Source organism: Eublepharis macularius, chromosome 11, assembly GCF_028583425.1.
Source record: "Eublepharis macularius isolate TG4126 chromosome 11, MPM_Emac_v1.0, whole genome shotgun sequence".
NCBI classification, from domain to species: Eukaryota; Metazoa; Chordata; class Lepidosauria; order Squamata; family Eublepharidae; genus Eublepharis; species Eublepharis macularius.
Window position 1 is genome coordinate 64,800,470 of NC_072800.1, and position 52,494 is coordinate 64,852,963.

At 42.0% G+C, this 52,494-nt stretch overlaps 1 protein-coding gene across 1 annotated transcript; it reads right to left on the reverse strand.

The window, feature by feature from the left end:
- Positions 1–255: 255 nt before the first annotated feature.
- RUNDC3B (RUN domain containing 3B) lies at positions 256–51,927 on the reverse strand. Its single transcript, XM_054991561.1, has 11 exons — positions 51,824–51,927; positions 46,012–46,127; positions 43,778–43,911; positions 42,090–42,175; positions 40,874–40,963; positions 39,380–39,460; positions 37,834–38,002; positions 32,920–33,077; positions 19,397–19,543; positions 6,780–6,901; positions 256–474 (listed from the first exon to the last, which is right to left on the reverse strand). The coding sequence occupies exons 1-11, from the start codon at positions 51,925–51,927 to the stop codon at positions 329–331; spliced, it is 1,353 nt and encodes a 450-aa protein (XP_054847536.1). The 3' UTR covers positions 256–328.
- Between the last annotated feature and the right edge of the window lie 567 nt (positions 51,928–52,494).

The following is a 52,494-nucleotide window of genomic DNA, read 5'->3' on the forward strand; positions in this document are numbered from 1 at the left end:
CAAATAGCTAAATTAGCACAGTACAATACTCTGCTCTTAATATTAGCAATGTATGAAGAAAAGGCAGATTCTGTCACCCTTTTTTCTTAAGAATCATTTCCAGACTTAATTGTACATTCAGTGGTTGATTTAAAAATAAAATTGTAAGTAAAGTACCTTGGAATATTCTGTTTCAGGAAAACAAAGTCTCTGGGTTTCAGATGTTGCTAAAAAGGATAGGTTAACTTTTTTTGTAAAAACTAGCCTGACTTTTTAAGAGTCTTGATGGCAGGTTAATTATGGAATGCCAAATCATACAAACGCAAGAGTCTTCTCTGGGTAGATTGGTTCAAGAAGGAGTTAGTCCAGGACTTGTCATCTCTGTCGTAGGACTTGCAAGATATTCACTTGATTTCAAACTTGTGAGGGATTTGTAACTTGCTACTGAAGTTAGAGAGCCACAGAGACCAAGCAATGAAGGAGTATCTTCTTTCCCTATTTAAGAAAGATAATACTTTTCAGTTATGTTTTCATACTAGCGACTGGTAGGGATACTAACCAATCAAATGTATAGCCTCGGTATTCTCTCCTCACCCCTCTTCCATCTCCTGGTGACCACAGTGACTTTGCTGAAGCATCTAAAGGCAGGGAGAGAGGTATCCTTCAATGCCCTACACATACCCCTTTTCTCAAGTAATCACCAGTTTTATAGGAAAATGGGTAGAATCAAGTATACTGGACCTATCCCTTGCATGATTTGTAGTAATGTCTTTTTCAGCCATTCTAGAGTACAACATACACTGAAATCCTTAGACAGGCTTTTATTATATGGTTGATAACGATAGGATTAGTTTCAAGTAGGTGGCCATGTTGGTTTGCAGTAGAGTATTAAGATTTGAATCCAAAGACACCTGAGAGATCAACAAGATTTTCAGGGTATAAGCTTTCAAGAGTCAAAGCTCCTTTCTTCAGATACATAGGACTGTTGAGCAGAAAGAGTCAAATTGCAACAAGAAGTTACTATACTTCAGAACCCCTAAAGAGTAACTAAAAAGTTTACTCCAAACAGAATATAAACTGAATAATCAAGGGATGAGAGTCCTTTGGATTAAAAACTGGTTAAGTGACAAGAAGTAGGATGTAAGAATAAACAGACTTCTTGCAATGGAATGAAGAAAGCAGTGGATCCCAAAAGGATATATACCAAGACTGATGCCATTTAATTTGTTCATAAGTGATGTAGACATGGTGGGTGAACAGTATAGTGTCCAAGCTCGCATGTGATGCCAAATCATTCAGGATGATGAAACCTAATGTGGATTGTGAACATCTCCAGGAAGATCTCTCTAAACTGGTTGACTGGACAACAATGTGGATAAGGAAATTCAGTATTGGTAAATGCAAGGTCAAGCACACTGGAACAAAAAAATTCTAACTTTAAGCATATGCTGATGGGGTCTGAACTTCTGGTCTGAGAGGGAGAGCAATTCTGAGGTTGTAGAGGGTGGCCTGACGAAAATGTTGACTGTGTGGCAGCCGTGTATGTGGCAAATTATATGATGGGAATTATTAGAAAGGGAACTGAAAATAAAATAAAGGAGTTGGATCACTTGTGCTATTATAATTTGGAGTGTTTCAGTTTAGAAACAAGACTAAGGGGGAAACATGATTAGAGATTTATAAAATTATGCATGGGAGGAAAGAACTTTTCTTCTTCTGTAAGAGAACTCATTGAAGAACTTACCTTAGCTCAATGAAGGGAAACAGTCAAAAGAAAGCACTGTTTTATTTAATGAGTCATTAAACTGTGTCATTTATTGCCAATGGACAGCATGATGGAAAAGAATATAGATGGCTTTAAAGCGATAAGATTGGTCATCATGGCTATTAGCCATTAATTGTTCTAAATGAACCTCCACATCTAGAGGCAGTAAACTTCTGAACACCAGTGCTAGAAGGGAACGTCAAGGCGACCTCCGCCATCTACGCCTTCTTAGTTGGCCCTCTCTGTATAACAGAATGTTATATTACATGGGCCGCTAGTCTGATCCAGCAGGACTCTTACATTCTTAAAAGCAAAGCCACCAAAATATCCTGCAGTGGAAAAAATAAGTTTAGCAAACACAGCTGACAGTAACAATACACGGAGAAATCTCTTCTGTCACTAGCCAGAAAGCTCTGGACGAAAGTTTCTTCCCACATCAAATACAACTATCAGATTGATGCAGATATTGCGGATCTGAAATGGACAACAAATGGAATGCTGAACTGGTTTAATCACTGATGAGATTAGGTGATTTTTGCACAATCTGCATTGTGATGATAACACGTTTGGACAAATTTAGAGTACGTATAAAATGCAAACACTGTGCATTTGTATTTACCCAATAAATTCCATTTAATTTTTGATACAGATACCATTTCTGGAAAGTTATTAGTGATTATTTCTATTGCTTTGTTTTGGATTATATCCATTTACAAGGTCCATCTAAGTAATTCAGATACCATGCATCTTCACAAGTGGCCAGAAGATGGAGCAATTTCATTTTCTGACAAGCAATGCCTCTACACTATACCAACCAGAACATTCCTCATCACTATTCAAAAGGAAATTGATCTTGAATTGACATGGTATCTCAGCAGCAGCACATATAAGTAGTAACATATTTCTAGATGAGAAAAGCCAGGCAGATGTGGATGATGGATGATGATGACGACGACGACAACATTCGATTTATCTACCGCCCTTCAGGATGACTTAACACCCACTCAGAGCAGTTTACAAAGTATGCTATTATCCCCACAACAAAACACTCTGTGAGGTGGGTGGGGCTGAGAAAGCTAGAAGCTGCGACTGACCCAAGGTCACCCAGCCGGCTTCAAGTGGAGGAGTGGAATCAAACCCGGTTCTGCAGATTAGAGTCCTGCGCTCTTAACCACCACACCAAACTGGCAGAGATAACAAGAGGAAGGAGATCTATCAGGGAAATAAACCAGAAGTACAACTACTGGTTTCTGCTTGGTACCAGTAAATTATTTGTTTCTGTATCCTGTAGATTCTTCTGTAGAGTATCAACCCCTTGCACAAACAGCAGCATGCAGTAAATCAACAGATTTGTCTGTGAGGCAAGTGCACATTACTTTCACCTCTCAAAATATGGGCCAATATTTCTATCGGAAATAGAGAATATCATGAATCATAAAATCCACTGGTTTAGGTACTTCCAATTACAAAATTTGGCTGATCACATCAATATATCAAAAATAATTACCTCCCCCAAAACAGAGTTTGAATGCCTATTAGACTCTCCTTCTCTTCATAAAAAAAGGTTTGTTATCCAAAATTTACAATATAATGCTGTCCATCCGAAAACATAAATTATGGAAATTTCAAGCCCAATGGAACAAGGATTGTCAAATAGAGCAGTCTACAGAAAGATGGGGGAAAATTTGGTCTTCCAATGCCTATACCTCAAAGTCAATTGTCACTAAGATGCAAACCTACAAAATAGTTAACAGATGGTATATAACTCCAAAGAAAATATCCCTGATCTCTTCCTCATCCTCCCCTAATTGCTGGAAAGATTGTGGAGAAGAAGGAGATTTTGCCCACTGCTGGTAGAGGTGCAAGCATATAGAAACATTTTGGAAAGAAGTGCTAAAGGAAATCCGGAAAATAACAGGATATGAAATTCCTCTCGCACCAGAAATTATCCTGTTAGATCAATGGGATAATTGGCAGACCCATATTCCCACAATAAGGAGAAACCTAACAACCGCCTTACTGGTAGCTGCAAAGAGTGCAATAGCTACACTTTGGAAATCTAAGGCTACCCCCTCAATTGACAACTGGCAAAAAAAAAGTTGGGACCATTATATATCGGAAAAGTTGTATGATAAAATCTATCAAGTAGCACACTTCCCAAGAACAACTAATTTTATGGAGAAATGGTTTCCGTTTTTTGAATATCTGGAATATAACACCTCCGTGCCCGGCCTAAAATTTTTTCATACATACGCAAATATATAAAATATCTCTTAGTTTCATAGACTATCTGGTGTACTTTGTAAGAAGTCCCTCTCTTTACTAGATCAACTATAATTCCTTATATTGTAATAAGCATCACTTAGTATAATTACTACTCATTATTAACATAGACTTCTTGTGAGTTATAAATCTTTGTATATTTAATTGTTACTTATTACTTGCTTTGACTTTATGCATGTTTTTAAATTTTGTGTGCTTATTGTTTAACAGTTTATAGTTGTGTTTTAGTTTTAATAAAATTTTATTTAAAAAAAGGAGTAAATCTGTATTCCAAAGGGAAGAAGAATATTTAGCAACCTTTGAGCTGCAACATGAGAACTAGACCCAGAGGAGTTAGCTGTGTTAGTCTGTAGTAGCAAAATAGAAAAGAGTCCAGTAGCACCTTTAAGACTAACCAACTTTACTGTAGCATAAGCTTTCGAGAATCACAGTTCTCTTCGTCATCTCTGACGAAGAGAACTGTGATTCTTGAAACCTTATGCTACAGTAAAGATGGTTAGTCTTAAAGGTGCTACTGGACTCTTTTCTATTCTAACATGAGAACTGGCCCTCACCAATGCTCATCAATGGCATATAGGAGGTATATGTAGAACAGAGTGTGTTAAATATACAGGAAAATTTAGCAAAACACTATTTAAAGTGGTGGTTTAGATTCAATACTACCCACGTTCATATGCTTGCATGGTGTTTTCAAAACTTTAAATTCTCTCTCTTCACTGGCTTTTTTTTTCTTTTGAACACTGAAATACTAAGTTATCTCCAATTAAGACGAGAAGGTCTCCTGCACAAATTATTACACTGCATGAATTAAATACTTTTCTGCAACACTGCAAAGTTCTACAATGTCCTGCACTACTGGAACCCCCAAATTTAGTCTCTAGCGCAAATGCAATATAACTATACGTATCCTGCTAAAAAATGCTCTTTTTTTTCAAGGTTATTTTTATTTTATTAATAGAAATAAAAGCCCATAGAAAGGGCAGAAAACAAGAACAAAGAAAAAGTAAACAGTAACAGAACTTGGAAAAGAAAAAGAACAATAATACATATTTCATTTCCATTCTTCTCTACATCACTTGTCTTATTTTAACAAAATTACAATCTCGCCAAAGTTTTCTTTTCCACTACTGCTTCCCTTCTATTTGTTTTATCTTCCCCATTATCTTCTTAATGATCAAAACCACAAAGCATCGAGTCACTATTCCACATTTCATGCAGAAAGTCAATAAAGGGTTTCCAGCTAGCCAAAAAGATATACGTTTTGTCTCTAATCAAAGCTGTAAGTTTTGCCACCTCTGCTAACTCTGTCATTTTCACAGTCCAATCCTCTATCTGCTAAAAGATGTTCATTGAATACTGGAAATGAGTGTAGCCAAGACCCTTTCTCAAGTTTACAACTGCCATTAATGGGACAATTTGAGGAAGGGCAGGCAAGAGACTCTGTAATGCCTGAATCCAGCACTATTTTTAATAGTTCTTTTATTTGATCTCAGTGGCAGGAAGTTCCCAAGGACTAGGAAGAATAACATATCTTCCACAAGCTTGTGACTCTGCCCATTACTAGTATTGTGTAGTGGTTAGTGAGTTGGACTAGGATCTGGGTAATCATGGGTCAGTCATACACGCTCAGCCTAACCTACCTCACAGAGTTATTGTGAGGATAAAATAGAGGAGAATGATATAGATGCTTTGGGTCCCCACTGGAGAGAAAGTAGAGTATAAATGAAATAAACTAATTAATTGCATTTGATGGCTTTTGTATGGTGGAAATATGGGGTAAAATCTTTGATATATTTTAGTCACTCTTAAGGATTACATGCCTGGAGAAGGTAGTGAGATGGATGAGGGCAAATAAACTGAAGCTCAGTCCAGATAAGACTGAGGTGCTGCTGGTCAATGATAAAGTTGCTCAAGGATTGAAGAGTTAGTTTGTCCTGGAGGGGGTTCTATTCCTTGTGAAGTAATAAGTTCGAAGCTTGGGGGTGCTACTAGTTCCTGGCCTATTGTTGGAAGTGCAGGTCTCATCTGTGGCATAAAGCACCGACTTTGGCTGATACAAGCTACAGCCATTGCTTTAAATGCTTAATCTAGCCAATTGCTCATACTTTGTTCTCATCTAGATTAGATTACTGTAGATTAGGTTACTTTATGTGGGTCTGCCTCTAGAACCTGCCTTGAATTTTTAATTTAGTCAAAATACATCTTTCAAGCTATCAGAGACTGAAAACAGGGATCATATTACTCCTGTGCACTGGCTTCCCATCTGTTTCCAGCCACAATTCCAAGGGCCAGTTCATACCTTTAAGGCCCTACGGCTCTTGGAGCAGGACTATTTGAAAGACCATCTCCTCCCACACTGACAATTGCACAAAAGATCCTCTTTCCAAAGCCCAGCTCACTGTATCCACAGCTACAAGGTGAGGTAAGGTGAGCAGAAACCAGAGACAGGGTTTTTTTTCCCCCCTGAGGCTTTGCTTTAGGAACCAGATCAAAATGTTTCTTTTTACCCAGGCCTTTAACCGAGGAAAACAGCCTTTTAAAACTGTTTTTATAATAAGCTTCTAGTCTGAATGGTGTTTTATCCATTTTCATGCCTTGGTTTCATGCTTTTGGGTTTATGGTTTTAGCATACTCTTTTACAATGTGAGATGCTTTGAGCTGGATTCTGAAGAGGCAGTATATATGTTTTCTGAAGAGGCAGTATATATGTTTTCTAAGTAAATAAAAGCAATATTTGAGCTAGTTACTTTACCTTCACTAAGTATATTTAATCCATCCTGTTTTCCATCTCCATCTTGGGAATGACTCGGATCCAGAGATGTCTGAGAAAGGCTAACATCTGCAGACAGCTGGTCCAGGCTGTGAAAACTCTTTCTGTAAAAATCAATGATAACCAGTTTTATTTAATTGCTTCAATGATAATATTATACAAAGGATAAAAACAGGGTTTCTCACCTGTAACTGTTGATCGTCGAGTCTCTTCTGTGCAGACACACATTGGGACTGCGCAGGCGCAGGCCAGCCGCGGAAAAGATTTTTCTAGCTCTAAGAGATGTGAGGGGGACGTTCGGATCCACCGCGCATGCCAATTTTGAATGCATATATATCCGAACGTCCCCGGCATTCCCTCAGTTCACCTGAGCCGCCGGAGAAACAATGGAAGAAACCAAGCACTCACAGCGGGGCAGGCGGGAGGGAATGTGTGTCTGCACAGAAGAGACTCGACGATCAACAGTTACAGGTGAGAAACCCTGTTTATCGTCTTCGTCCTTCTGTGCAGCCCCACATTGGGAGAGTAACTAGCATCTCACCAATGGGGGCGGGTGTGAGTGTCTACTTGAACAAGGACTGCAGGACAGCTGTGCCCACAGCCGAGTCACGTCGTGCATGCACATCCACAGAATAGTGCTTGATGAAAGTGTCTGCAGTGGACCATGTCGCAGCTTGGCAGACGTCCCGGAGCGGCACTCCTCGCAGGAAGGCAGCAGAAGCAGCTTGCGCTCGAGTGGAATGAGCGGTAACCAACAAGGGACACTGGACTCCAGCATGCTGATAGCAAAGTTTAATCGTAGACACAATCCAGCGAGAGATGGACTGGGCAGAAGCAGGTGAGCCCTTGCGAGGGCCAGAGTAACACACAAACAGGGCAGGAGACTTCCTGAAACATTTGGTGCGGTGCAAATAAAACAATAAAGCACGCTTTACATCCAATGTGTGTAGTGCTCGTTCCCCTGGGGATGAAGGTGTTGGAAAAAAGGAAGGGAGGAACACCTTTTGCTGTAGGTGAAACCTTGAGACTACCTTGGGCAGAAACTCCATGCTAGTGTGGAGCATGACAGTACCAGGGAAAAACTGCAGGAAGGGAGGGTCACACCGCAGGGCAGACAGCTCCCCAACACGCCTAGAGGACGTGATTGCTACCAGGAAAGCCACCTTCTGAGTGAGCAAAGGTAGGGGACAAGAAGATAGAGGCTCAAAGGGCTGGAGCATCAGCCGGGAGAGAACCAGGGAGAGACTCCATTGCGGAATGGGATGGGCCCTAGGAGGGAAGGTCTTGAACAGGCCCTTCAGGAACTGCTTGGAAAGCCAGTGAGTAAAAACTGTCTTCCCATCAATCTGCTCATGGAAGGCAGAGATTGCAGCCATGTGGACCTTAACACTGGAAAACGCAAGGCCCTGGGAGCAGAGTTCCAGGAGGTAGTCCAGGATGACAGGAAGCGGGCAACTAAAGGGAGAAACCCCCTTCAGGGCCAACCACCGGGAAAAACGTGACCACTTCCTCTGATAGGACAACCTGGTGGACGGTTTCCGGGCATTCAAGATCACCCCAAGCACTCCAGAAGAGAGGCTCACTCCCGGGTGCCCAGAAGCCAGGCAGTCAGATTCAGTACAGCCACATCGTGATGCCACACCCCGTCCCTGGTTAAGAGGTCCGGGGCGTGAGGCAGGGGGAGGCATCGCCCCTGGGACAGGGAAAGTAAAAGGGGGAACCAATCCTGGCGAGGCCACCGAGGGGCAACGAGGATACAGTGGGTTCGGAAGGCCCTGACCCTGGAAAGAACCTTGTACAGGAGCGGGAAGGGCGGGAAGGCATAAAAGAGCCCTGGGGACCAAGGTATTTGGAAGGCATCCCCTAGGGAGTGGCGGCCAATGCCGGCCCGGGAGCAGAACAGCGGGGCCTGTTTGTTGCGGGCAGTGGCGAAGAGGTCGACCAACGGCGTGCCCCATGTGCGGAAAACCTGGTCGAGGTAAACCCTGTTTAGGGACCACTCGTGCTGAGGCAAAAACACCCTGCTCAGCGCATCCGCCGAGGTGTTGAGATCCCCGGCAATGTGCACGGCTCTGGGAAGGACGTTGTTGACCATGGCCCAATTCCATAGAGTCGTTGCCTCCTTGCAGAGCTTGAGCGAGACCGTCCCTCCCTGCTTGTTGAGGTAGTAGCAGGCCGTGGTATTGTCCGACAGGACCTGAACCCTCCTGTTCCGAATGGCATCTGCAAAAGAAGCGAGGGAGTAACGGATCGCCCTAAGCTCAAGAAGGTTGATATGCATGGATGCCTCAGATGGGGACCAGATGCCCTGAGCCGAAAGCTGTCCACAGCGCCCCCCCCATCCCAAGTTGGAGGCATCGGTATAAACCGTGACCTCAGCTAGGAAGGGGCCGAAAGGACAACCTTCAGACAGGTTCCCAGGGACAGTCCACCAGGCCAGAGAGCGCAGCACCACCCTGGGGATGGAAAACCTCTGGTGCTGACCCATGGTGAGGGGGTTGTACCTCCGGACAAACCAGTTTTGCAGAGGCCTCATACGCAGGCGCGCAAAGAAAACCACCCCTGTGGTGGAGGCCATAAGGCCCAACAGAGTCTGAACCAAAAGGGCAGTCTGATACCGGCAATGCATAAAATGCCGGGCCAAAGCGGAAAGCCTGGCCAACCGGTCTGGGGGCAGGTAGGCTCTACCCAGCAGGGAATTGAAATGGACCCCAATAAACCTAATGGCCATGCCTGGGGTCAGGATAGACTTATCCCCATTAACCACCAAGCCCAGCCTAGCCAGCACGGACAAAGTGAGGGCAATATGGGCCTGGAGAGAGTCAGGCGAGGGTCCCACCAGGAGCCAGTCATCCAGGTACGGGTAGATAAAGCAACCCTGGGACCGCAGGTATGCCACTACGGTGGCCATGCACTTTGTGAACACTCTGGGTGCAGAGGCTAGCCCGAAGGGCAACACTGTATATTCATACACAGAATTCCCATACACAAACCGCAGGTATTTCCTGTGGCCCTCAAATATAGAAATGTGGAAGTAGGCATCCTTCAGGTCTAGAATGGCCAGCCAGACGCCCACTTCCAGGAGTTCCATGACTCGCGCCAGGGTCAGCATGCGAAACTTCTCAGCCTTCAAATAACCATTGAGGCCTCGAAGGTCTAAGATAGGCCGGGAACCTCCACCCTTCTTATCCACAAGGAAGTATCTGGAATAAAATCCCCATGGGGAAGTAGAGACATTGACCACCCGGACAGCACCTTTGGTAACCAACTCCATAACATTATTGTGTAACACAACATCACAACATGGAGAACAACGGGGAGGGAGAGAGAGAGGGGGTGCATCCGTAAACATTAACTTGTAACCATGGGCCACAATGGACAGGACCCAAGCGTCAGAAGTAACACGTTGCCAACAGGGCAAAAAAGGTCGAAGCCTGTCCAGAAACTGGGCAGCAGAGGAAGCACCCTCGGAGGCCAACGGAGGAGCGTTCAGGCGCAGTCAGAAGACCGAGGGCTTCTGCGCCGAGGTCGAAGGCTTGGGTGAAGAGGGCTGTTGCCTGCCCTTGGACCGGCCGGAGCGCCTGGAAGGGTGACGCTGCTGGGCAGAGTAGGATCGGTGACCGTAGGACTGGCCCGAGAAGAAGCGCCCTTGACGCTGCTGGTAAGGCTGGTAAGGGGTTTGGTAGGATCGGAACCGACCATAGCGATACCTCGGACCCGACGACTGGGCTGAGGGGGCGACCCCGAGGGACTTGGCCGTCTGCTGATTCTTCTTCATCAGGGAGAGGGACTCATCCGTCTTCTCCGAGAAGAGCTGGGGCCCCTCGAACGGGAAGTCCTCCACCTTCGCCTTCTTCTCTGGAGGCAGGGCCGTGGACCGAAGCCAGGCGTGCCGACGCAGGACCACCGAAGTTGCCATCGCTCGCGCTGCAGAGTCGGCGGCGTCCTTGCCAGCTGTCATTTGCTGTTTTGACAGCTTCACGGCCTCGGCTTGGAGGGCCTTAACCAGGTGGCGGCGATCCTCCGGGAGGTCGGAGAGGTAAGAGGACAGCCTCTTCCACAGGAATAGATTATAGGATCCCATTATAGCCTGGAAGTTGGCAATACGGAATCCCAGAGACGCGGATGAGTAGAGTTTCCTGCCCACGCCATCCAGCTTTCTGCCTTCTCGGTCCGCCGGGGCCGACGAGGAACCGGAACGGAACCGAGCCTGACCCTCCTCAGCCACGATCGACGAGGGTTTCGGGTGATTGAAGAGGTACGGGCAATCATCTTGCTTTAAACGGTAGTACCGTTCCACCTTCTTTGCCGTCGCGGACAGGGACGCCGGCGTCTGCCAGAGCGCGAGAGCGTTATCAACAAAATCCTCCACAGGGGGAAACGCCACCGACGCGGGGGACCCGGAATACAGCGCCTCCAGCAGCTTACTCTTGGGCTTGGAGGTCGTGGAGGAGACGTCTATCTCCAGCGCGGCGGCCATCCGCACCATTTGTTCGGAGAATAGCCTGTAATCGTCATTCGGGGACGATGAGCGGGGCCCACCCACGGTGTCATCCGGGGAAGGATCCGAGGCCGCGTCTGAAGAGCACTCCGACGGTGACGCCAGACCTTCATCATCCTCGGAATCCGAAAACTCCGGCGAGGTTTGCGTCGGAACCGAAGACCGGTGAGCGGTCGGGGCCGACGGATAAGTTGCAGGAACCGGCGGTCGCAGAGGCAAGCCCGGAGGTGGAGGAGCGGGTGCTGGGAGCCCGACTGGCTGAGCCGGAACGGAGACCATCGGAACCGACGGATGTTGCAGGAAGGGCAGCGACTGCTGGAACCACGCCACAAAATCCTGCCAGGAGGTCATGTTCCCAACCCCCGCGACCGGCTGGCAAGGGGGCAGAGGAGCAGGCACCGGGGCAGGCCAGCGAAGAGGCATCGGAACCGACGAGGTAGACGGCAGTGGAACGGAGGCCTCTGAAGGCGCCGGGGCGGACGGCAGGGAGCGCTCAAAAGATTGGAACGGTTCCGGGAAAGGCGGAAACGGCATAAATTCCTCGGGAACCGACGGAGGAGGCGTGCAAGGAGGCGACGGGGTGTGGAGACTCACCACATCATCGGGTATCAGGACTGGTTCGGCCGGAGAACCAGGCAGCACAGCCGGAGCTGGGGACAATGCACGGCCCTTGGCCCTCGACTTCGCCTTGGCCTTCTTGGACGGGGGCTCCGAAACAGCCTCCGGAACCGAAGGCTTGGAGGAGGACTTCGGCTTGGGCGCGGAACGCTTCTTGGCCTTCCGGCTCGAAGGACGATCCCCGGAACCGGAATCAGGTCGGGCCTCCGGAACGGGTTGCCCCGTCGGTTCCGAGGGGAGCGGCTCTGGCGACTTACGAGACGGCGCCGGTGATGGAGCGGCGGAGCGCGGCCTATCTCCCGAAGAGCCCGATGGCTTGGGGGGGAGAAGGTTGGCATCCCACAAGAAGGCACGGAGCCTGGCCTTCCGATCACTCCTTGCCTTCGGAGTGAAGGACATACAAATGGAGCAGCGCTCGACAACATGCCCCTCGCCCAGGCAGATGAGGCAGAGCTCATGGCCGTCCGAATGGGTCATCTTAGTGCCGCATTTATGACACTTTTTAAACAAAGATGTCTGCGACATAATGAACGGTATCTCCCGACAGATGACAAGGGGAAAATACCGACCAGCAGAAGAAACGATCCAAAACTCCGAAGAGACGCTGGAAACGAACGCTAGACAATAAGAACCTTTTCGACGGCGGCGAAAAAGGAACTGAGGGAATGCCGGGGACGTTCGGATATATATGCATTCAAAATTGGCGGGAACACCGGCGCGCATGCGCGGTGGATCCGAACGTCCCCCTCACATCTCTTAGAGCTAGAAAAATCTTTTCCGCGGCTGGCCTGCGCCTGCGCAGTCCCAATGTGGGGCTGCACAGAAGGACGAAGACGATCATCTAGTTATCATATATTTTCATCTCTTGTTTATAGAGAAATTACTGAAGATTAAAGATGCTCCAGAAAAGCACAAAGTGCAATTCTAGAAATAAATTTTAAAAGTGATTTTTGTTAAATAAGAACAGTTGCAATCATGTTCTCCGTTATGAATGTAATAGTTCTATTACTTAAAATGTATGAGAAACTGGAGATTATAGACAACAGTGCAAATCCAGAGGAAGTTAAATTTCTAGAACAGCCAAGGATTCAAGCACTTTTGTCTCACTTAACATTCAATGAAAATACATCACTCTTGAGGATTTCTGGTATTTATCAAGGTAACAGTCTACAGTTTGTTCCTTCAGAATTAACCAATGTCTTACTAAAGTCATATGAAACTACGAAGTACTGTCACAGTGACTTTTGTGAATATATTGAGACCTAGGTATATGTTGCGATTCCATAGGACCACAGATAGGTACAGAATGTAATATGGGGAGCAGAATGGAGCTTCCTGAGAATCTCTGCATTTTTTAAAAAAGCAAGTTTCTAACCTGTATAGCTGCAAAGAAAGAACTGAACGGGTGTGTGGCAATGCCTGCTAAATCTCAGAAGCCACAAGAAGTAGCTGGGTGACATTTACAGCAGAGGATGCAAAGTATTAACGTAGCTACCATGACTATCCAACCCACAATTAATTTTGCAAAACAGTGAGCACTTTGGAATTCTATCAGTCACGCTAACTGCAGAATCTAAATTTCATAAGTATATAACCACTTTTTTTCAGTGTTCAGTACAAACAGCACCCAGCACAGCATTAATCGAATGATTCACTGGTTTTTTAAATTTCCAAGTCCATTTTTCATTGATAATTTCAAAAGATATTCAAATTCTACGAATTTTAAATGTATTATACTCCTTTTGCAAGCAACCAGCAGGTATATCTAGTCTTGTCAATCTCCATAGGACCTCCTACACAAACACATTCACCTGCTGGCATGTGCACACATGCACACACACAAAATACCTCATACTCAAAGCTGTGCTGATCATATAGGACCACTTCTGGGATCCCTACAGTACACTCTCTTGTTGGATATTGGCACCCTGAATCTGGGTGGACTACTGCTACTCAGCCATGCCAAAAGGAACCCCCTGGGCACTCTCTGTTGACTGGTCCAGCCTTTCCTTCTCTCCATTCTGCAACTCTTTATTAGAATTGTATATACTAAGGTCATACTAGGAAGGAAAACCTCAACGATACTATCAGCTACTGTGACAAAAATGTCCCCTTTCAAATTGTTAATCTCTAAGTCACCTGAAAAAAAGACTGGCTCTGCATGTAATTCTAATCTATAAAAGGCAAGCCATGTTGCTGACTACTCACCTTTTATCCTGGCACAGGCGCACTGAGGGGCCTGCGGGTGTGCCTGCGCCAGGCCTCTGAGGGGCTGCAGAGGCGGCAGGGAGGCCCAGCACGGCCCTCCCAAGGACCCACAGTGGGGGCCCACCAAATCAGTTTTCTAGAGCCCATTGTATTTTTCTACACAACGAGCTCTGTTGCTAGCAATATCCATAATGCTTCTAACCAAGATTTTAATATCAGCATGGTGCTACCATTTAAAAGTAATTCTGGCATATTCAAGGAAATATCAAAATAAAGTATTGAATAAATTGATACAGAACTGGGAAAGTTGGTTAAAGAACATGTACATGCAGTAAAGGGGTGCGAGATCAAGAAACGGTACAAAACACAGGGATGATGAGAAATTACAGCCATTGATAAATTGTAAGATACAAGCAGGGGACCTCAAGGACTTGCATGGGCCATCTCATCTCCTCCCCACTATTCTCTCTTTCCTGAACATTCCCATAGCCTCTCCCCCTTTCCTGTTTCCTTCCTTCTCACCCACCAGCAAACTTCTTCAATCTGCTTCCCAGCTTCTACGCTTTCTCTCCTTCCCGCCCTTGGCAGCATACACAGCATACACCAGTTGCATGGGGCTAGGGATGGGCCCAGCTGGGTGGTGGGAAACCAGCAAGGTCTTGCAGGAGGTACTTCATTTCCCCCTTTATCTCCTTTTCTACATTATTTCCTCTTTCCCTCTTCCAGGCAACCCCCATCCTCATCTTTCCCTGCTTCCTTCTCTCCTTCCCACCCACTAAGCACCCTGCCTTTTATCTGTCCACTGTTGAGTGATATTGTTTATTTACACCATACCTTTCTATACAATGGGGATCAAAAGCAGTTTACATCTTTCCCTTTATCCTCACAACAAAACTATGAGGTAAGTTAGGCTGAGAATGTATAACCCAAGGCCAATCCATGAGCTTCCATGGCAGAGTGGTGATTTGAATCTGGATCTCCTAGATCCTAATCAGAAATGCTAACTACAATACCACACTGACTTTTTTGGAGTGGCTGTTATTGAACAGTAGCAAGCATTTAGCCTGAGCAAGTCATGCAAGTCAAGTGGTAGCAAGTCAGCTGCCAGGCCTGGCCCTGATAAGTCCTCCTTCCAAGGCCAAAAATGTCCTGGAAAGGGCCCTGCCTCCCTCACCCTGCCTTTTATTGACATACTCAGGCTTGAAAGGCTGGCAATACAGTTCAAGTTGCCTAGCACCATCTAATGAGAGCATTTGTTTCTTAAAGCTACAAGCACTGCTACTATCATTGGGGGGGGGTTAACCTCCCCCCGCTCCCTTTTTCTTTTTTTAAGATTTCAGATTTTTCTGCAAATCTGAGACTTTTCTCAAGTTTGTAGAAAAATGTTTTATCTGCCCATGGCCTCCATCTCCAGATTTAGGCATTTGCAGATGAGGTCATGGTGAAAACTAAACTGATGTGGCTTTTAAGAAATTACGTAAAGAATAGTGAGATCCAAAATTATCCCAGCTATTGTGAAACATTCTTATTATGAGCAGCATTATAGAGGGAAAAACTTCCCCAAAATCACAGCCTCCCTCCTCCCTGCCACCACTGTCAGATTACCATCAATAGGCAAACCATGGTTAGAATTAAAACTTGGTGATGCACAAAACTGCACATCTGCCCAGAAAGATTCTGCAGGCAACTGCATTGCTAACACAAGACCAAAGACAGTGTTTCAATACAGGTTTGAAAAAATATAATGTACCTTGAGAGCACAGATTTTCAGAGTTATAATTATCACTGTAAATATGGATTCAAAATTAAAAACATAAATTTGTTCACTTTAATTTATTGCAACTGCAGCACAAAGACACTAACACAAATTAATCCTCTCTACGATTTTAAAGGCACCCCTTTCATTGTCAATGTTTGCAGTAGAAAACTTCTGCCTAATAAGCCATCATTCTAAAGTTAAAATACTGCTCAGATAATTGGGCTAAAGTTTTCTTTTTCAAAATATGCAAAGTGGAATATTAGATCCAATTGTGAAATACCTTACATGTTCAGCCATAAACTGGAAAAAAACACTGCTTTAGCTCAAAAACATAATTCATTCATCATGACAATCCATGGTCTGTTGTTCCATATACACGCCTGAGAAATCTTCAAGCATGCACGTTCCCTCCTTCCTCATGTACAGTGAGAAAATTAAATGCTTGTGCTTGTGTAGCAAGCTAAGGCTTGTTATTTCAATGAATTATGAACTATAGTTTGTTCTTTTGCCCTTCAAACCACTGTGATCTTAACAAAACTAGAACCCATGGTTTGCCACAAAAATCCATGAGAGACATGAGGAAGCACAGGAGACTTGAAACTCCCAAAGCTTGTCCCTGTAACAGGGCCAACTAGGTGGGAACTGATTAGGAGTCTCAACACATGGGTGAGAAAGTGGTGCCAGAAGGAAGAGTTTAGGTTTCTAGGCACTGGGGAACTTTCTGGGATGTGCCAAAGCTATACAAAAGAGGCATGCTTTACTTGAACCACACTGCTAACATTTAATAGCAAAAAAGGTAGCAGAGCAGGTTTTAAACTAATCCAAGGGGAAAGCCAACAGGAGCTGGGGAACCTCCAGTTCAGGACAAGTCAGTCCAAAGGCATGATAGTGTGAACACTCAGGGTAATACTGGTTCAGAACAGAACGAGAGTAGGAGGGCAAAGGAGGGCTATGTGTGGAGATGGGCTGAAGGAAGTGAGGGTTGTTGAAGAGGGAAATGTGTTACAGGTGTTTATATGCCAATGCTATTCCAAGCCAAGATGGAGGAACTGGAACACTTGCTGCTAAATGGCAATTTATAGTGGATGTCTCAGAAACATGGTGGAATGGGGGGGGGATCTATAGACAGGACAAGTAGGGGCATGTTGGGGGAGTGTTGCATTGTATATCCAAGTGTGGGGCATGTGCCCACGCCACAGCCATTATTTTCAAGATGGAAATCTGAAGAACTGAGTCAAACTGAGGTAAGTCTCCAGGTCCTGACAGCGTATACCTGAGAGTTCTTGGGGAACTCAAATGTGAGATAGTTGACCCACTAATCTGAATATATATCTTGTCACTAAAATGAACCACTGTAGCAGGTAGACTGGAAAGTAGCAAATGTTACACTGATTTTTGAAAGTGGATCCAGGGGGGAACCAGGAAATTACAGGTTACTTAGCTTAACATCTGTCCCAGGGAAATTAGTAGAAACTGTAATCAAAGACAGAATTATGCACACACAGGAACAAAGCCTGCTGAGGAGAAATCATCATGGCTTCTACAAAAACAAGTCTTGTCTCACCAATCTTTGGAGTTCTGTGAGAAAGTGTATAAGCATGTAGATAATAGTGTCCCAGTAGACATTCTATACTTGGACTTTCAAAATGTTCTTTACAAGGTACCTCTCCAATGACCCCTGATTAAGCTTAGCAGTCATGTGATAATCATCTTCTGGATTAAAAATGGGTTAAATGACAGGAAGCGGAAAATAGGAATAAATAGTTCTTGCAAAGTAAGGAAGTAAACACTGGGGTCCCTATTGGGGCTGGTGCTATTTAAGTTGATCATAAATGATCTGGAACTTGGAGTGAGCAGTTTGCTGATAACACAAAATGATTCAGGGTGGTGAAAACCAAGGCCAACTGTGAAAAGCTCCAGGAGGATCACCACAAATTGGGTGAATGGGTAACAGTATGGCAAATGAAGTTTAATGTAGGCAAGTGTAAAGTGATGCAAACTGAAACAAAAAAACCCAACTTTAAGTCTATGCTAATAGGGTCTGAACTTGCTGAGACTGGGAAAGACATGTTGGGGTTGTAGCGAATAGCTCAATGAAAGTGTCAACCTAATGTGCTGCAGCAGTGTAAAAAAGCAAATGCTATGATAGAGATTATTAAGAATGGGACTTAAAAAATTTATAATGCCCCTATATACATCTATGGTACAGTCTCATTTGGAACATTGTGTGCAGTTCTGGTCACCGTATCTCAAAAAGGCCATTACAGAGCTGGAAAAAGTACAGAAGAGATGGTTAGTGGATTTAAGCACCTTTCCTAGGACTTTTCAGGTGATAAAAGAAGGGGGAGCATGGTTAAAAGTTTATAAAATTATGCACTGGGTATAGAGTGTAGACAGGTAACTTTTTCTCCCTCTCCCAAAATACTAGAATAATGAAGCTGATGGGCAGTAGATTCAAGGACAAAAAACACATGTATTTCTTTACACAATGAGAGAATAAAATGTGGAATTTGCTGCCAGAGGACATGACAATGGCCGCAGGCACACACTGCTTTAAAAGGGATTTGACACATTCATGGTGGCTACTATAGTGGCTAAAGGGAACTTCCACAAGAAATCTCTGAATACCACGGACAGGAGTCAACATCTGGGAAGGCCTCATCCTCTATGTTCTGTTGTTGGTCCTAGTAACTAGTTGGCCACTGAAGGAGACATGATGCTGGATTAGACAGACCACTGATCTGATCCAGCAGGGCTCTTCTTGTGTTCCATGTTCTTCCTATCCCCTCTGTGATGGTAGAGCATTACATTGGAACACTGTTCATTTAAGGATATGATAACCCTAAGAGTATGGTAACCCTTAAAAGCACTCTTTAAATTAATGTTTAATAAAGTTAATGTGACCTAAACTGGGGTTAACAATGATCAAGCACGAAGCCAAGCTATAGCGGAAGACAGGGAGGGAAGGAAATTTGCACTGAGAAAATACGACATATAAGATTCCTAAGCTATGGCTTGCTCTACACACACCTTAATGTCTAAATCTCATATACATGTATAGGTTAATTGCTGGAATCTAGATACTATCTATAGTAAATTCTTCACATGCTTTCCTCACTTTGATATCTGACCAATATCAACTCAGTCTTATTTCTTTTTAATAATATTTCCAACTTAAATTCATTAAAAAATTAAACTATATTGAAAAATTATTTTCACCATTGAATGGAGTGGACACAATGCCACTTGGTGTTATTTGCACAGGTTACTTTGAATGTACATTAGGTACTTTGAACATGCAGGAAGTGCTACTTAAATGATTTACTGCTATTATGTAGAAATGCTTTCAAGACTAGGTTGTTGGTAAATATTTAACACAAGCAGATCTAAAATACATACTAATAGCTATCTATCAGTTCTCCCCATCCCTTAATAGTCTGGTTGTCAATATGGAGGGAAGGAAAATTGAGATTCCTGTGATTTTAGGAGCACCGCACAAACATGTCAACTTACTCATCCCATTGCTTATTTTGTTTTCGATAAAGTAGCGTATCCAAGGCAACAGCATTAACATCCAGAGCTCCTGGGGAAGGCCACTGATTGGTGAGATGGGTAGTTAATTCTTGTCTTGATCTTAAATCATTATTCGTTAGCACAGTTCTGTGAACACACAGTGAATTTCATGCCATTAGAAGTAACGTCTTAAAACCACAGAAAGAAAGTAGGACTGTACTTGGGAGATTTGCCAGCTAACATACTGTTCTTCAAGCACTGCTTTTCCAAGGAGAGACTTTTCAATCAAAATTTAAGTACTTAAGAATAAAACTAAGAGTCACATTGAACTGCACTGTGATAACTTTCCATTATCCTACATGGAACCAGCAAGTCAATTACAAACTAAGTAAAAATAAAAAGCAAGGCATTAAATACGACTTTTAAGGCAGCTAATATTCATCATGCTTCTTTCTTAGCTAGTTAACAGGCTAAGTTCTAAATGCCTAATTCACAATGCTGTACAATTGCAAGAGTAGTGTTTTTACAGAGCAGGAAACCAAGGTACTGACTCTTAAGCAATTTGATCTGCCTATTTAGGCAGTCAGTGGGAGAGCCCAGAATAAATTTCTTCCAAGCACGAAAGGGGCTCTCTGTAACAGAACAGAACTTTAAAAAACAGCTTTAGCTGCACGGCAACCTACATACCAATCTTTTATTTTTATTTAATTCTGGAAAACTACAGCTAGGTAGAGTATTTAAAACGTGACTTGATATCAATTCTCTTCTACATCAAAACTAAAACTTCTAATGGAATATTTCATGTACTTGCAGCAAATTTAAATCAGTTTGAGATGTTTGAGCTTTGCTTCAAAAACTACATTATGTAACCTTCTTCCAAACAGATAGATATTGCTACATGGAGCAATTTTACTCCTAATTGAAAAGAAAAACACTAAATTGAGTGTGTATGTGTCCAAGACAGCAAGAAAGGTCCAAAAGAATAAAGACACAAAGTAAAGATCTCATGATTAAAGTTCACTTTGTGTTGGGTCATCACCATCTCTCTCAGCCAATGAAGTTACAAAGTATTCTTTTCGTAACATAAAAGTGAGGTATGCTTCACAATAGCAAAAGTCTTTCAAAAGAAAAAAAGACTGGGAATATTTTTAACTTAACTATACAATCATGGCTTGATTACTTACCAGTACTATGAATTCTCCTATTGGGTAATCTCCTTCACATATCCCCTCTCTATGGAGTGAGCTGTCAGCACCTTGACGACCCAAATCTGTTGAAATGTCAAATGTCATGTATGTGAGCCCATGCAATGATGTGTGTGGTGTGTTAATTGCCCTCTACCTACATGTTAGCAGAGTGTCAGAACTCCCATTGTTTAAAAATCCCAACACATTGAGGAAATCTGAGATTGAATATGGATTTATGGAGGAGATGACGATAGCAGAATTCTAGTTACTGATATGCAACCTAGTTCACTGTTTGCTTCACAGTCAGCTGTCCTGGGGAAGACCTACAACTGCCTTCAAGGAACAGAGTTTTGTTTAGCAGTGCATGAAATATCCGGTGAAATATTTTGCCTATGGACAGAACAGCTTTGCACACTTGCTCAATATGATTAATCTTGAAAGCAGATACAAAGTATGCTAACTGTCATTACATACTCAATTGAAAGGTATTAAGACAGAGGTTCTCTTGTCTGGTAAAGGTGGTAAACTGGCTTAAGTGCCATTGTCAATCATGACTGTTGAGAATGGTCATTGTACTTAACTGTAAATATATGACCTTCCCTCAGAAGAGGTACACACTGTCCCTCATGAATTTCACTGACTTTTGATCTATTTACATTTTTTTCCTCTGGATGTGTTTTTTTATACCACATACATATATGTAAAACGAGGACATGCCATGCATTTTATGAAGTAGACCATAGTCCATAAAATCTGATGCCACAAATATGTTCCTGTATAGCCAACAATCTGTGGAGCTTACAAAAAAGGACCTTTCCTGATTCCACTGCAGTCACTGAGGGCCAAACTACACAAGACAACTCAATGCGAGTTAGTGCAAGTGTTGTAAAGGAAACATGTTATGTTCTAACTTAGACAGAAGCTATCTTTCTTGAAACTTTGGTTCTGAGGCTTTCTGCCTCTTGCTTGGAAAATTTCTTCCGCCGCACTCCCTCGTTTTCTCAAGAAGCCTCTCTGTCTGTCTCTGGGAACAAGTTACTTTCACACTCTCAGCCTCTGTCCTTGAGATAAGACATTCTAGCTTGGTAGATAGTTGAGGCTCCATGGCTGAGCTCTCCTTCAGTTAACTGGGAAACAATTTGCACCTGCAGGACTGGGGAGTGTGCCAAGGACTGCAGACTTGACACATCCCTTCCTCCTCACGTAGATACCTACACTTCAATGATGTCAGCAGTTGCAACCTGACTGGCCCCAGGCCTCAGTCACTCTGGTTCCAACTGGCATAAAAATGACTACTCAACTGAGAGCCTCGCTACAAGTGACATCTTCCACGCGAACGGCACTTGATCATTTTCGCAAGTCTTTCTGGGTACTGAAGTCCCTCTCCCACACCCCTTTTCCTTCTGTTCCTTCCCCTCTCCGTTAGCTCGGCTGCCTGAAGAGACGGAGAAAGCTGCAACTTTGCTAATCGTCTTGCTCGGGGAGGTGGGGAAATACTCTAGAGAAAGCTAAGAAAGTTGCAGCTGCCCGCCCCCAAAGATCATTGAGAGCAGGCTTGCGACTAGAGAAACGATTTGCAAACGCAGGCTTTCTCTGACTTTTAAGGCAGCGATCCTAACAGTTCTAACAGAGAGGGGAGGACTTCACCGACATGTCAGCTTTCTCTAGAGCATTCCCCACCCCCCAGCAAGACGATTTGCAAAAGCTGCTGTCGTAGGCTTTCTCCGTCTCTTCAGGCAGCCGTGCTAACAGAGAGGGGAAGGAACAGAAGGAAAAGGGGTGTGGGAGAGGGACTTCAGTACCCAGAAAGACTTGCGAAAATGATCAAGTGCCGTTCGCGTGGAAGATGTCACTTGTAGCGAGGCTCAATGGAGCTTAAGCTTGTGGTGGGTGTCAGTAACAGACAGCTGTAACTCGCCCCCTGCTTCACTTCTGGCGCGAACGTTGAATGGACACTGAGGCTCCCATCTATTCGATTTGCTGTGCTGCCTAACTACTTCGATTCTTGACCAAAGACTGTGGCTTCTACACCTTCAATACCAACTTGATTTGCCTCTTATGAATTACTGTGGTATGTATTAGAAAGAGCTATATGCTTTAGGAATTCTTTGTTTTATCCTCACATTCTGTCTTGTGATTTTATATAACCTTGCACCTTAAATATAATTATTTTATTTCATTTCTGTGTGGGTTGCTGACTCTGAAACCCCAAAGCTGCAAATCACTCTGCTGAACTCACTCTGTGAATACTCATGAACCACCAACCTAACATAACATTCTGTTTGTGAACTCTACTTGCAAACTTGTTACCTAATATCAACAGGATCAGTCTCAGAGATTTTCATACCCAAGATGTATCATGTCAAAAATGATACACCCTACCCCACCCTACCCCCTCAGCTCTTTTCTCTTTTGAAGTGTCAAACAGGTGGATGAAGGAAACGGTATCTCCACTTTAGATCTGCCACTAGAAAGTGTTGTTTCATAACATGGATCTTGGGAATAATTATTCCACACCGTATTATATCAGCTAAGTTCTCCCATTTGTAGTAGCTATTATATATTAGTAAAACTAACACATGTATTGTAACATTTTTATCCCGCCTTTACCTCTGACAGCGCTAACTGATGTACATGGTTCTCCCATCCTCTGTCTTATCCTCACAATAACCCTGTGAGGTAGGTTAGGCTGAAAAAGTGCTAGACCAACTGAGATTGCATCATGACAGAGGGGAAATACAAATCCCAATTTGAGCCCAAAACTAACTATCGGGTGAAGGGTTGACTCTCAAAAGTTTATAGCCTGAAAATCTTGCTGGTCTTCCAGCATCTACAGGACTTGAATTTTGCAAAACTCACCATTAGACTGTACTAACTGTCAAGAGTGCAAGATACATTATAGTTGAAAGAAATTCTCTTAAATAGTACAGTAAAAATATAGAGAGCGCAGCTCACAAAAGAGCAACTATTTAATATTTAAGTCAAAATACTCAAGCAACTGCAGACATTCCAGGCCTATGTTGCCTAGGGAATCAATGGATCGGCGCCAGCCGGTCAGGCATCAAGAAGCATTCACAAATCAAATGAATCAGCCCCCAAAGTCGTGGATTTCGTGAAAAACGCAGCCTCACAAACTGCATTTTTGTGATATGTGAATCAGCCCAATTCGTCACAAAATTTGATTCGTTCGATTCGTGCTCATGTCTATCCTGTAGATGATGTGCAAAAGTAACAGTGCACATACAATCAACATAATAGCTTCAATCTTTAGAGCAGCATTAACCATCACAATTAAACAAGCCTACAGATCCAGCCATACTCACTGCAGAAAAAATTAAGTATAACCGTTTCTAAATGTCACTTTACTATAATCTTCCCAGTTCCAGGAAAAGCTTGACCTCTATGATCTTCTCAAAAGTCAACACTTCCATTCACTACCAACTACGCCTGCATAAATGTTGTCATTGTTTTTCCCCAGTATAGAGATGTGAGGGGAAGTTACTTATAATTACTTGTTTATAATTTTATAAGGGATACAGGAAAAAGATAGTCAAAGTCCTTAGAAAGAAATATTTGATGCAAATGGCTACCTTATCTTTATGGAGACCATAGGGTAGAAAGCAGTGAAATCTTGTACAGAGCTGATTTCAATTAGCTTAGAGTAACACTAGGCCCTGACCTGGATAGGCCAAGAGAGCCTGATCTCATCAGATCTCAGAGCTAAGCAGGGTCGGCCTTGGTTAGTAATTGGATGGGAGACCTTCAACAAAGACCAGGGTTGCAGAGGCAGGCAATGGAAAACCACCTCTGTTAGTCTTTTGCCATGAAAACCCCACCAGGGGTCCCCATAAATCAACTTACTTGAGAGCTAGGATTCTTTTTTTTCTTTTTTTTTTTAAGAGTAATACTACATAGGGTTGTACTATCATACTATCAAAGGAAACTACTGTGAGAAGACAGTTTTTTAAAAAGATGTTAAAGGAAGCAGCAGTGAAGTAAAAGTTGGAAACACTGGTAAGTTAAATCAGAGGATAGGGCGCCCTTTTTCTACCTTCTGATAAAATGTTTTCTCTATGTGTATATTTAAACAGAGAACAACATTAACACTTGATTCCCAACTATTTTAAAGAAATAAATGAACTACATTGGATATTTTAAAAGTGTATTTATCTATTACCATTTAACAGATAATACTATACTGTTACTTGTAAAATAGAATTCAAATTATTGTACATTATGTATTTCACCAAAAATGTATTTAGTAATAATAGTAGCATCTGCTGAATTTAATTCTACTGATTTCTTCACCAACTGGGACTATGGGGCCAAACATAGCAAGATGAAATACATTTCACTCAAGTTAAAAGGGCTGACTTCCAGTCATAAACACCTAGGATATGGCTGCAAAGGTCATTCCCATGCTAAATAGCAATAGCAGAACGATACTGCCTTGCAAATTCCCAGAAATGTATATTCAGCAGCAATAATACTCCTAACACTGCACAGCCATTTTCAGTAGTTTCTACTCTTTAGTAGGCAGGTTTTATTAAGCATTTTTAAAATATTAAGCAGAAAAATACAGGGATCTATCTATAACTTGTTGCCAGCGCCCCCCCCCCCTTGTTATGGAGCCCACTCTGGACTGTGCCAGATTCCTGCCTTGCAGTTTGAGGCGCTGCCAAAAGACTCTGTTAAGGGCAGCTTTGCCCATGCCTGCTCTCTACCTCTTTACCCATGTGGACTGTGTCACCTATGCCTGTTTCCTGCCTCCGTGGACACCTACCTCACCTGGGCCCAAAGCCATGCTGCTAGCAGCACAGTGCCAGCCAGAGGGACCCTCCACGAGCCCGGCCAGGCACCCCCTGGTCAGTTCCCGCGGGGAGTCCCTTGCAGGACAGTCACTGGGTCTGCCCTAGCCACTAGGCAGCCTGCTAGCCAGCCCGCTAGCCAGCCCACGAGACGTGCCAAGGAAGAAGCCATGTTCCCAGGCGGCAAAGACAGTTTGCTCTGAGGCTACCATTGCAAGACCCGGCTCCTGTCACATCCACCAAGCCCAGCCTCACCCTGCTATGCATATCACTGGAAGCTGCCCCGGAATGGAAGCTACATGCCGGCTGCCCAGAACACCTAATGCATGTCAATACAAACACCATATTCCAGAGCTGATGCCATCAAGACAACTCCAGCTTCCTGACATATTCAATCAACCCACCCAGCACTCCCCTCGCCTCCTTTGTCCCCTCTTCCCGAGCTGTCACAATCATACATTCAGACCCTAAAGTGGTCCATTACCGATAGTTATAGAACCATCAAGCTTTTGTTTCCCCTCCTGAGAATCCCATGGAAGGCCCTCGCCTCAGGGTACGTTTTTGGGTACTTAAGCAGGCTCTCCCTGCCATGAGGTGCACGTCATTCCTCTCCCGACCCCTGACCGTCACTCTGCGTGTCTAGTGCAGGCATTAGATACCGCCCCGTTTCACTGCTGCTTCTCTGCTTCTCACTGTGATCAGGTAACGTATTGCCCTGCTTCTTCAATCTCAAGTGGGTGTCCTGCTAATGCAAACGGCTCTATTTTTCTACTCTTTATTTCCTAGTCCTTGTATGTACCTTGTTTGTATGTGCTATTGTAGGCATACACAACATTTCTAGTAAACACGTTTTGTGCTGATTAGTTACTGCCTCTTTATTGCGTGAGTAATCCGGAAGTACAGACTCTGATATACATCGGTTAAGATCCGCACTAACTTAATCCAGACCGCGTGCTAATTTCCCCATAAAATAGCAGTTCTGGTAACAACCTGCACCCTAAACTATCATTTATATTACTTCTATATAGAGTGCACTATTGAGGATTAAATTCTGAGGTTTTTTTCAAGCGTTAAACCTTGTAAAGAACAGCCTTATCGAGTAATGACTCACATAATCATATTTAATTTTAAATTCCATCATAAAGTTTTTAATCTCTTCATCATACCGGCTCATATCCATATTTGATTTTAAAGCCTCAGATAGAAACGGAAGCCAGAACCTATTCAAATGTCACGGCATTTACTGGCCAACTATGGAGGGAAAGGGGGGAAATCGGGGGTGGGAGTTAAACAAATCAGGACATTTACAGTAATGAGGAGTTAGGACTGGATTTTAAACAACCATGTTGTAGTCAAGACTGATATAGAAAATGGTGATAATGGCTTCCATTTATTTGTCACACCTCATTCATCATTCAGTCTCCACTCACGAAATGCAGAGGTACCAATTATGCATTTTTCTAATCACTGACAGCATGCTGCAAATGTTGCTAAGCATCTGTTTCAATTACAGAATGTTCTTCTCTATCTGTGAAATTTCTCAGACACTTCAGATGCAGTTTATTGCTATCCAAAGGAGTTTGACAATGACCATTAGTATCAGATATAGCTATTCACAGCAATCTTTCAGAAAAGATCAAGCTTTACAATCATAGATTATTTTTTCAAGGAAAACTTCCATTTCCAGTGCCTTAGTCCAAAACATCCAGCCAATTATTAGGATCATAACTGTTTTTTTCTCATGTAACCAATACATATCTCTTGCTAGCACATTTCACCGGAGGTTTCAAGGTATCTATCCATTATGTGTGAATAGCACATAGTAAGTTTCACAAAACAATGTGCAATATTAGTTTATCCAGTAGAAGCTAACTCTATTGTTCAATAACAGAAGTGATCAGCATGGTTTCTTTAGCTTTTTAAATTCTGTCCATTAGATCTTTAGAGCTTGGTTGTCATCCTACAGGGAAAATACTAAATGAAAAGCAAATATGAGTGTGATTTTCTTCAAGATGGCTGTAAAGTATATATAGCTAACCTGATGATTCATATGAAAAATTAGTCACAAGAATTTGAATACTGCAGTCAAATGCCAGTAAAGAGTTAACATAATATCAGATTGAGGGCTGGAAAAACTGCACCAATATGAAGTTTGGGCTGAGAGAGAAGGAAGATGCAATCCAGTTGTGCTCATATTACCTATGAAGAAGCAGGAATATGCAATCAGAAGTTAACCGATCAAAATCCAAATCTTTTTCATCCTTTTGAATACCAAATCCAATTTCTAAAAATGCTATCTGGGACTCTCCAGAAATGACAGTTTGGCAGCTATCAGAGCTACTTGGTCGAATTCAGCTTCCTTATAGTGTTAAGAATGTGATGGAGGGAAGGAATTCTTTGCATCTTGATACTTCTGCTTGGTTGTTTAGATACACTCCATGGTGCCGAAGTAAAGGCATTATCATATGCAAACATATAAGCAGCTGTAGAAAAATGCTGGCTGATGAAGCCACTTTACTCTTGCAGTTCTGCTCTCATAACAGACATGACAGAACACAAAAGAAAAAGCAGACGGGGTTCTATGGAAGGCTGAACTCACAACAGCTGAATATTTCTCCTTTAATTTATAAGGGGATACAAAAGATTGCGATTTGCTGCTGTCAACATTCTGAAATGCACTACCTAGAGTTAAATCAGTAGAAATGCTAGCACACAACTGACAACTGAAACCATGCTTTTAACACATTGAGCTTCCCAACATAGTTCAGTGGTGAGAGAAAGGCACACTGCATATGCTCAGAAAGTACTGTCCTCTGTCTAACATACTATGAAAGCACAAAAATAATCTCCATACTAGCCAAGGCATAATCTATAACAGCACTTGCCAATTGAGAGACACAACCTAGTCCCTGAAACTCAGGCCCTCAGAGAAACAACAGAGGTAACTGGAAAAAGAAGATGGCTAGAACTTTTACCTTTAAATGTTTTAGAGATTAAAGAGCAGCCTACTTCCCAAAGCAAATCTGACTCTGATATACAAATAGCATACACATTATCTGTGGCCTTTTGACTCATTACAGATTTCAAGCCTAGATATGCCATCCACAGCTCCATTGTACTACAAATGTATAATAGTAAGAAATCCTGCATACTGCTGTAATTAAAATTAACATATGGTATTGGAGTAACATAAATTATGGTAACATATCTAATGTGGTAACTTCAAACACTACCAGCAACCTAAATTTTAAAAATGTGAAATAGTTCTGTTACTAGTTATTTTTTTCAAAATAAAGCATTAATCAGCCAAACATTTACATTCCAAGGAAAATATATAGTGCAAGATTCCTAGAAATGCACAATATCTTCTTCCATGCATGATTAGAATTGTCAATCCTTATCCATACATGTAAAGTTGTGTGTAACTGCGTGTATATTCTCACTGAAACATATGGATTCATTACGCTGAGTGAGATATAACGAAGTACTAATGACAGTAGTCTCAGCAACTGTTTGGGGTATGTTCAGCCCAACAATCAGAAAGGAGATGTTTTAATTTATCATTGTTTTAAGGTAAACTGATTCAAGTCTCTTTCAGCACAATCCTAAGCATATTTATTCAGAAACCCAACTGTAGCCAAAAGATCCTGCTTTGAAGGCATTAATAGGATTGCTACTCAGTTTTCTTAACAGAAGTCTCCAAAATTAAAGCACATTAACAAAATGAGCACCCTTTCCTGAAGCATTTTTAATGGGGGAAAGGTTCAAATGACTTATTCTTCTATGCCGCCTGTGACGGACTGCACTTAACAGCAGGTTTCCGCAGTGCAACAAAATCAGATTGCTGGGAGGGGAAGGGTTAACTATTCCCTAGGATGGAAAGCGTGAGTGACAGGCTGCTCCTGCTTCTCGGACTGGTCAGTCAGAACCAGTCTGAAGGCAGTCAGTTGGTTTCTGACAGGATTGGAGTCAGGGAGGCTGACGAAAAAAGTCAGACAGGTTCGCCTTTAGATTGAAGAAAGAAGACTCCTTTGTCTTAACTGTAGGATTACTGTCCTGAGGAAGACTTCGATCTAAGAATTCAAAGTCTAAGCGTCAGCATAAGATGAAGTACAATTTACACAGACACAAGAGAACTCGGAGTGTGTTTTGGGCGAGAGTGATTGGGTACTTGGTTAAGACTCCCTTTCAAGTCAAAAAGAAGAAGGGGTTATATCTTATGAGGAGAAGATGATGATTCCAGTTCAGTTTCAAAAGGGGTTTGGTTCTGAGGAGGACCCTGGGTCTGTTGTGAAGAGAAAACAGTTTTAGACTACTGAGGAGATAGAAATACCTTCTAGTTTCAAGAAAAGAGCGAGTTATATACACAAAGAAAGTGACTAACTCCAGAAAACCTGAACTGTCATAGGAAACTTCTTGAAGAAACATTGTTGCTGTAACTAAATTCCTAAGTAAAACACCTCTCACTGTTAAGAACGAAAAATATAAGAAAATAAGCTTCAAGGATACTATTTGCCTGTTTCACAAAGTGTATTCTGTGATACCAACAACATTTTACCTCTGCATTTCCATTCCCTGACTACACTTAATCCCTGCCTGTTCGATAAAGCTGTTATTTCTTCTTTAATGTAATGCAGTCTCTAGTGCCATTTCCAAGCACAAAAGGAAGAGGGCTCCTGCTTTCCCCCATTTTCCCCATGAAGTTCCTGGGCTGGGCTAAAATTCAGAATTGTATCTGTGTGTCAGGGTGGAAGCAAACAGACTTTCTAAACCACAAACATTAACTCACACCTTGGCTGCTCAGTCAAAACAAGAAAATGGAATTTTGGTGGGGAAATCTCACAGTGGGGAGAGCAAGGGGGACAGTCTGTCATACTGCTGTACAGAGAAAGATAATGGATTCTAAGCTGTGGCTCACAGGAATATTCTGAATGTAATGCAGAGTTACTGTACAGACCCCTCAAAAACCAAGAGTATCTACTTAAAGCATGGGGAATTGCAAGGGAGTCAGCATTTTATACCATAGTGAAGGACTAATCCTGCGAGCAATACTGTATTTTCATACATCAAGGATTAATAATTACTGCAACAAATTTTAATGGATTAAAAGTATCCAACAAAACTATTCACTTTACTATGCCAAAATATTTCAACACAAACATTTAAATTAACTGTCGATGTTGTAAACATCTTTGAAACCACTGTTGGCACTCCTGTTGCTTTGGGCATATATTTCAAACATTTTGAAGACTGCTATACTGCCAGTTTGTATGCTTTTTTGTTGCAAGAGGGAAGCCTAAAACAGAAGAGATATTATAAGCTGAAGCAATAGCAATGCTAGTCATCAGATGAAACAGTTCCCACAAAAAGGAGAAATTTTCAGATGCCTTCACACCTAGAGTTCACAGGAGGTTCATGGGCATACTAAATGAACTCTGGACTAAACTGTTGCTACATGTATACTTATGAAATATGAGCTGAGGGAGCTGACAATAATATCAAAGACATCATTACTGTCAGATACCTTACCTGCTGCTTTGAAAAACATGCTAAATGGTTATGGAAGCAGTTACTGGTATCAACAAACCCACAGAGTGAGTTTGGCCAAGTAAGAACTTCATATTCAAATCCAAGTGAACTCATGTTCAAAACCTTGAATCCTTTATTTGCAAATGTTATCCATGAAAAGAATGAACCTAGGAATGGTCAAGTAGTCACTTCTGAAAAAATCAAAAGGGGAATACTCTGAGGCAGTATCAACCCCAACTTTACACTATTGTAAATAAACTTTTGGCCTATTATGAATTCTTATTAATCTCTAATATAACTAGGAAGTTAAATAGTTTAACCTAATATTTAAAAATGAACAACAAATGATCTCTGATGAGTAATTCAACTAGAGATTTTACTTAGCTTGGTCAACCATGGAGAAAACTTCTACAATTTTCAAAGACAACACTGAAACATTATCACCTATTTATTCTGAGAAAAGCTGGTACTTTCCTTATGACACATTTGATTTTATTCTGTAATGTCTTTTTTCAATGTTATGACAAATTTATCATGTATAAAGTCAGTACCAGTAGTTCTTGGAATTCCAGTTTCACTACTAAAAAGTAAATTTTAAGACAGGTTTCAAGCCATTGGCATTATTTATATTTGAAAACATGAGGACAATCAAACTAGTAAAGCAAAACAGATATGCACATGGATTAGATAGGTATAATGAGCATAAAAGCTGCTGTTGCACTTGGGACAGATAGTCTTATACTGGCGTAATACACTAACTACCTCATACATTATCCTTTTCCCATATTTGGAAGAACCACAAATACCATCTTCCCAGAGCAGTTTAGATCTTTGGACGGGGACAAGGCAATGTAAAAGGGTCCTACATTCAGGAGATTTCTACAGGACTTCCAATTCCTATATTACTAAATGCTCATCCCTCCAATTACTTATACTTCTCCTATGACTACTCATTTCCCTTCAGTTATATGCATTTTCATGAAGATTCAAGAGTATATATTCAAAACACCTGGGTGTACATATTAAACTTTCAGTAGGATTTATTTAGATAAATACTTGTGCAGCACAGGCCTTCATATACAAAAACAATGTTTTGCTGTAGTATTAAGTGTCCATTTAAGTGTTGCTGTTTTTTTTAAGAATAAGTATTCAAAGTATCCATAATCAAGGTCAGCATAAGATTTTATTTTAATATAAACTTGTTAATATAGTGGGATAGTGATAGTGCAGAAACAGGGAATTATCATCATCATCATCATCGCTCAGCAAACCAATGAGTAATTCAACTCTGAGCAACTCAATGACATCTGAGCAAAGATAATAAAATTAATTAATTTTACACTTTGCATGAAAAGATTGCAAGAAGCACAAGAGTGCAATTGCAAGAAAATTTTGTTTCTATGGACTGGCTGCATTCAGATGTCATTAATAAAACCGCTGTGATGGGTATGAACCTGGCTTGTTGCTGTGCGTGCATGCTACCCTCCCTCCCCTGCTCACAAGCAGAGTGCGACTGAAAGCTCCCTGATTTTAGATGCCTTGAGTGAAACTCCATGCTAGTGCAGGTACCTGGTCAAACTGTTTCCTTCCCACAAACCAGATTTCTAAGAAGGGAAAGATGGAGGAAATGTAAAAGGCACAGCAACAAGCCATGTTTGTGCTAGTCACAAAGAGTAATGTTGCAAGCGACATATGAAGGCAGCTATTTTAAGTAACATTTATTCCTTAAGGTAGCAGAAAGTCTACTAATTTCCAAAGCACAAAGTTGCAGTATCCTAGTTTTTTCCTGCTGAACATACTGGAGATGCACTCATTTAAGAAAATATACTTCCTCCCCAACAAGTCATCCAGTCCAATAATATTTCTTCCCTTGGTAAAACAAGTGATAGTAACATAGTATATACATTTGAATGTATATACATAGTATCTACATTCAAACTGAACTTTATACCAAAAAAATCCACAATATTATTTCTCTAGTAAAATACATTTAACTTACAGCTGATCCTGCAATTCCACTATGATGTACTCAAGCTGTTCTTTTTCCATTTTATGGGCTAGATCCATCGCTTCTATTTTCTGACGTAATATCGTGTTCTGTGAAATTGACTCAGCCAGCTTGGTCTCTCTAAGGCGTACTAGCTCTTCTAGATAACCCTGAAAATAGCACAAATTATGATACTACAAAACTTGCAAATCAAGAAGTGTTAACATTAATAGATTCCCCATTTGTTTTGAAAAAAAGTATCTTGATGAGCTTGCTCACATTTGGTAGTCACTGAAGTACAGTATACTGGTTCTACTTAATGATAAGGGAACATGCAAATCTGTACAGATCAGAACAATAATTCTAAGGAAGAAAAACTCCATAAGCAGGACAAGGGACTGAACATAGAGAAGTATACTAAGGTCACTAGAAATTAATACCTTTAATATAGGCATGTTACTATGAAAACTGCAAGTAGAGAAGACTAAAAAAATGGACAAATAGACAAATGTTTACAGGTTGCCAGTCTTCAGGGAAACCAAGTGATCAATTCATAGTTGTGAATCGGGTGTGAAATTGGCAACTGCTCTTTTTATGCTACCAGTTTTAATTGTTTATTTCTGCATTTTTAAACTGATACGATCTGCTCTGAGCCTGCTTGCAGGGAGAGTGGTCTACAAATTGAATAAATAAATAAATATTATATTAATAATAGTGCTTACAAGTTTACCCTCAAGCAAAATATGATATGCATTTAATAATGTCAGTCTGTGTTGGTTTTAATTTACATGCTAGATTATAATAATGTGATAAACGTTACTACAGATATCAGCATGATATTACATAATACTAAATACACAAGACACAAAATGATCACCCTTTCCTGCCACTATTATTTAGAAAATGTGTATGCTGCCTCTTCTGTTTGAGGAGTCTCACAAAGATAATTCTGCCCTCCAGAGTACCTGGGGATACATCAGTACAGGTCTGGCAAGCTAGGAGGAGTTTACCAGTGTAGCCTATAAAGATTCTATCCCCTTAGCACAGTACCCCATCTAGGACTCTTCCAGTTTGAGACTGTATATCTAATGTTGGGACTGAGAGACAAGATTGATATTCTGTTGGTGGTACAGCCCACCCAGCTGCCTAACAGTCTTCCTGCCTAAGCTAACAGAGGTGGTGTTGAACACCTTTAGGGTGGTTGTGATGCAAGAGAGCCCTATTCCATCTAAGAGTTAAGTTGGAACCAAATGCTCAGATCTCTTAACGAGACACACCTGTTCTGAGACACTCTTGTTCCTTGTTATCAATGCCCTTCAGTTAGGAAACCAGCACAAATTAATTTTAGCGTTGAGAGGTGGAAGAAAGGAGCAGTGATGTGACAATTCCAGAAGATTTCTTAAAGCAAGGTATTCCAATAGTTAACACTGGTTATATAGTATGGCAGCTAGAAATCTGTAACTTAGCAGGAGTCAAATGTAAAAAGAAAAAAGCTCTTCGGACTATGGATCTTCTTAGGAGACACCTCCTGCATCTCCACTAAGGCTTACATACTATTGGCCTGAACACTTTGCTATTACTCAACCAATTGCTGTATGCTGTAAACTACCAACTGACCTCATGGTACCAACTGTATTTAGGGCAACTAGTTTATCGTTTTACTGGTTAAATATCTGCTGAGATCTCTTCTAAGGCTTCACACACAGTTAGCCTCTTTCTCTAACTCAATATTTCTCTCACAGAAACGCTAAAAACTCCTCAGGCAGCACATAGCTAGCCTGCTTTCTTCTGACTCCTATTCACAGAAATATTAAACCTGCTCAGGCAGCACACAGCTGGCCTCCCTTTCCCTGACTGAGTGTCCTTTCACAAACATTCTCAGTTCAGGTTCCACACAGGTTATATTTCTCTCATAAATCCTCCAATATACTCAGGCAGCACACAGCTAGCCTGCTTTCTTCTGACTCCCTCCCACTATGCTCTCTCTCTCCCAGTCTAAACCGCATTCACTCCACCCACAATCTCAGTCAACCAATCATATAGCTCACTCATTCCTCTTTCACCCCCACTCTTCACCTAGCTCAAACCAAGCATTTAAAGATACATGCACCCATTTCTTGAAATCATTACATTAATTAATAAAGATTTCTATTACTAAGCAGTAGTCTGTGTTTCTGAGTAAGATCACCTTGGGACCCAGCATCAGTTATTCTCATGGCTTTGCCTGGTATGAAAGGAAAGGGCTCCTCTCAGTTCCAGGTTTTGGAATCAAAAGGCCACACACCTTGCCCTTCTGAAGAGTTTAGGCTCTGCAGTGAGGGCAAAGGAAAGCCACATGTAGCAGCAGATGTGGGATCAAGATCTCTTATTCACAAGTAAAGAACCTACTGGCAGTAAATTCTCTCAAGTCTGATAGCGTTATTTTTTCCCTTTTTATTGCAACAAATGACAAACAAAAGTTCACATCGAAAAACAAAAACATAGAAACAAAAAACTAATACTGCACATGAAAACAGAGGGAGACATACCATTTAAACATTTTACAGAATTTCTTTAAGCTCGTTACCTAATCAATAACTCTTCCGTATTACCCGTATCTTAACTAAACATATAACTTCGACTTTACTGCGAAGATATCTGCATTTTTTATCCCCCATAGCGTAGTTGTTATTTTGAGTAGTCAGGGTGAATAGTCCAGGCAGAATGGAAGAGGCAGACTTTTCAAGAGCTTCAATGTGCACAGCCCATGAAATTAGAGTAGAAGTGGAGGAAGATTTGGAGTGCTTGTCAAGCCAAAGAAAAGACTGAGTGTTTTAGTCCCCTCATGTAGCTAGCTACTGGCGGATGCAGAAGACAACCTGGGTTTTGGGAAACTCCGGTTTCCAAATATGTCCAGCAGATCAGAAGCAAGAGATGAAGGGACTAGGGAGCATACAGAATTTGAGGTGTGTGGGTCAAGAATGTCTTTTCCAGTTTTCCAGCTTTTCAGATGCCAAAAAATAGCCAGCAAAGAGCTAAGAGCAGAGGTCAGGTCAGGTCTTAATTTCTGAGGAAGGCCCCCTTGGGATCCAGCATGGGTTATTCTGGCAGCTTTGCCATGTTCAAAAGAAAGGGATCCTCTGGGTTCCAGGCTTTGGAACCGAAAGGAGACTCGCCTTGCCCTTCTGAAGAATTTGGGCCCTGGATGGAGGCAAGGGAACATCACGTGGTGCTGTGATACCAACATGTCCAGCTGTTTGGGAAACATATCATTTTATTCAGTCTGAGGACACAGACATGGTCCTTGGAGGTCTGAGGCCTATCATCTGCTTGTATGACCCTTGCTCTTTCCAGCTACTTAAAGGAGAGAGGGGATGGGTGACTGGGTCAGAGAGATAGTTACACCTTTTTTGCCAAGGGGTGGTCACCCCAGCTTTGAAACAGACTGTGATCTGTCCACTACTAAAGACAGCTACCCTGGACCCAGGAGATTTCAATAACTATCAACCAGTCTCAAATGTTTCATTATTGAACAAGGTGACTGAACAGCTTTAAGCATTCCTGAATGTAATGGATTGTTTGGATCCTTTCAAATCCAGGTCTGGTTATAGAACTGGAAAAGCCTTGATCACCCTGGAGGATGACCTGTACTGGGAAATAAACAGAGCATAACTCTATTGATTATCCTGAACCTCTCCACAGCTTCTGATACAATTGATCATGGTATCCTTCTGGACTGGCACTTGGAGACTCCATTTTACGCTGGTTCTGGCCCTATCAGGAAAGTAGGTTTCAGAAGGTGGTGCGGGGGGGGGGGGGGGAGAGACTGCTGCTCAGCGCTTTACCCTGTGGGGAATCACAAAACTCCATCTTGTCCCCTATGCTTTTCAACATCTACAAGGAACCACTGTGTGGGTCATTCAGATGTTTAGACTGGATTGTCACCAATATGCAGATGACACTCAGCTCTCTCTCATGCTTCTGGCAGATCCCAGAGAGGTTGCAGAAACTCTCAGCTGGTGCCTGGGAACAGTTCTGGATGCAGGCTAATAAACAAAAGTTTAATCCTGACAAGTGGTACTGGTGAGCTGAAGGGCTGATGTAAGGTATGATCTATTCTGGATAGTACCACACTACCTTTGAAGAAACAATTGTTTGGGGGTGCTCTTGCACCCCACCTTAATGCTGGGTAAGCAGGTGGCAGTTGTGGCCAGGAGCGCCTTTTACCTGCTTTGATCTGGCCACTGTTGTGCACACCAAGATTAGATTACTGCAATGCACTCGACCCGGAGCTGCCCTTGAAAAGTGTTCAGAAACTTCTACTGATGCAAAATGCTGTAGCCAAGATGTTGACTGGAATAGGATGTAGGACCATATCACTCCAGTCTTGGCCCATCTACACTGGATCCCAAATTGTTTCTGGGCACAATTCAGGGTGCTAGTGTTGATCTTTAAAGCCCTATATGGCTTGAGACCATCATATCCGAAGAACCCTCTACTCTCTTACAAACTACCCAACTGATTAGGTCATCTTCTGAGAATACTCCTCCCTTCTGAGATTAGACAGGTGATAACTCAGGTGAAGACCTTCTTGGTCATGGCACCAAAACTTTGGAACTCTCCCTCTAGAGAAAGCTGTCTTCTTTTTGTTTTTTCTGGCATTGCTTCAGTGATCCCGTCTTCCTGCCCTACGATTTAATTATTGTTATTTATGTTTCTGTATGTATATTTTAGCTCAATTTTAATGGTTTTTAAACTTGTTTTTATTAAGTATGTTTTTAATCTGTTAGCTACTGTGGTGGTCTTGATGATAGGAGAAACGTGCAGTCTAAATTTTGTATATAAATAAAATAAAATCTGAAATTAAATTTGCGAAGTCTTCTTTTGTTATTAGCACATGTCAAAACCACACATTTTCAGCCCCTTTTAGCTTAATGGAGGTTTTACCTTCTGTTCCAATGTAAGATGATATTTCTGTTCCACTCTTTTGCATTTATTGTACCAGCTGTTTTCATCCATGAAAAAAGGAGGACCAATATTTTCTGGAGTGCTGCTTTCACTGCCGCTACTGCCCAGTGTTCTTAGCTCTTCTTCGTCACTACTGATGCTGTCAGAACTGAGGGACAAATTTTTAAAGCTAAAAGCAACCTGCTACAAAATTTAGCTGAAAAATCTCTGAACTGTTTTAGAAATCAAATGCAGCTCTTCTCAAAGAAGTAATCATGGATACAATTTCACAATCTCTTCATTTCATACACACTGACCACCACACTGAAGACAGCCTGGTGAAGAGGTACCAACTATGTTCTCTGCACTCACTAACAGTGATCCATGGTCTCAAGCAGAAGTCTCTTGCATCCTAAAAGCCTGGAAATGCTTGTGATTCACCTAGAACCTTGAGCACACAGCACAGCATAGATTCTACCAACCAGCAACGCTTTGAAATACCATTAAAGGCAAGAAACTGCATACTAACTTTTATTATGTATGGTGCCTTTTTAAAAGTACTTTATTAGCAATGATATTTAAAAGAAAAAGCTTTGTTAATGTTCAGCCAAGAAAACATTAAACATGGTTAACCTGCAGCAGGTTTTAATTACATATTTTGCATACAAGTGTTAGAAAGGTTCTATGCCACATAGACTTCTGATTAGAATCTATACAGCACATCACAAGGTCAGAAATGTTTTAAAATTCTATGAGATATTTACATGGTTTAAACTAAGGTTTACAAACCTGGATTGCAAATAAAAATAGACTAGAATTTGATCTTCTCTAATGTACTTTGAACATAAACGTTTTTGGTCTCTTTATACAGCCATCAAGTCCTATATCCTCACTGTCAAGTTCTGCCCGACCACTGCCTAGATTACTAGAAAATTTTACATCATTACACCTATAAATGGAGTTGCCCTAAGTTCCTCAGTACCTTTTTGCTTCCATTAGGAGACTGTTTGCCCTGACTTGGATAGCCCAGGAGAGCCTGATCTCAGATTTCAGAAGCTAAGTAGGGTCAGCCTTTGGTTAGTAATTGGACGGGAGACTTCCAACAAAGACCAGAGTTGCAGAGGCAAGCAATGGCAAGCCACTTCTGTTAGTCTCTTGCCACGAAAACTCCACCAGGGGTCACCATAAGCCAGCTATGACTTGATGGCACTCTCCACCACCACCAGCAGACTGCTTAAAAGCTGTCATGCTATCTTTTTGAGGGAAACTAACTGCAGTTGGGCTCCACTGCCATTCAAAAAAGCTGAGCTTTCTCAGGGGTTCACCTTATCTCAAAATATGTAAACATGCATAAAATTAGGCTTTAAGAAGGAACGTTTCAATGTAGGCTAGAGTTCCAGACCTAATTCCTTTACAACTCACCAAGCCCAAAGACAAAGTAAAAGGAGCACATTCCATTGATCACTGATGATAAGCAAGAGGAAAGCCAACCAGCTGTAATGCTAAAGCTTGAACCCAAGATGAAGCTTTGGGAGTAAAAATATACCTTTGGGTGAACTTCAGGTAAGGTGTGTAGTCTATCACAGCTGGATAATTACCATCCAGGCCTTCTCCTTTAAGACAGAAGCTGACAATGCAAAACAACAGTAACAGTTTTCAGTTGCCGAGGTTTTCAGTTGTCTAGAACCTAGATAATTGAAACTGAATTACCAGTTATTTTACTTCCAAGCAAAACTTCGTGGTTTTGCAATATATTTATATTGCATGCATCAAGACAGAGTTCAACTTTTTTTAGGGTAAAGTATACAACTTGATAATACTTTGATCTAAAATCCCTACTTAAGCGAAGTTGTAGGAAAACTACTTATTGCTGCATACTAACATTTCGTTCTGTATTTCTCAGAAAACAAAGAGTGCCTTTTATTTGCAGGTTGCAGAGAAATCTGTGATTGAGCTTTTATATTCAGTACTTAAGACTGTAACATATAAATTTACAAAGAGGGAAGAGTAGAGGAGCATCATTTGAGGAGATAATGGGCTGAATCCAGCCAGCTTTTTAATTCCTCGCCGTACTATCAACCCCCAATGCACACAGCTTTTGCCCATGCAGGTCTCATGATCCCCAGAATAATCTTTTTGGTGGTCAAAGGGGACCCCTTCCTCCCTTTTTTACTAATGTAAAAGCTGGTTAACTCCAACCCAATAGTCTTCCTTGTCTAAATTCATTAAACAAACCCTACTTCCTGAATAATGAAGGAGAGAACATTCCAAGTCAGGCTGCTCCTTTCCCAAAAGGCCATTCATGCTGCTTTCACATGGTTTCACCATATTAAAGAACTGCAAGTTTATACAAACAAATCATACAGCTATATTGCAATACAAGTCTCGTACAATGGACATGAAGGCAAAACAGTGACACATAGTTTCAGCAGAGCCGACAAGTGACCTAACTATGGAATGAGCAACAGAAGCTTCATTCAAGACTGCTCAGATGCTACTTAAACTAGGCTGCAAGTAGTCATTAAGAGGAATGAAATGTTCTTGAAGAACATTTCCACTTTCGCATCTGTTCTTTGATCTAAAACAGTTATCTATATAATAATAATCCAAATTTAAAGGAAGAGAAACTGTCCCACCCTCCCGGCACAGTCAGTCCTAAGAGGTCACCTAGCCAGCCTCAGAAAGAGAGGGGAAGGGGGTTGGGAGTACCTAGTTCCCCTTCTGGATAGTCTGGAGTGGATTGCCAGAGGCGTCCTACCTAAACCTCTTAGGGCATGCTGCAATTGTGAACGCCTATTGGTCAGTTCCTGCCTCTCGCAAGGAGTGCAGTCATCAAGAGCAAGAGCTATTTGTCTTGTTGGGTGGCTAGCTACCAGTCAAGGGTTGGAGGATCCTTCCTCCCTCCCCAATCCTTTAATTTAACACTTATGAGTTTTATGAATTACAACCAGCAATCAAACCAGATTTTCCTCCTGTTCCCTGATTAATCCTTTATAAAGAAAAAATTAGGACTTAAATCCAGGTTAATAAAAAGGGATACCTGAAATCAATAGCATTGAGGCCCAAGAGCATACCAGCGAGCATGTTTGCTTCTTCTCCCATTACGATTGCTCCATCATCATAGAATCTTCTGAAAGAATACATTTATTTCCAATTCAAATAATTAGAGTCCGGTATCTATCACTCCTATCACGCAAGTTACTAAAACTAAGCAAAGGTGATGCCTCGGAGTCTGCCTTAGATTCATCAGAGTGGCAGTGATAAAAGTAACCCCCCTCCCACGTTGCTGCTTCTGGAACTGCAAGAAGTGCTCTCCCCACTCCATGCTACCATTACCTGGGTCCAGGGCAGGCTAAAAAAGTGTTGCCTCTGGAGTCACCCAGGGTTGGTGTGGTAGGAGGATCTGCCCATGTGTTGCTGCCTTTGTCACTAGGGTGATATGAAATGAGGATGCCCAAGTCTTGAGGAAGGTGACTGGGAAGGTAGAATGATTTGAGCCAGCCCTGGATCCTAGACACTGAAAAGTCAAAACCATCACTTCGAACTAAGTCCAGAAACAAACAGGAAGGCAATGCAGCTGATGAATTATTTTGTCTATGTTTAGAAGTGGCAGGCCTCCATTATATTCCCAGAAGCCACATTTTGTATCACATGAAATTTCCAGACAGTCTTCAAAGGCAGCTCCATATAATATATATTACAATCATTTAATCTGGCTGTTATTAAGGAATGGGAAACAATGACCAGCTCTGATACTGCCAACCTCAAACTTACAGGTAGAAATTATTTATTCAGTAATGGTCCAAATAGAATATCCAGTTCTGGTTATATACTTATGAACTCTTCTGCAAATTCATTTGAATTAGGTATATCTAAGACCAAAACTCGAGTTCTCGTTCTGTATGATTATTTTACAAACAACACTCAAGAATGCATACAGTGTGCTTGGGGATGCCTTCCTAGTATGCCATGTTGTAATAATAATGAGCTTTTTTTTGTTGAGGGTTTCAGCATATAAAGCAATGCTATTTAAACATGTTGACTACTCCAGTGCTAAGTAAAGAGTTATTCCAAAATAAGTTGTATTAACTAACATTTGCTAAACTCTTTGCCATCATATAAAATTTCGTGACTTTACAAAAAAGAAGAGATTTTTATTTGATAACTCAAGCCCAATGTTTGAACAAGTAGCAAAAGAATTATAAGAAGAGTTGAAGCCCGCTTTAATATTTTAGTAAACAAAGGACATAAAACACCTGGTTGTTTTGAAGTCTCTCAAAGCTGTAGAAATATATTCAGACAAGTGTTTTTCCATTAGTGCTACCCTAATCCAGGCTCTTCCCTGAAAGAAAAAAAAATGGCATCAATGATACCTTTTAAGATTAAACGATTTTAAGTAGTATCAAGGAATTTTTAAAAAATTTACATAATTTATAGTCCATCTTTCTCACTGAGACTCAAGGAGGATTACACAGTGTAATCCAATAGGATCAATACAATACAAGTTGTTAAGTAAATGTAGATAGAGAATAGATACACAAAGGGAATGTAGACCAAGCTGAACAGCCGCTGAGCACTCAGCCTCTCTACATGAGACATCTTACATGGGGATGCTCAGGTGTAGGGAGACGAAATGTTAGCTGGGAAGCATAGTTTAAAAAGACAGCATCAAAGGCTCTGTCAATTTCACCTCTTTACACCATAAAAAGGCAGAGCCAGGAGAGGGAGCTCCTCAGAGGGTTTGTTCTTTTCATCTTAGCCTCCCTAAAGACTCTGTCAATTTCACCTCCCCTTTCTGGAGGTGAAGATGAAATTAACAAACTCTCTGGAGGAGCAATTTCCATCAGTGCTATCTGTCATTATCCCCTCGTACCAACCCTTGGAGCAGCCCAGTGACTCTAACCTGGAGGACTAACAGGAGGAGCCTGAGGAACCTGGGCCAGGGAGCCAGAAGGGCCAGCAGGACCTGACACTGCAGAGGTACTGGCTGACCATGCACCAGCAGAGCCAGGAACCACCCTGCCAGAGCCTGAGAGCGAGTCCTTGCCACATGCCTCAGAAACCACCACTAGGCCCCCATCAGGCAGGACACGTACCCAGGTCCATAGGCCCTCAAAATCCTTTTCCATGCTGAACGAACAGCAGCAGTAAAGTAGTACAAAGGAGGCAAAGTGCAAGGCTGGCAGAATGCCACTTCCCTGCAGCCTCAGAACAAAGCACTGACTGTAATACTTTCTCGTAGGATCCTGGCCATAGCCTCATACAGCTTCCTGAGCTCCAACACCTGCCAGCAGATGTAGCTGAGCCAGATTAGCTCTCAGCCTATTCAAGCCTAGGCTCAAGAGAGCTGTACTGCTGGATCACTTGGTCCATTAGGTGCAAGCCCTGTGTTTCAGCATCAATCTATAGCATCTAGCATCAGCCTATAGCATCTAGCCCCAGGCCCTTGCCACTCGGCACCCATGAGGCCAGCCAGTCACATGACTGCCTGACTCCTGAGGAGTACAGCCCAATAGAGCATGTGATAATATCAGAAGCTAGATCAGCAACTGTGTTTCTCAGTCTCTAGGATTGAAGCAAACTGAATACAGCATTTTAGTAACAGTATTAAATCTACAGGACTTTGTTAAAATAGCAACATTATATACAAGTTCTATTTCTATAGTTCACCACTGTAAGTGAATTAAAAAATAAATCAGGTGGTATATTACAAAACACAATTCACATAATACCTTTATTAGGCTCAACCAAATGATACATACAGTGTGAGATTTCAAGTTCACTAAGTTTGCCTGTTGACAGTATTTTTCTACGGCAGCAATCACAGACAACTGTTGCATGCCTTAATCAACACCGTCACAGCCATTTTACTTCAACAGTGAGGCATCATCTGTACTGTATGTACTGTGGAGTATGACGTTTAAAAATGAATGTGCCTTCTCACCTTAGCTCTTGAAGAACTGACATTTTCCATATTCTCAATGCTGCAGATGCAGTTGTGTGAAACTTTACGGCAAGCCACCTTAATATAATCCCAGAAGCTGCGCGGGCTTTCATAGCCAAACCAGGATATCTGACCTAAACCAGTTGTGGAAAGAAAAAGGGAGAAAACATTAACATTAATATATATATTAAAGTGATCAAAAATACATGCCTATAGTTGGGAATGGGTTACTGTGATAGAAAGCAAGTAAGACTATGTGGCATAGTTTTTGTACTGCTAACTACAATTTGAAAGTCAAGGATCAGCACAGTCCAAAAGTTGCTGATGCATCCTGCCTGAAGGAGACATCATTCTGCAATAGCACATAGATGTAGAACGGAAATTCACACTGCTACTTCCTGCAGGTATTTCATAAGACAGCACAGATGCTAAAGCAAGTGCCCCCTACAGCAACTGCACCACAAGCAAACTCAATACCTTATCCTTCTTAACTAAGCTGCCAATTACAGAGACAAGCAGTTGCTTGTGCTCTGGAAAGAAGAAATGAACGTGCTCCCATGACAGAGCATGCAATGTCAACCAGCCATTTCCATTTCTTGGCACTGAGAGCTTCTCCACATCAATCTGCAGATGGAAATGGCAACCACTCTTTGTTGCACTCTGCTAGGCCTGCCTGTCACTCCAAGGAGTCACCCCAAGGTGCTGAGGATTAACTGCTCACTGTGTAGGCACAGACCAATGTGGACAAGTTGTGGATATAACATCTACATCCCAACAAAATAAAATATAGAGGGAGAAGTCAGCGCAGTGAGCAATCAAAAGTAAAGGTGACATTTGAAAGTGATAGAATGGAAAAGTAGGCTGGCAGGTGATCCAAAACTAAGCTGGACCACAGCATGGATGGCAGAACTTCTATCCAGAAGTAGATATTCAAGTTGAAAGGCCCTGGCTTCTTAGCAGCAGCAGGAGTCACTCCTGCCCTGCCTCATATCACTGTAAAAGAAGAGGTTCTCTGGGTATATCAGCATTACCAAGTTTAGCTACCATGGCTTCTAGCAGTGTGCAGTCCAATACTGACCCAATAAAAATGTCATTTTTCCCCATTACTGGATAGAATCAGCAATATCCAACATGGCAAAAAGGCTTCCCAATAGTTTCTCAACTTCAATCATTTGCATCTGATAATTATCAGAAAAATCCAGAATCGGGAGGCTTGTTCTCGGTTTCCTGCAGCTTGTCCAGGAAAGGGGGTGGTGGGGGGGAGGGGCATGTTTCCCAGCCAATCTGATCCCAGGGAAGGATCAGGAGAGCTGGCTCTGGCTAGTCAGGCTACCCTGTGCAGCTATTTCCCTCCCACTGCTCTTCATGAACTTGGATTACTTTGGAGGCCCTGCCTGGAACTTGCTTGGAGTAAGGGGACTATGGGCTGGACCTTGGATTTCCATGCTGGACCCTCATCTGGGTTACATATTGGTTTGATTAATTGTGATTATTAGCAGTTGCTAGATTTTCCTCTTCCTGGGATAGGGAGGAACACTTGTGTTTGCTGGGGTGTGGGAGGGGAAGTTGCTTTGTTGTTACACTGTTCTTATTTTAACTGTTCATTTGTTGTGGTTTTTGAGGGGGACGTTTAGTTAAAGAACATCTCCAGAAAGCTCACCATCCCCCCCCCATAGGATATAATGAAGACAAGGATGGGGGATTCCTTCTTCAGGGGTTTGAAATTGGACCCCTTTGTCCAATTTACTTGAAACTTGGGGGGGGGTGTCTTTAGTAAAGGGGGAGGACTAGGTTCACTGAAAGTTTGGCGCCATTTGATGAAAAAAAAGATGCTCCTGATAGACCAGTTTTCCAGATAGGAAATAATGGGCAGGCATATGATCGAATATGAATGAAAACAGAAATTTCCCCCAACATAGCTTTTTGATATGATAGAAACACTTCTGACATTTAATGAAAATATTAATCATACCCTTTCTAAAATTACAATAAAGAATTAAATAAAAAAAAATTAAAGCTTATAACCTAATGGCTTCCTTAAGGGAAGCAAGCCTGTGATCCATAACTCAAGGAATGTCCTATGAATTTCAGTTCGTGCTCTCCAGGCTCTTCACAGATCTTTATAACAAATCCATTACAATTAAAACATGTTAACCCTCATCTATACTTGTATTGCTGATACACCACTGGAAAAAGACACTTTCACAAAATATACAAAAGTACAACTTATATACCTTTAAGGCGGTGACTTAGAATTTGTTCCAGAATAGCTGCAAAATTGTTAAATTCAGGGGAAGAATCATCAATAGTTTCAAAACACGAACGATCAATCAATGTCTTGACTGAAAACCTAAGGCAGAAGAAGCATATTTTGTTTAGGTCTGCCCATTCAGTACTACACAATATTTTAAGGAAAGGCATGTTTTTACAATAACATACATTTCTCACTGAATTTTATAACCCTGTTTAAATAATTTATTCAACCTAACTAAATTTCAACATTTGGATATAGGAAAGTTTGCAATTATTACTTACATACTACCATATGCAAGGAAATAAAAGGTTTTAAGAACAAAAGAGCTCTGCTGGATCACATAAGTAGTCTTTCTAGTCAACAGCCTTTCCCCACAGAGGCTAGCAATACCCCAGAAGGTTCACAGAATTACCCATGAAATTGAAACATCTTCCTATTGTTGTATCTCAACAATTGGTGTTCAGAGGTACACTCCCAAAACATGGAGGTACCTGTTCTAGATTGCTCTGGTTGGGCCAAGTTCAGATACAGCTGTGTACTTAAGAAGCCTTAGGTGTCGAGTTAGCTTTCCTATATCAGATCATTAACCCCTTGACAAGTGATACACCTCAATGTTTTGGGCTTGGTACAGCACACAAAAATATTACTAGAGAATCTTTGCTTCCATTTTATCTTTATCTTTTTATTAAAACATAATTATTTACACTTTTAACACTGACTAACTTAAATATGATAATCCAATCCATTGGTTTTATATAGATAATAGGAGTGTGCGATTTGGTACCCCCTGCCAGTATTATTCAGCTATATTCAGCATACTCAGATAAATCAAGATATATTTGGATATACCAAAGACTGGATTCCTGAGTAAACCCAAATCATTCCAGTTTATCCAGGTATCACCGCACTAGCAATTTTAAAGCTGTATATATTATAAAGTATTTCTGTCTGTCCTGAATCTACTGCCAATCAACATCCAGTTTTATCAACTTCCATCATGACGGCCCCAAGCCATCTTTTTCCTAAACTGAGAAGCTTCCAACTCTTTAGATTTTCCTCATATGGAAGGTGTTTCAACTCGATCATTTTGAATGCTTTTTTCTGCACCTTTTCCAGCTCTGAAGTATCTTTTGACACCGAATCTAGCCACACCATAGATCACAAGGGCTTTATAATGCTGGCCGTTTGATTTTCAGTCAGTTTATGACTAATTCCTAGCATAAAATTTGCCGTTTCTCACAGCTACTGTATACCAAGTTGTTGATTTCATGGAACTATTCACTGTAACCCCAAAGATCTCTCTTCTGGACAGTCCACTGTCCTTCCCCACCTCATCTGAGAGTATGTAAAGTTCATCTCTCCCCCCTCAATGCACAATATTTTACTCTTACATTGAACTTTATTTGCCATGTCATTGTTACTCACCATATTTGAGGAAATCCTCTTGGAGGTTGTCACAGTATGCTTAGTTTTTACCATCCTCAGTAATTTGGTGTCACCTGCAGATTTGGCCACTTAACTGCTAATCATTATTCCACATGATTTATGAATTAAATAAAACCAGTTCTAATGCACATTCTTACACACACACACACACAAATTCTTACTATCAAGAAACTGGCCTTGTTGTTATACTTATTTCCCATTACTTTCCATTGTGCAACCAATCCATAGGAGGACCCGTACTTTTATTCCAAGTTTACACAGGAGCTTTTGGACAAGGCACTTTATCCTCCCTCGTTTTTTAAAAATCAGTGTTACATAACGTTTGCTACTTTCACGTCTGATAAGGAGGCCATAAAAATTTGTGAAAATATTCAATTATCTTCTTCAATAGTCTGTGCTCAGTTAAAAAAAAAATGTCACCAGCAACATCACAAGCTCTTCTCATATATTCTACGGTTTACTAATTATATATGCATAATATAATTTAATCAGACCAAAGCCACTGTTCAAAGCCAGCGGATACAATCTTTGTCTTATAACAGCCATTATTCCTACAATTAATGAACTGCTACATTTACCCCATATGGCAAACATAGAGGCATACTATTGTTGCTGCCAGGTCAGCTATGTTTTCATATTCTCTCTCTCAATGAGACAGACAGAAGATACAGCAGCACAGCACTACACTGTTTCCCCTTAGCAAGGCAACATAATGTAGAGTTGTAACTACAGTGTATGTACACATTTCTGGCAGAAAAGAGCTCTCGTGTGCAAGAGTGGTGCTGTTGATTTGCATGGTTGCCTGGGGTCCTTTTTACTTACCACATATCACTAAGCAAGGGCTTAATTATAGTGCCATATAAGATTTCATCAATCAGCATCAGCTAACAGAATCTAAGATCTAGATCTATGGTGCAAATGTCTAAAATTTAGTTTGAGAAAATCATTAGTTTTCTGATATAACTATAAAACTAACCTGAGAAGATGAGATGCACCATTGCTCTGAAACCAGGGTGGATTTGATTTAAATCACTAGTCTGTAAGACTCAGGTTAAATCATGGTTTTCTACATAAAGACTCATTCTTGCTGGTTGTTATAATCTTAATATTTGCAACCAAGATGAAGGTTTCTTTTTTTGGAACAGTAACTTCTTACAGCATTTTAGATATTAACTTTAAAAATCTGTGGTATCTTTACCCAAACTAGTAACAGGATACAAAGTGGCAAAGACAAGTCAGAGAGAAGAGAATTGGACATGGAAAATGATAGTAATTGAATTCTGTAAGGCACACAATTGCTCTGTGGAGTTCAAGTTACATACAGCATGGTGCTTCAGGTTACCTAGAACATTATTTTATTTACCTTCATTTTGATAGACACATAAAACCTCTTTAAAATTGTTTGGCATAAAAGATGTTTGAGAAAGATGTCTTGATGGGAAATAATATGTATTCCTAAACCATTATATGCTTTTATAGGCTCCTAAAACAAAGAGCTGAATTAAAGATAAAATCAATTAACATATTACCATATAATGTATGTTCCTAAAGCATTCCATGTCCTGTTTCTGAACTGCAGAGCTGAATTAAAGGCAATTTTAAACAAGATGCTCTAATAATAGTACCATTTGCGTTCCGAGTTTTAGGTCCAAAATAGATAGGACACAGAAGACCCACGATCCAGTCTCTTGACATTTTCTGTTCTACTCAGAAGCAGCTGCTGGGGGCTACCATTTTAGATCCTAAGAGTGGCTGGCCCTGGAGAGGGGTTTTCCCTTAAGGCCATTTTCCAAATCAAAACCAAATGCCCAAATGTCTTATTAATTTTGCTAGGGAAAAGTTACATGATCTATTGTAACCATATGAGCAGCAAGGAACTAGTCTTAACGACATTGCTTGTCTAGCATTTGTCAATTCAATGTCAAAAACCCATTTAGGTGCATCATATCGTTATATGATTACGACAAGTATAAAAAGCAACATATGTACATCAATCCTCGTTTCCCAGTGCATCTACTTAGGACAAGATTAATCACACCGCAGAACTGCAAAGATAGTGTCCATGTATTTTGCACAACCCAGAGGTAAACTCTGCAGCGGGTGCTAACTGAATCTAGGAAGGCCATTAAGAACACTGAAGAACATGAAGAGAGCAATCTCTACTAACCCTAGCCCCCACACTCTTCCACAATTTTCTCCATCTGTCCTCATTAAGAAACTTCAGTTAGACATACCTAATATGAAGAAGACCAAGATGTTCAGCCAGAATCATCCTAGGGACACTTCATATTAAAAGATGCCTGCATGGGTGACACTATCACATATTACTGTTTTTGCTGCAGCTTGTTTTTAAACATGTGATTTGCTTCTCAGTTAAAATATCTGCAACTATTTCACAGTCTGAGTAGTTCCGTTTTTTGAAAGATGGAAAATAAACTAGTAGAAGCAAACTATATATTTTCACCTTGAAACTGTATTATGTACTACAGTCAGCTTTGCTAAACTGACCAGTTCTTCATTTATAAAACGCAACATATTTATGCTGTTCAGATTAGTATTATGGGTAACACACCAGTAGACCAACACATTTGTATGTGTGGTCATTCAGTGAAGGACCTCCCTCATTACATCCTGGCTTGCCCTCTATACGCAGAACCTACAAATAAATTCCTAGCTAAGATCCTATTTGCCTTACATCCCCTGTCTGATTCTGATAAGATTGTTATGATGCTTTCAGACAAGGATTCTTCCATTTCATTAAGATTGGTGCTTTTTGCTTTAGCTGCTAGGAAGATTAGAGCAAAGGTATTAGCCATTGACTCGATGTGACTGTTCTTAGAAGGTTTTATTAATTTTAAAGTCTTTTAACAGGGTGTTTTATGTGGTTCTGAAGTGTTTGATCACCTGACTATTTGATAATGTATTATTCTGATATTTGAGAGTGTTTTGATATTGTGAAGGCCAATGGCCATATGCAATAAAACGAATCTATCTATCTTATGGGTAACAGATTACATACAACAATACTGATACATTCTCAAAACAAGAGCTGCCGTGATCCAGGCATACCTGCCTTGATAGTATAGCCTCTCCTGTGCCAACTAAATGAGCATTAAAATGGTTACTCAGTGATGAGGCTAAGGCACTAATCACTGATGAGTGATAAATAGGGCAATAGGCCCTCAGATGTGATGGGCTGGGAATGGACGTAGAATTCCAATCTTGGCCAATTCACTCATCCACTTTCATTCACCATGCCCATTCCCAGCATTTCTCCATTCTCACTCCAATCCAGACTATAATTGAGGCCATTGCCAGTAAGCAACAGGCAGGGGCACGTCTATTTTTTCAGAACTTGGTCCTCTTCTATATTAAGACGGGGCTACAGCACCGGGGCAGGGAAAATTGTGTGCCATTTCCCACGCAGAAATCCTGCCCCCATTCTCAAAACAGCTAGTAGCCATGGTAGGAAAAAAGATAGTCCATCTCAAAAAAAAGTGGGTGGCGAGAGCCCATTCTTTCTATAGCAATGGGAGCAGATGAAAAGTCAGTGTCTATAAGCATATTTCTATTAGTATTTATAGAGGCTAGATGCAAGGGGTGACAAAACAAAGAGAACCAGAAAAATTCACACACATCAGACCCCTACCATAGATATATAACTCTAGAATGGAAAATGTCACAAGACCTTACTTTTCACATCTGACAGCATGCTTGCTGTTTCCTGTTCAGATATGGTTACCCTGACTTGATCTAATAAGCAATAGTCCTTCATTTATTAGAAAAGAGTTTTCTTACACAGGTGTTAAGGAGACGGCAATAAAGATAAGCACACTGTCCAGACTGGGGAAAAGAGAAAAGGGAAGGAAAGAGGATGGTTTTCCTATTCTGGCCATGCACTAAAGATCGGCTGACAGAAACAGTTGCTCCTTCACAGCTAGGGCGATAGAACGGTGGACTCTATTTCTCTACGGTCTCTTAGGGTTGCCAACTCCTGCTTGGAGAAAATCCTGGAGAATGGGGGGGGGGAATGTCCAGGGATGATGGAGTTTGGGGAGGGGGCTCAGCAAGGATGCGGTACCATAGAGTCCCCCCTCCAAAGCAGCCATTATCTCCAGGGGAACTGATCACTGTGAGATCAGCTGTAATTCCACGAGATTTCCAGGCCCCACCTGGAGGTTGGCAACGCAGTCCTTGACTGCATGTTCTGGGGGCTGAAGCATCTCCCTTGCCCTTTGAGCGACTGTCCGTGCGTGGAGCCGAGGGGCGGGGAGGCAGTTATTCCGGATTAAAAGCGACGCCACAGCCATGCCTGCGTAGGTAGGCACTGCCGGGACTCCACTCACCTGCAGACAGTGATGAGGTTCCGCCTCTCGACGGCGGCGTTGCGGGCCTGGACGCTTTTCCTCCGGGAGGAGGCATTGAGCCCCCCGAGGCCGAACGACGCCATCCGCCCGCCGAGAGCAGGGCAGGTGCCCGCCGCGGGGGCTCCGGCGGCGCCTTTGTTCCAGCCCCGCGGCAGCCAGGGAGGATGCTTCTCTCCCTTCGGGGGAACCCGGATAATTCGCCTCGCCTCGCCCCACCCCGTGCTGCAAACGCCGCGGGCCACCCGACGGGGGTGGGCGAGGGGCGCTCGCCTCTGCGGGGGCGGCTCCGTTTCTCCCCTTCAGCCTAAGGCTGAAGCGACGCGGCTGCACCTAGAAATCGCCTCAGCCGCAATCGCCGGGACTGCAGAGCACCGGCTCCGCCAGCCAATAGCCGGGCAGAAGAGGCCGGGAGGGGCGGGGCCTGAAGCGGGCTGCGCCTCGTTGGGGGCGTGCGCACTCACCTAACGGAAATAACAGTCCGTGGGAAAAGGAGGGGCTGAATCAATAGGGGAGGTGCACAGCTGAAGCGGGTGCCCAGGAGGGTCGTGAGGGGGAATAATAGGGCTGCATGAGCGGCTCCGGCTCATGAGGCAGCAATTCACGCCCCCAGTTTGTAGCAGTCGCTTCTCCTCCATACATTACCGCCACCC

What these genes read in the sequence shown, in the direction of transcription:
- RUNDC3B (XM_054991561.1), bottom strand. Translation starts at nt 51,927, where the DNA reads ATGGCGTCGTTCGGCCTCGGGGGGCTCAATGCCTCCTCCCGGAGGAAA. An exon ending in TCTAAGTCACCGCCTTAAAG is followed by an intron (nt 43,912 to 46,011) that starts GTATATAAGTTG and finishes CAACTGGTTTAG; the next exon opens with GTCAGATATCCTGGTTTGGC. An exon ending in CTCAATGCTATTGATTTCAG is followed by an intron (nt 39,461 to 40,873) that starts GTATCCCTTTTT and finishes TTGCATTGTCAG; the next exon opens with CTTCTGTCTTAAAGGAGAAG.